Source organism: Hevea brasiliensis, chromosome 9, assembly GCF_030052815.1.
Source record: "Hevea brasiliensis isolate MT/VB/25A 57/8 chromosome 9, ASM3005281v1, whole genome shotgun sequence".
Classification (NCBI taxonomy): domain Eukaryota; kingdom Viridiplantae; phylum Streptophyta; class Magnoliopsida; order Malpighiales; family Euphorbiaceae; genus Hevea; species Hevea brasiliensis.
The window spans coordinates 34,378,431-34,450,519 of NC_079501.1; the positions used below are offsets into that span (position 1 = coordinate 34,378,431).

A 72,089-nucleotide genomic window follows, 5' to 3' on the forward strand; every position below is an offset into this window, starting at 1 on the left:
TTTTGATATTGTTGCCCTTTATTTCAATCAAAATGCAATTAACAAAAATAATATGATTTAATCAAATTTACTGCTTAATAACATGTTAAACTAAGTTTGTTTAAAAAAAATATTAAATGTGTGAAGATAAGTTTTATTTTTTAAAACAAGTTTCACTTAATTTAAAGTATAAGCATCAAAATATTCAATTTAGATAAATAGACATAAATTACAATTCTAATTAGATAGAAACTTATAAGTATTTTTACTTTACTTTTCATGTAAGGACAGAATTATAGTTAAAAAAACAACTTATATTTTTTTCCTCTTATTATTTTAATGATGAATAATATGTATTTTTCAATTAATTATATTTTTATGGATAGATCAATATTTCAATAACATTAAAATTTGTAATATTGTAAATAATATAAAGGATTAAGGGTAATATTTTCAATTTTAATGTTCCCTTCCTTTCCATCCACACACACGTAAACACACATATATAAAGAAGGGAGAACATTGAGATTTTCAAAAATATTCATAGTAATTAGTATTATAACAATGAAGGATTAAATTTAATTGGTTATGTAATTTAAAATTAATTATAATAATAAATAACTAAATTTAATTGACCAATGAAAACTAAATTTAATTTTAAAATGATAGGATTCTTTTTATATTATTTATGATATTAAAAAATTAACAAAATTTAATTAAACTATAAAATAGTTGAAAAAAAAAAAGAAAAAACTTCACTTTCTACTAAAATTCTATTTTATTTGAGAATATATATATATATATATATATATATATATATATATATATATATATATATTAAATAAAATAAAAATATTATTGAATTAAAAGAAAAAGAAATAATAATAATAATAGTTTTATTTAAGAAGAATTATATATAATTGATATTTTTTAATTTATTATATAGGAATAACTTTTTCACAAATAATAATTTTATTTTTATAGATTTAGTGATGAAAATTCGTTGCTAATTTACTTTAGCGATAGCATATGTCACGACCTAATTTTACGAGTTAGACCGACACCAAAACTTGAGTAAGCATAAAACCCCTGAAGTCCGTAGTAAGTCTTACTACTCCTAAACCCATAACCAGACCCAAAAATTCAAGGACCAATATGCAAACAAAATAAAATAAAATATTATAAATTAATTTGGATTAACTCAACCCGATAATTACCAGAAATCCACTACTAAGGAAGTCGAGTTCAACTCTGATACACAACATGTATAAACCATTTAATATAATTAATTTTCCTTTTATATATATATATATATAAACTAGTGTCACAGCGGAGTTATAATTGTTAAATAAATAGATAAATAAATAAACAAAATAAAAACTACTAATTAAGAAACACCATAACTTGTAAAGAAAAATGTAGGTTATACCCGAAAAAATAAACTTGCACCTTCTGCAACCTGAAAAAAAAAATTTGAACATGAATGAGCGTTCAACTCAGAGAGTTTAGATATTGATTGTAGATACAATTTCTATAACCACCTAAAAATAGTACAATTCTACCATGTAATGTACATCCAACACTTATACAAACAACTCACCCAATATTTGTACGAGAAGATAATTTAGAGCTACTCACATACTTAGTGTATCACATCAATACATTAATATGAGAGCTAATCTCTTATACACCTCTATCAATCCAAACCTCGCCAGCATGTTCAATTCAAGCCAAACTTTCATTTAAATTCAAGTGCGGGGGCCAGCGAGATCAAATCAAAGCCGTGCCTCACCCTAACTTTCCATATCCATAAGGATCGGATTCCAACAAAACTAGCTCAAGCTGTGACTATTCGTCCAAACTATATCCATCACATATGTATACACACACACACACACAATACATACAGAGTTTCAAATTATCCTCAGGGCGGTAATCACAAACAATGATCAATAAATAAATATGCAGCAATAGGAATACCCCTAATATATTTTAACTAATTATATGCATAATAAGTAAATATTTATAAAATGCATGAGCATGTCAGATATATAAATAATATTTAAATCATAAAAATAATCAATATCTAACTTGCATACTAGTCGACTTGACTACAACTGGTCTAGCTAGGATATTGAAATTTATTAAAAATAATCAATATTACAAAAATAGTATTGAATTTAATTTTTTATTATATTTATTATTATTATTATTATTAATTTATATGTATATAATAAATTTATTAAATAATATAATATCAACTTTAAAAACTAAATGTTTGGAATTCTAATGATATTAATTTAAATATTCAATTAATAGTAATAGATTGATAATACAATATTAAAATAATTAAAAATTAAAACATTTCAGCTAATATAATTAAATATTCAAATTTATAAAATGCTAATTATTATTTTATCAATCATGAAGTTATTACATAAATACTTGATAAAATAATATCTATTTAATATAAATAACTCAATTCCAATATCACCAAAATTAATATAATAACACTAATATGTTTAAATAAATTCTTGAAAATGTTTATAAATAAATCAATAACATCAATTTAAATTTCCAAATATATAAGAATTAATTTTATTAGAATAGCATATAATTAAAATATTTTATATATAAAAAAATTCAGGTTTCTACATTCTTCACCCCTTAAGAAAATTCGTCCCCAAATTTGAAACAAATAAGAGATAAGGAAAAGAAGGTGATAGAGCAAGTGCAAAGTACTTGTTCCTCAAACTCTTCTTAGGTGGTTGAAAGCACTTATTACTACTTGCCTCTATTGTAGCACGCAAGTTATTGTCTTCTATCTAAAGCGATATCATCACATATAACTAGTCGTTAATCTTTTTCTATCATATCTGGCACTTATTATACTTCCACTACTTTTTGATATGGTATGTTACAATTCTAGTCTTTATTAGCTTGTATCATCAACCTCTGTTGCATAGAGTGGCTTAAAGATGTGGCTCATACTCCCTGCTTTGCAATGTATCGTGAAGTGCCCTTCTGAAATAACTTTTTTTTTTCCCTAAAAACCTAGTTAACTCAACTTTATTATTTCCCACTCCTTCTCTGAAAGGGGAGTCTCTTGACTTCTAGCTGAAGTGTCTTACCGTCTATTGTACCTTCCTACTGCATTAACATTTAGATCAAGGCTCCATTACCTGTAACATCCCTATTTGCATAGCTTGGTATATTTCACTGTTCCGATGATCGGTGTCGATCCAGATAATTAAGGGGATTAGAATCACATCTAAGACAACTAGATAAGCCCTGAACACAGATAATTAGTAATTATTAATTAGTTAAGTATAAATAAGAAAACAGAACATAAGAAGTTAAATGAGCCGAGAGTCACAGCGATGGGTGACCTCCTCGAGAATGACTGCGAGGTCAGTCTAAACCTGAATTTTGAACAGGAAAATGTGACGCCACGGTCCTTAGGACTATTGCGAACACAGTGGAAAAGAGAAAATTACGAAAAAGAATTGTTAAGCAGGTCAAATAATTAGGTTAGGGATCCGAAAGAAATATTGAATTACTTGCAAACCAGATTGAACCAGCGAGGGCCAATTTGGTCAATTCACCCCTAGAGCTGACTCCTGACCTAACTATCCAATAAAATTGGAGAAAAGAAAATTTCAGAATTGGAAATAAAATTAAAGAACTAATAGAAAAATAAATGCAAAAGAAAAAAGTTTATTACATCACCTTACATCACTATTATGACATCATAAATAATTTTTTTTTCCTACAAACATTGACCAAGTCAATTAAGTGAAAATAGACATAAAAATAGCAAAAATTGAAAGAAAGTTCATTTTTTCCCTTTCTTCTTCTTCTTGCCATGAACTCTCTTCTCTCTCCATGTATTCCACCATTAACGCTTGGTTTCAAGCTTGATTTCTATACACATACCTCTAATTTCTCCCAAATTTCTTCATAAAACCTTGCTAACTCAAGTAGAAAAGAAGATTGGAGGATAAAGAAAAGGAAGGAATTAAGATTTGGAAAATTTGGAAGTCAAAGTTTGAGGTTAGTAATCTAAACTTGAATATTTTAGTTAAATGTTTATGTTCTTAGTTCAATTAACTTAGAAATATACTTAAAATTAAAAGAAAACTATCCTTGGGGGACCAAATAGAAATTCGGTTAGCAGTAGATTAGGGTTTGAAATGAGTGAAATTGATGTATTTGAATGGTTGTTTAAGTTGAATTATGTATGTAGACTATGGATTGGTGTTTGGAATGTATTAGATTTAAATTTTATGAATTAGGGTTTTGGCACCTAGGGTTTGGGAGAGAAAAATGTGAGAATTAGTTTAATGATGTGGCTAACCTTACTTAAGTTGAAAAATGGTCATGTATGACCAATTGTGGTGTGTAGGAAGTGTTGGAATTAAGTTTAAATTCAAATTGGTTATGGTCATTCTGCAGGCAGCATGACCTAGGTCCCTTTCAGGGACCAAAACTGAAAATTTACCAACCCAATTGGTGTGAAGCCAATTGGGAATGAAATTAGACATAAAATGGCACATTTTTCATTCAGGAATCATGCCCAGAAAATGACCATAACTTAGTGAACAAATTGGCCAAATCCAGATTAGGCAAACTGACCTGTACAAAAATGATCAAATTAACAGTGTTTGTTCATTTAGCCATAACTAGGGCTAGGCAGGTCCAAATGACCTGAAATTTTACCAGTAGAAAGCTGAGACATAGCCTTACAACTTTCATGATGAACACAAGTCCAAATTATGCCCTTAACAAAGTCATTTAGCCACCCAAAATTAGCAACCTAAAACTGCCAGAACCAAGTTTGGTGTCCAGAAAATCTAGGTTAGACCAGTCCGGCCAGCCATGTTCAACTATAACTTGAGCTAAAAAAATCCAATTGGAGTATTCAAAAAGGGAAATAAAGTTAAGACAATAAGAAACAACTTCTATGAAGAAAACTTAGTCAAATTCTAACAGCAGCATGACCAATAGAACAGTATAAAATAGGACACCAAAACTGAAAATTTAAAATTTTGCCTAAAAGACTTAATTTTTGAGAAAACAACCAAAACCAACAAATTAGATAACCAAAATATGGTATGTGGGTGAAATTAGAATTCCCATACCTATTAAGCATTAGAAAGTCAACAAATTGACTTAAATAGTATCATGAATAGTAACCTCAAAATACAAATTTTAAAGAACGTCAAGTTTAGCATATTAAAGTTAGGTATAAGTAGATTTGAATTTATTTTTAGAGTTATGATAAATGGTGATACTGAAACACTGTGAAACTGTGTGTTTCAGTGGAAAAGAATACCGATAAAGAACCCGAGACATTGAGTCAAGGCCAAGAGGCGACTCGTATAAAGTTTGTGCACAACTAACTATTTGATTACTTTTCACTTCTAAATTGATTTGAACAAGTTTATTTTATGACTTATGAATTTGTTGTGTTGAGATTTTTAACTTATTGAATGAAATTGTATAAATTAAATATAAATTTTTTTATGCATTTAAGGATTTATAGCATGGTTTTGAGGATTGTAAATTTGAAGTTTGATGTGTTGCCAACCTTGAGCATGAATTTATGATGATTCAATATGTTAATGGTTTGTAAACACTTGGTAAATAGAAATTATTTGAATATGATTTGAAACCACAGTTGACATGACAATATATGTTGTAAATTCTCATTAGCTTGTCTGGTGAGATATCTCCTCCACTTGATGGGGTGAGTTCCTTCCTCTCTGGCTTGCCAGTTGGGGAAGAGTTTGAATGAGTACTCATATATACTAGTTAGTCTTTGTTCCTCCCTTTTAGCCTCGGTTATTGGGAGAGTTTGAAATGTCGTGGTGTACAACACGACATCTATTTGAATTTTGGGTCATGAGTTCAACTGTGTGAATTGTTGGCAACGCCCTTTAAATTATGCATAGTTTGATAAATTGTGGTTAAAATAAATAATTTATCAGTGATTTAAAATATTTTTATATTGTTTCGAGATTTAAAAGAAGTATAGATAAATAATTACTATTTGATCAAAATGTTATTCAAATGAATAATTTGCCTGAATGAAAATATTGATTTCTGAATGTTATGAATTTTGAAGAATTTAGAAATTTTAAATTTTATTTGTTATGAATTGTCAAATATAACTTGTATTAAGTTTTAAATTATTAGTTTGTGCATCACTGAGTTCACCACTCAGCGATAGCTTTGTATGCTGTCGCAGGTGAAAGAAAATATAAAGCAGCTGAGCAAGATTACTGAAAGACATAGTGAGACTATTTTCGGGTATATCATAGGTATATCCTTGTACTTTAGATTTTGATGTAATTCTATAATTATATGTATGAAATTTCCTTTGAACAGTTGTACTAACTTTTTTGTAATATATTTTTGGATTATAATCAAATACAAATTATTGTAAGGTTATCTTCAGATTTTATGTATTTATAAAGTTTTGCACTATTAAATTTTTAATGATCCCATGAATGTAAATATTAATTTTGTTAACTTAATGAGATATTTCAATGTTTGATTTAATTTAAACTGTGTATTGAGTTGCTTATGCTGATTTGTGAAATGAAATTGATTAATGGAGTTGTGATTGAGAAATATATTAGAAGTGTCTTTATTTTCAGGTTTTGAAGAACTGTTTTCTCAAAATACAGACGGCACTCTGCCGAAATTTTTGTAAAAATTGCGGAGATTTTAAATATCTAAAAATTTAATTTATGTTTGGACTTAAATAAAGGTTTTTAATATCTGAAAAAAAAATTTACCCACCAATTTAAAAATGAACGAAAATTATTTTAAAATCTCTTGTAGTATATTTAATGGTATCCAGTAGGCAAAGTACGGTAATTCATTAGGTGTACTACGGGAGCATGTTACATCTTACGAGGAATAGGGTGTGACATTACCTCTAGAATTCCAACTTTGTGATTAGCTCCTACCAACACGTCTTTCATGTTGTATAACATTGCAGTACTCACTTGTTGTTCATATAATGCAACACTTGCAATTCATCATGGAATATTCTTCCTGTACCTCCTTCTTTAACGTGACCATCAGAACATCGTCATCCTATAACATCCTTTGTAGGAAATTACTTATTATGATTAAATAGGGGCCTTTGAACCTATAAGTTCCACCTGACTAACCATGGCACTAGGAAAAGCACATTCTGCCATAATTCTAGACAAGATACTTCACGCATTCATTCTCCTTGATATAGCCACATCTACTGCCTATAATTATCCAAATTTCAGCCTCAAATTTTTATCCATATCTCTTAATCTTTCTTTTCAAATTTCATCATCTCTTTGTAATTATTGTGCTCCTCTACAGGATATTAGCTGAACCAACCCTCTGTTATACTATTGTCCCACCTGACCTATCATGTTGTAATATACTATCTCTATTTGTACTCTATTCATCTTCCATATTATCATCATTTGCCTTGTGCCCCTTATTTCTTACCATATTATGGAAGATACCTCTCTCACAAATAGATTCTCTCACAATTAACTCTAGTCTTACCAACAAACATTTCTCTGATCCTTGTACTTCCTAGTAACTTATGAGTAACATCTATACCTGTTCTGTCCTCTACTATTGTTCTGTTACCTATTATCATGCTGTCACTCATGTTTACTTATAGTGTTACCTTATTGGTCACACTGAAAATGCCTGCCTAACCCTTGATTATAGACTCTATGACTACTATCTCGCCATTCTAAATTCTAACATCAAACCTCTATGTCATTTATTCCTCATTCTTTTCTCTCATCATGAATATTTGAATCTATTAGGCTGACTTTTATTCAACTTACTACCTACTGACTTTGGTTCTCTGTCTGATAAGACAGTTCAGGTCACCACTGCACTCTCTTTAGCTACTATCTATGTTAGTTGCATACATCGCCTAACTTTCCTCATACTATCAATAAGCTAAAGGTTCTTGTCCCGTTGCGCTTTATTCTACCTTGGGGATAAAAAATAGACAAAGTCTAATCTAAACCCTGTAACTCTGAGCTCTATGTTCTGGCTCCTAACACTGCACCAACTATGACCTGCTTTGAGTTCAGTACTTCTGGGTTTTATACCTTGACAAACATTCTTACTAATCTGATCTTGTTTTAAGCTTTTTATCTTTACTTTTCAGTTTATCTCGCCTACCTTCCTAGAATAGCACTTTGCCTTCTCTCTGTCTTAACTCTACTCTTCCTAATCTTTTCCTTTTTGGGCCTTCTAGTTTGTTCTTTAGCCAACTCTTTTATCTTACCCAAAATCAAACTTTGACTATTTTATTCTTTAGCTCTATTCTCCTTTTTGACTTGACTGCCATGTTAGAAACTTGTACCTTTTCACTATTTCTACCAAGTCATCTATATCTTGATGTTACCTAGAATTGCTCCTCTGACCACTCTAGTTAGCACTTCCACTAGCATTCAAATTATCTCTCCTGCTACATCTGAACCAACTATTTTAACTATCCTTTCTGCACTCTTCTATCTATTAATATTCTATGATTTATCTCTACTGACTTACTATTCTTATCATTTCCTCTACTTAAAGTGCACTCTTATCTTGGGCAATAAAAAGTTAAGAAGGAACTAAGGGAATAGCAGCCATGCATTCATTGCGTGATCTTTATTCCTATCCTTTAGACTACATACTACCCTTTACTACTTTGAGAAGGGGATCTACAAGGATTCTATTTTCCCATTTCCACTCAATTAGCTAAAAGTTAAGATACTGGTACCCAAACCTGTCAATCAATTCAAAGGCTTTACATCCATCATGATCTAATTATTTATGATTCCTATAGTGAAACTTATACCCTCCCTAGGGTACCTGAGCCAATAACTCTCTATCACACTACAATCCTATTTGGGATGCCATTCAGTAGGTCACGAACACTTTTAGTAATCTCTATCTCTCTTAAATTTAGTAATCTCTATCTCTCTTAAAGTAATATGTTCTCTTATCATACTGTAAACTTTCTTATAACATTATTTCAAAGGCCTTGAATATCATTCATAGCCTCCGGTCTCCTTTAGGGAGCAAAGTTGTACATTGCACCTCTCTGCCACATAAAAGAGATAGTATACTCACTAAACTTTATGCATAACATCCATCGTAATGCCAGAACTATCCAAGATCCCATACTGAAGACCAAAAGATCTCACTTAGCAAGTGGCATCCTTACACTACAACTATACTAAACCTCTAATCCCATGATAACTCATTCTATAACTCTATCTCATGTTAGGGTAACCGAGTTACTGACTCTAGTTACTGTTCAACTGTGACCTTCGATATTCTAGCTCTAAAATCCCTAATTAGGAGTTTCAAATTCCTTTGTAGAAATATAACTCTGTTTTGGTATAACTATACCAAAATAAAAGTTAGTTGCAAACATCTGCGTAGAACACATTAGGGATGCATGTAGTTCTATACAATAATCCAATGTTGATACTATAATCTGCAGCTTGTAATAATGAGAGCATTATATCCCAACAGACCATGTTTTCCAACCTCTTATCTCTCTCTAACTCACTGATATCATAAACTTGCTCTGACCACTATCCATTAATATCTGCTAGCAGTGGTACCCTCACTCCCATCTAGGGCAGCTATACTGCCATAACTCACCTTTATGCACTTATGCCTTGCACTAGATAGACATGCCTCTTAGCCCCATTCTAATAGAAACACAACATTATGTGGAGAATGTATCCCTATGGTAGACCTCAACAGGTCTATTAGCTCAAATTCACATCATCATATACTCTACGAAAAAACTGAGACACTAAATCAAAGTACTCTTACACTACCCGAGGAATAACGCAGAATCTAGAAATAAAGAATTACATAAGAAAATGAAATAGGATCCTATACTCCGCATGTGACAACTCTAAGTACACATTTTCCCATGAATCTAAAGCTTAAACTCTGATACCAACTTTGTCAATACCTGATTCTATGAGCTGGACTGGCACTAGAACTTGGGCTAGCATAAAGCTCTCAAAGATTGTAGCAAGCCTTACAGCTCCCAAACCCATAACCAGACTCAAAAATTAAAGGCCCAACATGCAAACAAAATAAAATAAAATATTATAAATTAATTTAGGCCAACTCAACCCGATAGTTACCAAAAATCCACTACTAGGGGAGCCTAGCTCAACCCTGATACATAGCACATAACATGTGTAAACTATTTAATACCATTAATTTTCCTTGTTTAATATAATAAATATGCAAACTAGTGTCATAGTGAAGTTCTAATAATTAAATAAATAGATAAATAAATAAATAAGTAAATAAAAACTACTAACTAAGAAGCACCACAACTTACGGAGAAAAATATAGGTTAGACTCAAAAATAAACTTGCTCCTCCTGCAACCTAGAAAAAAATATTTGAATAGGTATAAGCATTCAACTTAGAGAGTTTAGATATTGATTATAGATGCAATTTCTATAACCACCTAAAAAAAGAATGCACATCCAACACATATACAAACAATTAACCCAATATTCGCACGAGAAGATAATTTGGAGCTACTCACGCACCCAGTATATCACATTAATACATAAATATGGGAGCTAATCCTCTATATAGCTCTCTCAATCCAAAGCCCATTAGTGAGCTCAACTTAAGCCAGACTTTTGCTTAAATCTACAGGAGAAAGCTAGCGAGATCAACTCAAAGCCACGCCAACCGGACTTTCCATATCCATAAGGATCGAGTTCCAGCAAGATTAGCTCAAGCCGTGACTACCTGTCCAAACCATATCTATCATATATATATATATATATATATATATATATATATATATATATATATATATATATATATATATATATATATATATATATATATACAACACACACATATAACTCCAAATTATCCTCAAGATAACAATAAAAAACAATGATCAATAAATAAATATGCAACAACAGGAATGCCCCTAACATATTTTAACTAATTATATGCATAAGCATACCATATATATAAATAATATTAAAATTACAAAAATAATCAATATCTAACTCACAAACTGGTCGACTTAACTGCAGCTGATCTAGCTGGTAGGAGAAGATGGCTAGCACCAATCACCTATATATATACACTGACCTCTATTAAAAGACTAACAAAATTAACTAATTAATTCAAACTATAGAAGTAAGGATAAATCTTAAAGTCTTGCCAAAATTTTGGTAGAGTCTTCTCTATAGCTAGACCTAATCTCCTACAAGAAAAATCAACCAAAGGCAATAACACAGGGCTTCAGGCCCACAACAATAATTGTAATACCCATTCAGGGCTTACAAGAAACCTAATCCAAGTCCAATCGTCCAAACTCCAGCTTGGGTCTCTAACTACTCTACAGTCCAAATAATTATTTTCAACACTTTAAAAATTATAAAAATATTCTTGGAGGTCCTTTACATTATCCTTGTATTAATTAAATTTATCTTACTTAATTTCCTTGTATTAATTAAATTTATCTTACTTAATTTTACTAAGCTAGAAATATTTTAAGGATTAATTAGCTAGCTTAGCTAAGGTAAAAACTATACAACTTTAGTTCGACATTACTTTTGCAAATTCTGCTACTTGGAATGCATATAGAACATCTGAAAATGCTGAAAACAACTATAAATATGACCACCTTCTGAGTCAACCCACCGAGCATCTAGCTCAAGTCGAAAACTCAGTTTCGAGTGCCAGTAAGCTATCGCTGATCCGATCATACCTATATGAAGCCCATAAATTGTTAATAATTATCATGTAATTATTTTTAATTTACAGGAATCGAAAAGTTTTGAAAATCTCACCGAGCAATCTGGACCATCCGATGACTGTCTTTTCCAAATGGTGTCTGATCAAAGCGAGTTAGTCCCATATCGAAGGTTTTGTCACTTTGAGTTTAATGGTGGTCATGGATCGCCGGTCCGATAGTTGGATCATTTGAAATCTCGTCAGAAAGTGGCAAAAAAACCCCTTTTCTCTCTCATTGTCGATGCCAGAAACAGCTACGAAATCCGGTGTGGTTGGTCCCATCTAAAAAGGCTCTCTACTAGGAGTCCTTGCCCCTGAAATCATTCCAATCGAATGTCAGAATCGCCGAATATGGACATTCAAAATTTTGAGACCCATTTCTCTCTCCTCTTAAAAACCACCATTTTTAGCACCTCACTACGTTGTTTCTTGGCTTGCCATGGTCATCGGAGCATGCTGGACATCTGGTCTTCATTGGTCAGCACTGGGCTGATCTTCATCGGTCGGAAAAAGGAAAGAAAGAAGGAGGAGAAAAAAGAGGGAAGAGGATGTTTGAGGGAGGGGTGGGGGCCTTCTTTTTTAGCATTTTTGAAAGCTAACTAGTGTATTTGGACACACGAGAGATAAAGTCTCTGAGATAGTTGATAATTCCAAGAAATTGTTGAATCTGTTTGACAATGAGATTTATATATGGGAATTTGAGCAATTCTTGGGCAATGTGTTTTCAAATTCAACTTTTACATTTTTTTTTACTAAATCCAACTTTTTTTGATGTGGACGTGGTTCACATCCAGATTCCATTTTTAATTAATTTTTTATTATATTTATTATTATTATTATTATTATTATTATTAATTTTTTTATATGTATAATAAATTTATAAATAATATAATATTAACTTTAAAAATTAAATGTTTGGAATTCTAATAATATTAATTTAAATCTTCAATTAATAGTAAAAGATTAATAATACAACATTAAAATAACTAAAAATTAAAACATTTCAACTAATATAATTAAATATTCAAATTTATATAATGCTAATTATTATTTTATCAATCATCAAGTCATTACATAAATACTTGATAAAATAATATCTATTTAATATAAATAACTCAATTCCAATAACACCAAAATTAATATAATAACACTAATATATTTAAATAAATTCTTGAAAATGTTTATAAATAAATCAATAACATCAATTTAAATTTCCAAATATACAAGAAATAATTTTATTAAAATAGCATATAATTAAAATATTTTATATAAAAAAACTCAGGTTGTTACATTCTTCCCCCTTAAGAAAATTCGTCCCCAAATTTGAAACAAATAGGGGATAAGGAAAAGAAGGTGATGGAACAGGTGTGAGTACTTGTTCCTCAAATTCTTCTTAGGTGGTTGAAAGCGCTTACCACTACCTGCCTCTGTTGTAGCAGGCTAGCTACTGTTCTCCATCTGAAGTGATTTCATCACATATAACTACTCGTTAATCTTTTTCTATCATGTCTGGCACTTATTATACTTTCACCGCTCTCTGATATGGTATGCTACAATTCTAGTCTTTATTAGCATGTATCATTAAACTCTGCTATGTAGAGATGTGGCTCATACTCCTTGCTTTACAATGTATTGTGAAGTGCTCTTCTGGAATAACATTTTTTTCCCAACAACCCATTTAACTCAACTTTATTATTTCCCACTCCTTCTCTGGAAGGGGAATTTCCTGAATTCTACCTAAAGTGTCTTACTGTCTATCGTACCTTCCTGACACATTGACACTTATATCAAGGCTCCATTATTTTTGGAATTCCAACTTTATGATTGGCTCCTACCAACACATTTTTCATGTTATATAACATTGTAGTACTCACTTATTGTTCATATTATGCAACACTTGCAATTCATCATAGAATATTCTTCCTGTACCTCCTTCCTCAATGTGACCATTAGAACATTGTCATCCTCTAATACCCTTTGTAGGAAATTGCTTATTATGATTAAATAGGGGCCCTTGAACTTATAAGTTCCATCTGACTAACCATGGCATTCAAAAAAGTACATTATGCCATAATTCCAGACAAGATACTTCATGCGTTCATTCTTCTTGATAGCCACATCTACTGCCTATAACTATCCAAATTTTAGCCTCAAATTTTTACCCATATCTCTTGATCTTTCTCTTCAAATTTAATCATCTCTTTGTAATTATTGTGCTCTTCTACAGGATATTAGCTACACCAACCCTCTATTATACTGTTGTCCCACTTGACCCATCATGTTGTAATATACTATCTCTGTTTATACTCTACTCATTTTTCCATATTATCATCATTTGCCTTATGCCCCTTTTTTCCTACCATATTCTAGAAGATACCTCTCATAAACAAATTCTCTCAGAGCTAACTTCAGTCTTACCAATAAAGATTCCTATGATCCTTATACTTCCTAGTAATTTGTGAGTAACATCTATACCTGTTTTGTCCTCTACTATTGTTTTGTTACCTATTATCATGCTGTCACTCATGTTTACTTACAGAGTTACCCTATTGGTCACACTAAAAATGCCTGCCTAACCCCCGATTATAGACTCTATGACTATTGTCTTACCATTCTGAATTTTAACATCAAACCTCTGTGTCATTTATCCCTCGTTCTTTTCTCTCATCATGCATATTTGAACTCATTAAATTGACTTTTATTTGACTTACTACCTATTGACTTCACTTCTTTGTCTGATAAGATAGTTCAGGTTACCACTGCACACCCTTTAGCTACTATCTATATTGGTTATGTACCTCACCTAACTTTCCTCATACTATTAACAAATTAAAGGGCTCTTGTTCCATTGCCCTCTCTTCTACCTTGGGGACAGAAAATAGATAAAGTCTAATCCAGACCTTGCAACTCTAAGCTCTGTGTTCTAGCTCCTAGCACTGCTCTAAATATGACCTGCTCTAAGTTCTCCACTTTTGGGTTCTATACCTTGACAAACGTTCTCACTAATGTGGTCCTATTCTAAGCTCTCCATTCTTACTTTTCAGTTTATCTCGTTTGCCTTCCTAGAACAACACTTTGCCTTCTCTGTGTCTTGACTCTACTTTTCCTAATCTTATCCTATTTTGGGCCTTCAGTTTGTTCTTTAGCCAACTCCTTTTATCTTACTCAAAATCAAACTTTGACTATTTGTAGGAGTGGGGGGTTGTGGTAAGGCGTGAGGCGAAATATCATCCACTAGAATTATATAAAATGCACCAGGTAATGCCTAGAAAAGATGGTGGAGTTACAATGGTCTCACCAAAGTACCACCTCCTTAGACAACATTTCCTAGACATGCACTTCGTATAATCCTAATAGAACCAAACCACTTGTAAGTACCGTCTTCCCATAACACTACCATGGTACTAAGGATTTATGCCATGAAGACATAGATAGACAAGAGTCCCCACTCGGGTAATAACCGAGACATATTCAGTATTTCTTTCGAGGGTCATGGATGGCAACTTACTCCTTGCAGAGTTTCCACAACCGTCATTACCATAGCCCAATGTTTAAGTTCGGGATAGTGGGTACGTAAGAGGAAGGTGTTAGGCACTCCTTACGCCTGGTCTAACCTCGTTAATTCGAGTGCCAGTCCTCTACTAATATTTCTAGAAGTCTTGTTTATTATTCTTCTATTAAACTTTATCCTAAAAATGCAATTCTAATCCTACACATGCAAGTAATTCACAAAAGGGTTGTTGTTTACAAACAATTTTCATGCATAAGTAATTTCTATCTATGGGGTTGCTAATTATTTAAATGATATTTACCAGATGACTAAAATTAATTTATTATTGAGAATTTAATTTACAAATAAATTCAATTTCACGTAACTCTAAGTTTCTATTTAACCTAATTAATTAACTTTTCACCAAGTTACCCTAAGGATAATTAAACTAAATTAATTATATACATGTGTAATTTATTCTAATATCACATAAGGCCCAAACAATCACAACCTAATAAAGATTTCTAACATATAAATTTATTTTATAATTACCAAGTATTAAATTATATTTATTTTACATGCCAAGATTAGTTTAATTACCAAGTATTTATTTAAATTAATTACATGCAAAAGTCAGTTAAATTAAAAATAAAGTTAATTTTAATTTACGAAATAAAAATCGTATTATTACTACATTTTCATGTCAACAATTATTTTAAGAATTTAGAGCTACTCACTTGTTGATAATTGCAGTTGCCATTGGGGCAAGCTACCCTTAAAAAAGGGTTTTCTCTTCTAGTGTGGCAATGATATCCTTGGCTTACTTCCGTTTAGCTCCACGTAAATGCCCTCTTTGGTACTTACCTTAGGGCCACTTATCAATTTTATTTGTAATAAAAAAAAAAAGAAAACTTAAAGAAAATAAAGGAAGTAAAGAAAATAAGAAAATACTAATAACAATTCATATTGAATTCTAACTCTAGTTTCCTAAAGGGTTAAGATTCCTAATTAGTTATAACTACTTAAGGATTCAGGTTTTCTAACATATTCCAAACACTTCATAACACTTTTTGAATTAAAAATTAAAAAAAAAAACACAGAAAAGTAGATCAAATATCAATTGGAACCCAAGAAAATACAAGAACATGCATAAATATGCAATTTCTAAATTCTAGCAGATTGATAGTAGCAAGAAGTCTGATTTTCGAAAAATAGTTAGACATGCCTAAAAATAATGAAAAAATTACAGAAGATAGCCAACACATCATACAAGATCATAAAATTTATAAACAAAACAAAACCCTAGCCAAATGGTCTACACAAATTGTAACTTTTTTTAGTAACAGAATCGCACTACTTTTTTGTAAAATTTATAACTCATCAACCACAATAGATATGAATGCAAAACCAATTGGAAAAGATTCATAAGATTCTAAAATTAATTTTAGATGCTAGATTCATGCAAAAATATTAAGAAACAAGGGAGATATGAGCTTCAAAATTTGGGTATGCTGCAAATCGGGTTTTATAGGAGCCCTAACTTCAAACAGCCATAACTTATAAAATACAAAAGCTTTTTCAATGATTCTTGAGCCTAAAATTAATAAAATCTCGTGCAGAATATGAATATAATTTTACTAAAATTTTTACAGATTCAAAAAATAACAAAAAATAATAAAAACTTGAGATATAGAAAACTAAATATGTGCAGAATTGTGTATCCCCTCAAATTAAACATGATTACATGATCCACATGAACATACAAGATAAATTAAAAGACAAAGAACATATAATTAAATATTACGTGGCATAGATCTTGAAAAGAAAATAATAAAAATCAACCTTCAAGAAATACTACAAGAAAAATCTTCTTGAAGAAAAGAAAAGAAATAAGAAAGAACTAAAATAGTTTTTGAATATCTCTAAATTTCCTATAGCTCTAAAATATCTTTAAATAGCTCTAAATTTTCTGAATATTTCTCCCCCCATTCTTTTTTTTTCTTTTTTTCTTCTTTTTTTCTTTCTTTTTTTTCCTCTTTTTCTTTTTTCTTCCTTTTTTTTCCTCTTTCTTTTTTTTTCTCCTTTTTTTTTCTTCCCTTTTTTTCTTCTCCCTCAGTAGGGTATTTATAGGGTTTCGGGAGAGAGGTGTGATAGGGTTTAGTATCCTTGGGTGATAAGGTTCAGATAACTTAAACAACTGGGATTGTAAAATTTGGGTGAGACGGGGATATGGGTAAGGTGTTTCAACTAATAGGAACAGAGGGAGAGGGGGCAACACCAATAGGGAGTGAGGAAGAGAGTGGAGCCAAGTGGGAGAGAGAGTTTGTATGAGAGAGGGATAGAGAAAAAGATATTTTCTTATTTTAATTTTTAGAAAATAAATTAAATGGGTCCTATTTAAAATTTCTAACTAGGCTTTCTTAAGCTCATGGGGCCCAATTAAATTTAATTAAGTTCATTTAAGAACTACTCATATTAAATTTAAATAAAACAAAATTTATTTAAATTTAATTAAATTAATTTCCCAAAAAAATATATTATTATTATTTTTTTTAAAGATCATGTCACGAAATTAATAATTCAGCTCCATGCCTCTAATTACATCTTACAGTCATATAATTTTTTCATCATCGGGTTTCCCACAGCCTCAATGTACATACTCATAATAAATCACCAAATAAGGGTTTACAGTTTGCCCCCCACTTTGGTGAAAGTTGAAATCAATGTGAAAGCATTGCTCAAGTTTCGTCAAAGTGAAACTCAATCTTCTAATAACTATGAAACATTGGCTATAAGGATCGAGTATATCTTGCTCGGTCGATATACTCTATATTATGAGACTAGCTACGGTCTTATAGTAGTGATAACTGTGTCATGTGAAAATCGAGTGCATCTTGCTCTGTCGATACACTCTGCGTCATAAGGCTAGCTACGGTCTTATGACAATAGCAACTGTGTGATTTGAAATATTATGGATTCGTATTTAGGACCACTGTCCTAAACTACCTACGTATCCCCCTCGCTATTCTAAGAAAGAATCAAACCTACTTATAGTTCGACACTTGAAACTGTAGTGATGCATGTTCTTCTATGCCTTACACACCTACAGGTGACATGTTGATGGGTGTTCTTCTACATCTTGCACAACTATGTCATATGCCCTAAACAACGTCTAAGGACTTACCAAAAATCTTGAAATGTTGTGGGTTCGTATTTAGGACCGTAGTCCTAAACTACCTACGTATCCCCCTCATTATCCTGAGAAAGAATCAGACCACTCGTAGTTCGACAATTGAAAATGTGGTGATGCATGTTCTTCTATGCCTTACACACCTACATGTGACATGTTGATGCATGTTCTTCTATGCCTTACACAACTATGTCGTGTGCCTTAAACAACGTCTAAGGACTTACCAAAAACATCTAATTCATGACTTAAAAAAATTGGGATGACTGGGTCTCAAAACTCTGTCTGTAATTTTTGTGCTTCCTGTATGCTGCTTCCTATCATGGGCATGCTAATTTACTGGAGATTCTAAAAAAACTTAGTCTATTGAGGGACCTCTTTTGGCAGAAACTTTCTTTTAACCTCAAAATTTTTGAGAAAAACTGTTCACCAAAAAGTCTTCCTTAAGGGCACAATACAATTGCCCTCTAATTTTTCTTTTTCTTCTCTCCCCCCATGCTTCATTATTCTAAAGCTTTTTCAAAACCTTGTTCTGCCTTGACTCATTTCTTTTCCATGAACTCCTTTCTTTGTGCCCTAACTTTTGCCTGAAATGCCCTTTCGGGTTTTCATATTAGCGGGCTTGCTCTAACTTTTGCCAAAGCAGCCCTTTTGGGTTTTCCACTTAGCAAGCTCTTTTTTTCTTTTTCCCTTTTTTTTTTTCCGAAATTAGACAACTGTTAGGGCATTCATATCAAGCACCTATTCTGTCATGCTCATAAGACATAAATTGAATCAAAATAATACAGTTCAATTACCTAATCATTTGATGTATCCCTCAAGACACAAATATTTGCAATCATAATTAAATACAACCTATTCCTGGTTAGTGCAATGAAAACTTCTTTATTTATTCAGGTACACTATTACTCCCTCTTACATTTAGTTTTGTCAAATTTCTAACCTTCCAAAGTTAGAAATAAGCTTTATAACCTGCCGAATGGCCTTTTCAGGTTTTCCATCTAGATCTTCTCTCATCTCTCCTTTTGCCTAGATTGCCTTTTGTAGATTTTTAATCTAGCATTTTTTTCCTAAACCACATTTTGTAGATGTTTGGCTTAGTGGGCCTATCTCACACAAAGTACCGTTTGAGCCTGTCTAAGTTGACTGGTTGTTGAAATCCATTCCATCTAGGTTTGATATTCTTACAACACCTCCTAGCAAGATCTTTCTGACTATGTATGGAACATCCTAGTTTGGTTTAAACTTTCCTCTTGGATCAAAAAGGACGAGTTGGGCTTGTTTCAAAATCATGTCTCTCTCTTTGATCTTTCTTGGCTTCACCTTCTTTTTAAAGGCCCTGACCATCTTCCTCTGATAAGCCTGCATATGATACAAGGCTCGTATCCTCTTTTCATCAATCAAAGCTAGTTCTTCATATCTCTTCTAGGCCCACTCATTTTCTGATGGTCTTAGCTTTTAGCATCACTCTCAAGGATTTGAACTCTAGCTTAATGGGTAGCACTGCTTCAGTCCCATACACTAAAGAAAATGGGGTTGCCCCCATGGATGTTCTTGTAGCAGTGCAATAACCTTAAAGAACATAAGGGAGTTTTTCGGGCCAATCCTCATATCTTTTAATCATTTTTGTCAAAATAATCTTCACGTTCTTATTGGCTACTTCAACTACTCCATTAATCTGAAGCCTATATAGTGAAGACATATGATGCTTAATCTTTAACTTTGTAGCTAACTCTAGAAAATCACCCCTTTCCTATAGGGACACCAGTGTAGCTTAGGAATCGGCCATCTGATTCTGAGCTTGAGGCATGTGCTTCATGGTCACCTTATCAAAAATTAGCTAATAGAATCTTTATATATTCTAAGTATGGCCTCAATTTTCCTTCCTTCAATTCCCATTCAACTTTAATATAAGAGACCACTAGCATTGAATCTCCAATTACCTCTTTTTTCTTTCCCTTAACATCTATCAATGCTTCTAGGCCACAGATGTAGGCCTCATATTCAGATCTGTAGTGATCTTATGTTGTACTATGTCTCGGCCAATTCTTAACATATCTTTATAAGACTAGGCAAATGCTTCTTGGTACTTTGTTAATAAGGATATAAATTTATCTTTCTTCTTGTGTTAAATCTTCAGCTAACTTAATGTCTTTAGGGTTATCTGGTGCACCCAAATTAATAGAGATCGATTTTGATGCATTAATAGAAATAGATTCTAAATGATTATGAATGCCATGCATATGCCTGTTAGAATAAATATCAAATAAGTAAAAGGACTAGTCATATTATTAATTTTTGCCTCGAAATCTTCATCAAGTACATTAGAAATGAAAACATTAGTATCACTACTGTGAGCATTACAAAAGACAAACTCAAACTTAGGAGTGCAGCTTTAGGTGCTTGGCTTCCATATAGTCTTTAAATTAATGGTGCTGATATTCTGCTCTAGCTCTTTCACATGTGGTAACCCCTAATCATATGTCTAGGTAATTGCCCCTTCTTTCAAGAACTTAGGAGGCTTTGGCTCTTCTTCCTCTTTAGTTAGCTCATAGCCCAAACCATAACTCGTGATCTGCCTCTTCATCTTAAGAAAATTCACCAGGCCATCTATATATTTTCCTAAGCCCATGCTAGGAAAAAACTTCATCCCTTTCTTCTCAGCAGCCACTTATGGATTCATTTAGTTTTCATAGATCCCAGCAACTTGAAAACCAGACATTGGTGGAGCTAAACCATCTACTTGCAATGCAACTACCTCCTCATCAAAATCGGTCCACACATCCAAAGGACCCTCATCGTAATTAGAATCATCACAAATGTCAACAATCATTATAGACTGAGGTTCATTGGGCTTTTGGATGGATAAAGTCAATAATTATATCAGGGTTATTTAGGGTGGTAGAGACATAGAGGAGGTAGAAATTTTGGTTAGGCATAGGACTAGTGCAGGTGTTTGGTGGATTTTCTGGGTCGGTTATCTTTCTAGGTCTTAGATATCATGCTTAAGTTAGAAGCATTAGTCAGTGTCGTGACCATGGGTTTGGTGAAACTGGCAATATTGGTTGATACTATAGCTAGGTGAGAGTGGATTTGGTGGTGGTCTGAGTGCTAAGAGTTGTAAGAGGTCTTGAGCTTTGAGATGCTCTAAACTTTGGATAAGGGTTGGTTGAATTGGGAAAATCTCCTTGGGGTGTGAGACACAATTTGAACCTCAATAACTTTAATGCCACTTAATTGGCCTACCTCAAGGCCTCTTTCCATGGTTAACCACAATTTTCTCTTCCAGCTCAAACATCTTGGCATTCAAGGTTTCATCAAGCATGGCCATAGTTTCTTCCATCTTAAGTAATGCAGGTGAAATCCTTACTAGTCTCTTCCTTCCCTAACCCAAGTGACCTGATCAGAAGTCTCTTTGGTGTGTTTTGAGGCTATGTTTGCTAAAAAAAAAGGATTTAAAGGTTAACCTAAGCATGCTATGTACATGAATACAATGCATGAATGGATCTTTTTTTTTTTTTTTTGCCATTACCTTTACAAAACCAAAACTGAACCATACTAATAGAACCAAAACTAAACCACAACCAAACCATATAAGCTGAACTAAAGTCAGACCAAAGACTGAATTAAAATCGAAAAGAACATCTCTATAACTGAATCTTTGCCCCCTTATACCTCCAACTCTTACTTGTAAGGTAGAAAAAAAAAATTCTATCCTAGGCTATGGTACACTAGACACACCAACAAGGGGTAGTCCAGGACGATCCTCCCTTTACAAATAAAGGATTTATATCCTTAAAGTTTAACCATAAGTAAGCATCATCTTGCTTAACAAGGGTTTGAAATAGACTTAGGCCTATACACACATTTGGATTATGCATAGGCCCAGGTTCATCTCAACTACCACTAGAACTTATGATTTGAATAATAAGGTTATAAATCCAGCACAACAAAAATCTATAGGGTACCTAGGACTGAAATCTATGGCTTATGGGCTTCATCAAATAGGAAAACAGTCACCCATGCAAGAGCTTGTCCATTAAGCACAACGGCCGAAGCTATTGCTCTTTTACATACTGAAAGGTACGGGCATGGGGTGCTAGCATTTACCAATTCATCATAGCTCTAGTGGAACTATGGTCTCCTTGGCTAGTATTAGCAGGGCTAAAAAGGGTAAGGGCGATCCATGTGATAGTGTAGTGCAATGCAAAAAGTTTAACAGAGGAATAATATTAGACTAATAGAAATATATTGGAGTAACTATCCATTTAGTCCCTAGTGGAGTTGCCAAACTGTAGGAGTGGGGGGTCATGGTAAGGCGTAAGGCGAAATATCATCCACTAGAATTATATAAAATGTACCAGGTAATATCCAGAAAAGATGGTGGAGTCACAATGGTCTCACTTAAGTACCACCTCCTTAGACAACATTTTCTAGACATGCACTTCATACAATCCTAATGGAATCAAACCATTAGTAAGTACCGTCTTCCCATAATACTATCACGGTACTAAGGATTTATGCCACGAAGGTATAGATAGACAGGAGTGGCCACTTGGGTAATAACCGGGACATATTCAGTATTTCTTCCGAGGGTCATGGATGGTAACTTACTCCTTGCAGAGTTTTCACAACCATCATTACCATAGTCCAATGTCTAAGTTCGGGATAGTGGGTACGTAAGAGGAAGGTGTTAGGCACTCCTTACGCCTGGTCTAACCTCGTTAATTCGAGTGCTAGTCATCTACTAATGTTTCTAGAAGTCTTATTTATTATTCCTTTATTAAACTTTATCCTAAAAATGCAATTCTAATCATACACAAGCAAGTAATTCACAAAAGAGTTGTTGTTTACAAATAATTTTCATGCACAAGTAATTCCTATCTATGGGGTTGCTAATTATTTAAATGATATTTACCAGATGACTAAAATTAATTTATTATTGAGAATTTAATTTACAAACAAATTCAATTTCACATAACCCTAAGTTTTTATTTAACCTAATTAATTAACTTTTCACCAAGTTACCCTAAGGATAATTAAACTAAATTAATTATATACATGTGTAATTTATTCTAATATCACATAAGGCCCAAACAATCACAACCTAATAAAGATTTCTAACATGCAAATTTATTTTATAATTATCAAGTATTAAATTATATTATCTTACATGTCAAGATTAGTTTAATTTACCGAGTATTTATTTAAATTAATTATATGCAAAAGTTAGTTAAATTAAAAATAAAGTTAATTTTAATTTACCAAATAAAAATCCTATTATTACTACATTTTCATGTCAACAATTATTTTAAGAATTTAGGGCTACTCACTTGTTGATAATTGCAGTTGCCATTGGGGCAAGCTACCTTTAAAAAAGGGCCTTCTCTTTAAGTATAGCAATGATATCCCTGGCTTATTTCCATTTAGCTCCACGTAAATGCCCTCTTTGGTGCTTACCTTAGGGCCACTTACTAATTTTATTTGTAATAAAAAAAAATAAAGAAAACTTAAAGAAAATAAAGGAAGTAAAAAAAAATAAAAAAATATATTAATAACAATTCACATTGGATTCTAACTCTAGTTTTCTAAAGGGTTAAGATTCCTAATTAGTTAAAACTACTTAAGGGTCCTGGTTTTCTAACATATTCCAAACACTTCATAACACTTCTTGAATTAAAAAAAAGAACACAGAAAAATAGATCAAATATCAATTGGAACCCAAAAAAATACAAGAACATGCATAAACATACAATTTTCAAATTCTGGCAGATTGACAGTAGCAAGAAGTCCGATTTTCAAAAAATAGTTAGAAATGCCTAAAAATCATGAAAAAAATTACAAAAGAAAGCCAACACATCATACAAGATCATAAAATTTATAAACAAAACAAAACCCTGGCCAAATGGTTACACAAATCGTAACTTTTTTGAGTGACAGAATTGCACTACTTTTTTTGTAAAATTCATAACTCATCAACCATAATAGATATGAATGTAAAACTAATTGAAAAATATTCATAAGATTCTAAAATTAATTTTAGATGCTAGATTCACGCAAAAATATTAAAAAACAAGGGAGATATGAGCTTCAAAATTTGGGTATGCTACAAATTGGGTTTTATAGGAGCCCTAACTTCAAACAACCATAACTTACAAAATACAAAAGTTTTTTCAATGATCCTTGAGCCTAAAATTAATAAAATCTCATGCAAAATATGAATATAATTTTACTAAAATTTTTACAGATTAAAAAAAATAAAAAATAATAAAAATATGAGAGATAGAAAACTGAATATGTGTAGAGTTGTGTATCCCCTCAAATTAAACATGATTACATGATCCACATGAATATGCAAGATAAATTAAAAGACAAAGAACATATAATTAAATATTAAATGGTATAGATCTTGAAAAAAAAATAACAAAAACCAACCTTCAAGAAATATTGTAAGAAAATCTTCTTGAAGAAAAGAAAAGAAATAAGAAAGAACTAAAATAGTTTTTGAATATCTCTAAATTTCCTATAACTCCAAAATATCTCTAAATAGCTCTAAATTTTCTGAATATTTCTCCCCCCTTTCTTTTTCTTTTTTCTTTCTTCTTTTTTTCTTTCTTTTTTTTTTCTTCTTTCTTTTTTTTTTTCGCTTTTGCTTTTTTCTTCCTTTTTTTTCCTCTTTCTTTTTTTTTCTCCTTTTTTTTTCTTCTCTCTCAATAGGGTATTTATAGGGTTTTGGTAGAGAGGTGTGATAGGGTTTGGTGTCCTAGGGTGATAAGGTTCAGATAACTTAAACAACTGGGATTGCAGAATTTGGGTAAGACTGGGATATGGGTGAGGTGTTTCAATCAATAGGAAGAGAGGCAGAGGGGGCAACTCCAATAAAGAGTGAGGAAGAGAGTGGGGCCAAGTGGGGAGAGAGTTTGTATGGGAGAGGGATAAAAAAATATTTTCTTATTTTAATTTTCAGAAAATAAATTAAATGGGTCCTATTTAAAATTTCTAACTAGGCTTTCTTAGGCCCATGGGGCCCAATTAAACTTAATTAGGTCTATTTAAGAACTACCCATATTAAATTTAAACAAAACAAAATTTTATTTAAATTTAATTAAATTAATTTCCCAAAAAAATATATTATTATTATTTTTTTCAAGATGATGTTACCCAAGTAATAATTCAGCTCCATGCCTCCAATTACATCTTACAGTCATATAATTTTTTCATCATCGGGTTCCCTACGGTCTCAATGTACATACTCATAATAAATCACCAAATAAGGGTCTACACTATTTTATTCTTTAGCTCTATTCTTCTTCTTGACTTGACCGCCATGTCAGAAATATGTACCTTTTTACAATCTCTACCAAGTCATCTACACCTCGATTTTACCTAGAATTGGTGCTCTGACCACTCTAGTTAGCACTTCCACTGGCATTCGGGTTATAAATTTATAATTATTTTTTAAAATATTAGTAATGGATAGCTTTTACCTTTACACACTCTATTTTTGTACAATAAGACTCAAGCATAATTAATTTTAACTTATAATGTGATTTTTTTTTTCTTCACTACATTTTATGTGTCTTTTTTTCCTCCAACGGGCAAAATCTATTTATATATATTTAAATTTTTGAGCTATTGTATGTCACGAGTATCATTCTTATAAGAGTAGTTGCATATGGATGTAATCACTAGGATTTTGATATTATTACTAATATCAACCGAAACCAATATCCTTGCATATTCAATGATATTTATATATGTTAAGATAGATCGATTTTCCTATTTTTTTAATGATTAATATTAATGCATCCTATAATATTTGAAATGATTAATATCATTTTTACATAAAATTGCATTTTACATGTTATTGTATGATATTTTAATTTTCTTAAGTCTATCTAGTTTAAATGTAGACTAATTTTAATTTGTTAATATCCTCATATTTATGAACATATTTTTTATTTTAACTTATTAGTCAACCTTATTAAGTTGTTTATTTTGACTATAAGGTTATAAGAAAGTCTAATTATATTTTTGCATATATTTATGTGAAAAAATAGGCTCCTCTCAATATTATTTTTATTTTTTTATATTTTAGATTTTTGAAATAAATAAAAACAAGAGGAAGATACGAAAAGGAAAAAGAAAAAAAATGACTACTTGAAACTATTAGTTATATAATTAATATGAATTAATTAAAATGCATGATTAAATTTATATTTATATTTTAATCTATAATGTATTTATAACATATATAATATAATTTATAATTAAAAAAATTAAAATATTTATTAAATATATTAAATAAATATTAAATTATTTATATTAAATAATATGACAATATAAAATTTCAAGATATTAATACAATGAAAATGAAAATCTATAATGATAATGAATTAAACTACGAATAAATTTTAAAAATTATACTATTTTCTAATTTTATAAATAAATTTCTTTCATATTAATCTAACTATTCAATTTCATTATGCAAATTAATATTATTTTAAATTATCAAAAAAAAATACAGGCAAATTAAACTCTTTTTAAAAAAGTAAATTAACAAAGTTTGAATAAATTTAGTTCAATAAGCTAACTTATATTTTTTATTAATTTATTTTAATTTTTAAACATTTTCACCATTTATATTTTTAAAACTTATTATTATATTATTTTTTATTACTTTACATTATTTATTATTATTATAGCACATAACTTTATAAAAATATGATTCAATAAAAATTAATAATTTTAAATTAATAAATATTTTTATCTATAAAATTAATTAAAATAACATTAAAATTAATATTTTAATTTAAATAATAAAATATGGTATTATATAATACTATGATTATATTATATGATATATAAAAAGTTAACATAAAATTATATATATAAAAAAATTAAATCACAAGTATATGTATAATGAAAATAACAACGTGCAACACAGATTGTCGAAAAACTAGTTAATTTAAAAATATCTTTATACATATTTAAATTCAGGATTCTAATGTGTCTCTATTTTGGATTAAGCGACAAGTTAATAACAAACATGATATGACTATTTAAATTTTAGCTACCCTCTATATTTAATCCTCTTTCTGCCCATATATATCCATAGAATGATAAAATTAATTATTTTCTCAAACTTAATTTTATTTCATATGTGAATGCATACATCGTTAGCGTTGCTGGTATACTTATAAAATTAAGTCATTTAGTTTATTAATATACTTAAAAACTTGCCATGTATCATATTTTATAAGCCACATTACTTAATAATTTGACAAATAATATCTATGTAATAACCTGAACTTTTAAAATATAAATTTTATATTTTTATATAGTATTTTAATATTATCTAACTAATTTATAATTTTTGTAAAACTTTCATTTATATATTTTTTTAATGTTATTTCTAAACATATTTTATAAATTATTTAATAGTTCAAATTTTAATTGAAATGGTTAGTTTTATAAATTAATATTAAATCAATTATCAAAATATATTATTTCACTATTGTCAATCTTGGTTATAAGGTTTGATTAAATTGTTATTAATATGATTATTATTATTATTATTATTATTATTATTATTATTATTATTATTATTATTATTATTATTATTATTATTATTGTTTAAATATACACAAATTTGCATTTGGGACCTAATTGAAAAAGAATTTTTGGACTTATTTGAATAAACCTGAAAAGTTTGAGGACCAATAGTGTAATTAAAAGTTTAAAAAAAAAAAGATTTCAAATTGTTGTGCAGTAGATCCCCCCCTAGCTCTCTCGCTCCCCAACTCGTTCTCCCTCCTTTTCTTTTCCTTTATTTTTCGGCCGCCACCCAAGCAACCCACCATCGGCCAACTGTCCAGCCGTCTCCCCTAGCAGCCCCAGCACCAACCGGCCATCCTCCAGCCATCATGAAAGCAGGCAAATCCTCCCACAACTTCTGGAATGAAGAGAGAGAGGGATGAACGTGCGCGTGAGGCAGCAACTTCCAAGCCTCATTCCGATGTCATCTAGTGGTTATTTCTGACGAGGCTAGGCTCGTTCAACTCCTGGCACAACAAACTTCAAGACCTGATCAGCCTAGCCTCCAATGGTGGCCGGAGGGAGAAGATTCGGCGAGAGAAAGATGAGAGAAAACATATGGGTTTCACCACTTTCAGGCCACTTTTTCGGCGATCCGACCGTCGGATCAGAAATTCGAGACCATCGATGGACTCTGAGCGATGAAACCTTAGAAGTGAGATCAACCCCGCTCCGATCGGACATCGTTTGAAAAAGGCAATCATCAGACGATTCAGATCGCTTTGTGAGATTTTTAGGCTTTTTCAATTCCCAAAAAATTAAAAATAATTTTATGATAATTATTGATAATTTTGGGCTTCATTTAGGTGCTATTGGATGATGATAGTTTGCCGATACCCAGAATCGAGTTTTCGGCCAGATCTGGCTGCCCGGCGGCCTGTCCTGGAATATAATCAATATTACAGTCGATCCTAGCATTTTTAGAAGTTCCGGACGCATTTCAGGTGTCAGATTTGGCATAGGTAAACCAAAACTCCAAGTTGTTCATTTTTGCCTAATACCAGGTTTAGAATAAAATACATAAAATATTTGTGGGTAATTAAAAAATTATGATTCCTTTTGCAATAGCCTTATAATATTATTAAGGACCGCGATGCATAATTTTAGAATTTTTAGAGTTAGTTTGAATAATTTTTGTAGAATGCCAGTTTTAGGGGCTATAACTGAATTTGCCTGGGCAAGGTAAATAGGATGAACTAAAAAGCAATATTAGAAAGCCCAGAACGAGATTACATGAGTGAGGATAGTTGTCAAGATATAGGATCCAAAAGTGTAGGACTTAGAGCAGGTCATAGATCTGGTAGTATCAGGAGCCAAAACATGGAGTTCAGAGTTACAGGATATGGATCAAACTTTGTCTATCCCTATTCCCAAGATGAAGTAGGTAGCACTGGGATAAGATCTATTTAAACTTCTAATAGTGTGAGGAAAGTTAGTCAAGGAATGCAACCAGAGCAAGCAAAGGTTATAGGATGTGCAATGGTGTCTTGAACTATCCTATTAGGCAAATGAGTGAATTAATAAGTAGTAAGTTAAATAAAAGTAAACCTAATGGTTCAAATAGGCAAGATGAACAAAAAGGTAATATGGAGTATAAGTAGAGATAGTAAATCTTAAGATGATATATCGGGCAAATCGGTGGTACAATAAAAGGATTGTTGTAGCTGATATCTTATAGAAAGAGATGATGAAATTTCAAGAAGAAGACCAAGAGACATGGGTTGAATATTATTCTACAGACCACAGTGTGCTATTGACTGTAGGAGGAGATTTCTCTTTCTCTTCAAGTTTAGCTCATGCTTTTGGCTCTAGAAGACTACATAAGCAAGGGAAATTGTGTTGAGGTGACGTAGTTTTTAAGAATTTGGTAGGTACAAGTTCGTACGCATTCTCCTTAAAAGTAAATGATGGTAAGTATGTACCTAATATTCAGTATGAAAGGACGATCAGAGTAGTGACAGGAGTTAAATCGAGTTGATTACCAGCACTTGCAACCCTTTTGAACTATAAGCTGGAGGAAGTACTATTTGTGGATGAGTTTCAGTTGATGAAATTATTGCTGATGGATAAATTTGAGGTTGAAGTTTGGAGAGCTGTAGGCAGTATATGTGGCTTTTTTAAGGAGAATGAACACATAAAATATCTTATTTGGAATTATAGCATAACACATATTTCCCACATCCATGTTAGTTCAGTTGAAACTATAGTTTCAAGGGCTCCTATCTAATTATGATGAGTAATTTCCTATAAAGGGTAGTAGGGAATGATAATGTTCTGATGGTCAAGTTGGAAAAAGAGATACAAGAAGAATTTTCCATGGTCAATTACAGGTATTACATAAATGTGAAGGATGTGTTGGTAGGAGCCAATTGTAAGGTTAGAATTTCAGAAGTAATGAAACTAGTAATCAAGACAGGACAAAGGTTAAAAAATATGTACAGTAGGTTGGAAAGATATCAACAATAGTAAAAACAGGAAAAGGAAGTGGATAAGATTTAAAGGACAGAAGAAAAGCTTGGTAGAGTTGGTTACAATGATGAGAATAAGAAGAATAAGTATGCTAGGAACACACTAAGAGATGTTTAAAACAAGTTATGGTAAATGATTAGTTAAATGAATAATGGAGCCTCGATTTAAGTACCAATGTATTAGGAAGCACATCAAATAGTAAGAAGTTTCAAGCAGAAGTTAAGAAACTCTCTTTTCAGAAAAGGAGTAGGATATGATAAGTTATATTGACTAGGTGGCTTGGGAATATATAGACTTTTGTCAGGTCAGAGAAGAGACCCAATCCACTTTCTAATATTGATAGATAGAATATGGATGTTCGACATTTGGATGCAGCTCTACATAATTGGTTATAGGGGATAGGTAGGAGTTGGTACAAAAATCTTATTAGTGACACAAAGCAAGTGGGAAGTTCATAATATCATGGAATTGAGAAATATAGGAGCTTTGAGCATGGAGAAAAGTTTTACTAAAGTTTCAATGGCCAACAAAATTAGTAATGATCTCAAGTAAGGTACGTATAAAAGTGATTATTTCAGAAGGACACTTCACGAGTCATTGCAAAATAGGCAGTATGAGTCATATCTTTGTACCAAAGAGATTTGTAATGGAATAGAACAAAGACTAATATTACAAGTTATTACCTTAGAGTGCAGAGAAAGCATAGAGGGTACTAGAGATATTAGAAAAAAAAGTCAATGAATAATAAAGGTAAGTGTTTCGCTACGAAATGATGATGACAGCTAGGACACTACAGTAGAGTCAGAGAGCAGTATAACGTGGTCTATAGCATACGAAGAGTTTGAAGAATAAAGTGTTTTAACCATCTCTGCATAACTGGAGGAGTAAATGCTCGTACCTATCCCAATAACCTTCTTTTCTTTTATCCCCTGTTCGTTCAAAAATTCGGGGACAAAATTTTTCTTAAGGGGGGAAAATTGTAATAACCTGAACTTTTAAAATATAAATTTCATATTTTTATATAGCATTTTAATATTATCTAACTAATTTATAGTTTTTGTAAAACTTTCATTTATATATATTTTTTTAATGTTATTTCTAAACATATTTTATAAATTATTTAATAGTCCAAATTTTAATTTAAATGGTTAGTTTTATAAATTAATATTAAATCAATTATCAAAATATATTATTTCATTATTGTCAATCTTAGTTCTAAGGTTTGATTAAATTGTTATTAATATGATGATGATTATTATTATTATTATTATTATTATTATTATTATTATTATTATTATTATTATCATCATCATATTTTCTTTATTTTTTAAATATACACAAATTTGCATTTGGAACCTAATTGAAAAAGAATTTTTGAACTTATTTAAATAAACTAAAAAAGTTCGAGGATCAATAGTGTAATTAAAAGTTAAAAAACAAAAGAGATTTCAAAACGTTGTGTAGCAGATCCCCCCCCTAGCTTTCTCTCTCGCCGACTCCTTCTCCCTCCCTTTCTTTTCCTTTATTTTCCGGTTGCGACCCAAGCAACCCACAGATGGCCGACTGTCCAGCCGTCTCCCCCAGTAGCCCATCATCGACTGGCCATCCTCCAGCCATCATGAACGCCGACAAAGCCTCCCACAGCCACGGGATTGAAGAGAGAGAGGGATGAATGTGTGCTTGAGGTAGCAAATTCCAAGCCTCATTCTGACGTCGTCCGGTGGTTGTTTCCGACGAGGCTGGGCCCGTTCAACTCCTGGCACAACAAGCTTCAAGATCCGACCAGCCTAGCCTCCAAAGGTGGCCGAAGGGAGAAGATCTGGTGAGAGAAAGATGAGAGAAAAATATATGGATTTCACAACTTTCAGGCCACTTTTTCAATGATCCAATCGTCGGTTCGGAAATTCGAGATCACCGATGGACTCAAAGCGATGAAACCTTCAAGGTGGGACCGACCCCGCTTCGATCGGATACTATTTGAAAAAGATGATAATCGAACGATCTAAATCGCTTAGTGAGATTTTCGGGCTTTTTCAATTCTCAAAAAATTAAAAATAATTTTATGATAATTATTGATAATTTTTGGGCTTCAATTAGGTGTGATCGGATCGATGATAACTCACCGGCGCTTGAGACCGAGTTTTCAACCAGATCCGGCTGCTCGGTGGCTTGTCCTGGAACATAGTCAATATTACAGTCGATCTTAGCATTTTCAGATATTTCGGACATGTTTCAGGTGTCAGATTTGGCATAGGTAAACCCAAACTCCAAGTTGTTCATTTTTGCCTAATACCAGATTTAAAATAAAATTCATAAAATATTCATGAGTAGTCAGAAAATTGTGATTCCTTTTGCAATATCCTTATAATATTGTTAAAGACCGCAAGGCATAATTTTAGAATTTTTAGAGCTAGTTTGAATGATTTTTGCAAAATGCCAGTTTTAGGGGCTATAACTAAATTTTCTGATTTTGTGAGTTTTGCTTGGTTTGGAGGGCCCAGGAGGGGCCATATGATGTTGATGAGATGTGGATATGGGGCTTGTGATTTTAGAAGTGTGATTTGAATCACTTTGTAGGTTAGGTAGGTCTTAGGTATAAGAAAAACTTTGTTAGATTTTCGGCATAAAGTAGGGTATCTTTTGACTTTCTAAGTTCTTATTTTGTATTAGAGCTGACAAATTTATTAATATAATTGTTTAGGTGAGTAGGGACAACCATCTTTCTCCACTCAGCCGCCTCAGTAGTCTCTGATGTACTGTGAGTAGATATTGATTTTATTTATAATTTTAATATTATTATATATACAAGGCATGCTCATGCATTCACTTATAATTATATGTATATAACTATTATAGACATGTTTTGTGTTACATTATTATTTGATAAAATTGATGTGGGTGTCACCTTAGGGTAATTTGGAGATGTGTGCGTGTGTTGGCGTGTGTGAGGTGTGGTGCTGGATGTGGGTAGGACAGGTAGATCAGCTTGAGTTAGTCTCGCTTGGGGTCCAGTCTTTTTTGTGATAAGTTGGGTTGACTACGGCTTTGAATTGATCTCGCTGACCCCCTGCATTTGGGTTATTAAGAGAAAGTCCGGCTCGAGTTGATCTCACTGGTAGATATTGAAATTAAGAGAGCTGTGTAGGGGATCAGCTCCCATATATATATATATATATTTGATTGATGTGACACACAGGTGTGTGAGTGCTCCAAATTATTCTTTGTGTGAATATTGTTTGAACTTGATTGAATGTGTTGATATATGTTGTATTTCATTTTTAAGGCTGCATTAGCCCTAGATAGTTATAGAAATTGTATATAAAATCAATATTTTACTCTATGAGTTAAACGCTCACTCCTGTTCACTCTATTTTTCCAAGCTACTGGAAAATTTCTTTTTCAAAATAACCTACTCCCTTTTCTCATAGGTGCACCAGCGGCTACTCATTTGTATTATTATTTTCTTAATTTGTAATTTAGAACTCTGCATGTACTAGCAGTAGAATTGATTTTGTCAGGGACTGAGTTAATTTAAGTTTTTGGTATTAATAAATGAAAAATTTTTATGATATTTAAATAGTTTGTAAACGATGATAACATGGTTGAGCTGGACTCCCCTAGCATTAATTTTTTATGGTTATCGGATTGGGTTGGCTGGAATAAAAATATAATATTTTATTTTATTTTATGTGCATGTTGGGCCTCAGTTTTTGGTTTTGGTTATGGATTTGAGAATAATAAGGCTTACTATGGACCTTGGAGGCTTTACGCCGGCTTAGGTCCTTGTACCAGTCCGGCCCGTGGGATCGGGTCGTGACAATCTACTTGGCATAAATATTAATTACTTTAAAATTTAATTAATGCTCTTTAATTTTAAAATTTAAATCCTTATTTTCCTTTTTCTTTTTATCCATTTTACTTCTTTCAAAGTTGTAACATTTTTATTGTTGTTTTATTTTTACTTTTATTTTTATCTTTTGATTGGTATACATAAATTAATTTAAAATATAATACATATCATTTATCAAAATTTAAAATTCAAAATTAAATGATATTTATATCAGTTACTATTAAATAATTTATTTATTAATACTAGAAATAAATTCATTTCTCATTTCTCTTGAATATTAAGTATATAATTTATTATAATCTCTCATTTTTTTACTTGCTTATATCGATAATTAATTATTTTATATTCTTTTAAATTTACATAATTATTTTTAACTAATTATTATTTTTTATTTTTCAAATCCATTATGTTTATATTTATAATAATAAACTTTTTTTTTCAAATTTTTTTATTGTGTGCATAATTATAGACTATAATTCCAAAAATAAGCATTCCTATAAAAGATATAGTGTTTGAAAATCAAATGATTAGAGTAAAGAGATATACCATTAACTGTATAACTTTCAATGATGTATATATGAAAAAAAATGTTGTTTTAAAAAAAATGCAAAATACTGTATAAGCTTATTAATACACTTAAAAACTTGTCATGTGTCACATTTTGTAATATACATGGCTTAATAAATTATCAAATAATATCCTCTTGGCATGAATATTGATTACTTTAAAATTCAATTTATTATCTTTAATTTAAAATTTTAAATCTTCATCTTCCTTTTCCTTTTTATCCATTTTACTTTTTTTAAAGTTGTAACATTTTTATTTTTATTTTTTTGCTTTTTTTTAATCCTTTGATTGGTATATAATACAAATTATTTATCAAAATCGAAAATTCAAAATAAAATAGTATTTAGATCAGTTACAATTAAACAATTTATTTATTAATACTAAAAATAAATTTATTTCTTATTTCTCTTGAATATTGAGTATATGACTTAATAAAATCTCTTACTTTTTTACCTATTTATATCGATTATTTAATTATTTTATTTTTTTAAATTTGTATAATTATTTTTTAATTATTTATTACATTTTATTTTTCAAATCCATTATGTTTATATTTATAATAATAAACTATTTTTCAAATATTTTTTATTGTATGCATAATTATAGACCATATTTCTAGTGTTTGAAAATCAAATGATTAGAATAAAGAGATATAATATTAATCGTGTAACTTTTCAATGATTTATATAAAAAAATAAATGTTGTTTTAAAAAATGTAAAATATTATATAGGAAAATTAAACAATGAAGATTTGCAATTACTGATAAGCATAAAAAATTTAATTTTAGAAAAATAAACTCAAAACCTAAAAAAATAATAAAATATAAATCATAAATTAAGAAATTATTTGACATAATAATAATAATAATAATAATAATAATAATAATAATAATAATAATAATATTATTATTATTATTATTATTATTATTATTATTATTATTATTATTATTATTATTATTATTATTATTTCTTGAATATTACCATAATATTTAAGATTTTTTTAGCATATTTATTATTATAGTTATTAAGGACAAATTATTTCTAATAATATATGGTCTTTTTAAAATGCAATTATATCCTAAAAATATTATATTGTTACATTTTTATGAAAGAATATTTTGAGAAAAATAATTGATAATATTTTAAAAATAAAAATTCAATTTAATTTTAATAGGATTATTCAAAAATTTAATTTTATTTAATATAATTAATTAAGAATTTTATCATTAACAAAAATCTATAGTATATTTTTAAAATATAAAATTTTATAAAAATAAATATTAAATTATATATTAAAATAAAAATAAATAAGCAGCGCAACACATTAATAAAATGACTAGTAATTTTATTGTTTAATTAAGTAAATTTTATTTTACTATTAATTACCATTAAACGAATTTAAAAAAAAAAAAAAAGAAACTCCATGCCAAAATCTAATTTTTGAGCCAGATAAACACTACTGAGCAAAATTAAGTAGCTAAAAATATTTAAAAGGAAAATCTCTCCCTTTAGCGGTAGAGAGATCGAGTCTTATTTTTATTTTATTTCATCCTCAAAGTTGTAAAGCAGTGACATGCCATTTGAAGTACAAACATGGGTTTAATTAGTCGCGTCTGAGGATGCCGTTCTTATGATATACGGAAGAACCTTTGAATTTGGGTGTTTTCTGTGGCTTGGTCATGGAGTAAGGAGAAATATAAGTAGCACCAGGCAGCATGTTGTATACAACTAGTGTGCTTCTCACCACGTACGTCCCATCTTTCCACATTATTGCACCTGACACAATTGGCTGCTGTGCAATCTTTGGACCAAACACCTTCACTGTGAATTTTTTGTCTCTCCAATGGCATAGAATGACAGGACAGAGGGCTCCACGGTTATAGTAACTGTGCTTGGCATGTACATGCTGACATGTAGGTTGAATTTGGTTTCCCAACATTTGTTACTGTCCTTGTAAAGACTCCCTGAATTGGTTGCCCGTCTTCAATTGCAAGGGCAAAAGTCGGGTAATTAAGATCTCAGGCCCTTCCAGGCTTCGTGCTGCTGCAAACGCGACTGTTGTCCCCGGTGATCAGTCTAACAGTGGTAGTGTTGTAACCCTGCTTGCACAGGAAGTTAATGTAATCTGCTTCAGATGCATCATAAACAAGTCTAGGGTCTGTTGCATCCAGCGGATTAATGTGACCCATAAGCGAATTCAAGATCTGGATGCTTCCTTGAGTCCATGATATAAGCTATTCAATGGAATCAAATAACTAATTAATGAGGATAATAATTAAAGCAAGTTATTTTTAGCCATTTCAGTTTATAAGGCATCGCCTGTTGTCATGAGGGCAGATTTAGTGGCAGCATGAGACCAGTCAGGGTGGGCAGCCTTGACATAAGCAGCAGCAGGACTAGCGTGAGGGCAAGACATGGATGTACCAGAGAATGTTGAAGTTTACACTCCTGGTGTCCCCCAGTAAATGGAAGGTGGAAACACAGGAGACCAGGAAGCAAGGATGTCCAAACCAGGGGCCGTGAGATCAGGCTGTGCATCACCCAAGTAATATATTTCAATACAAGCCCTCAAAGAAAGTCACAAAAAAAAAAAAACAAATCCTGTACAGTTGTCTTGATGATTACCTTGAGAATGTCTGGGTTGATAGGGTTGGGTCCTCTAGAAGAGAATGATACAATGGACGCTGCCATGATATCCTTCCATGTCTCACCAACCAGAATAGTTGCAACTGGATTCCTGAAAGTATACATGTGCTTTTAGACATATATCCCAATAAATTGGTGAATAATGATACAGGAGACCAAATTAAAAAGAATGTCAATTACTGTGTGGATTTGATGTAATCCAAAATTTGTTGGCCATCTTCTGTAGTGATTACTGTTGCTGGCAAGGGGTAACCGAAAGCAAAATCTTTGTTGTACTCAGAGTCGGCCATTATGGTGCCCACACCATCAACGATCAAAATGCCTGAACCATCTGATGCGTACTCCGCAAGTATTCGGATCGTTCAAGTAGTAAAGAAAATATATCAATAAAAGTCATAATTATTTAGACTATCGATAATGCGTGCCAAAAAGTAGAAGATGCAGCAAATTAAATTAGGAAAATAAAGTAGTTATAATGAAAAAAGCAATTAAATTTATGAGCACTATACTAATTTACTAAATTTCAGCAAGTAATTAAATATTTGATTAATTAATGGTAAAAATTGATTTCAGAGTTGAATTCATGAAGTAAATTTCATTAGGATTTAGATAGACAAAACCAAAATTAAGAGAAATAGAAGTTTGAAGGAAGTTGATTCTAATTTCCTTTAATTTTTCTTTTAAGCAAACTAAAGAGTGTTTTAAAGAAAACTAAACTCTATTCTCATGCGATATTTAATTACCCAAAACCCTTTAAGCTCTTTAATCAACTTGAAATTCCTCTTAATCCACTAGTTTATTTCTAACACTAGATGATTAAGTTCATTATCTTGATTATCTATCATAGATTTTCACCTCTCGGTCCTTCAATCTAAGATTAAGAACAAAACTCAAAAGGTACTAACAATTGTTATGTAAATAAGCACACAAGATAAGAATCAAACTTATATATACTAAAATCTAATTAAAACTAGTACAAATTCACAAATAAAATTTAAATCATTACACCTAACTCTGAAATCTTAAGTATCTACTCACTTATACTTGTATTTATAAGTAGAAAATATGTAATAGAGCAAGAAAATATGAAAATAAGACTAAAAATAAAAGAACCTAGAAGAAGAGAATCTAAATCTCTGAAAATGGAAGCTGGAAACGTCACTCTGCAGGTGTCCTTCCTTTAGAAAATGGCGTGATTCCTTCTTTCCTTCTTCTAATTTTTCTCTCTCTTTCTCCTTATAGTAAGAATGAGAATATGATGCTTATATATCCCCTCAAGCTTTGCCCTAAAAATGGTCTCTAAAGAGATAAAGACAAAAGATGTAAAAGGTGTGAAAAGAGAAAATTTTTTCATGTCAGTAAATCTATCAGCGTTATCCCACATGCCTCATGTTGATTTAAGTTATTTTCAACATGCCTCATATTGATTCGGAGGAGGAGCCTTTAGATCCTGCACGACCAGTTACACGAGGCATGTTAAAGTCACTGAAACTTTCGGTAAGTTTTGTTCCAAAATCTCTGTCTACACGATCCAGTTTTAAATCTATATGCCTCATGTGGATTCCTGCTGGCTGACTCTTATCTTCACACAACTTTCAACATGGGGCATGTTGAAGCCCTTGAAAATCTCGGCTGGTCTTCTTCCTTAAGCAAATGTTCTTCATTTTCAATACTATTTTAAACTTCCAAATCACTTTGAATTTTTTTTATATAGACCTTTTTGCCTTTAAACCTTATTAAAACCTATCTGAAACATTAAAATTTTAAAAATCAAATATAATGAAAATAAAATTAATAAATTAACTAAAATAAGCTCTAAAAGCATAAAATTACTAAACTAAAAAGGGTAAAATGAATGTAAAACTACCCTAAAATACCTATATAAAATGATCACCATCCTAGATGGTTTCACAGAAAACAATCTTTCCCTGAACTATGTATGAATTCAAGGAACCGGAAAGCAATAGCTTGCAATTTCAGGGTCAGCACCTTCAGATTAGTTTGTTGTATCTCTTCCCCATACCAATGGATATGTACCATTGAGTACAAAGCTATTAATGGATAGTCCCTAAATTATCAAACGAAAATACAAAAGAAAATTAGTCAGAAAAAAAAATAATCGAGACATCTATTATTAATCAAGAGTGTAATTGCGATCGTAATTCGTAAACTCATAGCGAAGACTTTTCCATTGCCAAGCACAACATTGGCAATGAATTTCCTGTCAATGGTGCTGGCAGCGACTGTCAATGTCCAGGGTGCGATATTGGAGATGGAATATGATAAGGTCCAGAATTGTCAGCAGAATTTGAAGTCAATATACCATATCTCATGGCATGGAAGGATCCAATAACAACTGGGTCCTCCATATATGGGAATGCCCAGGGAGCACTAAGGGACACTGATAAAATGTGAACACCATCGGCTATGCCATCATCAAATACCACCAGGATATATGCAGTAGCACATCCAAATGACTAGCAGACTTTGTACACCGCAATCCTTGCATATGGAACTCCGCCTCTTTCAACTCCTTCAGCCAAACCAAAGTAGCTTGCCCCTTACACCTCCCGCCTTGCTGCTATTGAAGCAGTATGGGTTCCGTATCCCTTCGAGTCTCTAGGGGATTTGAAGTTAGTCTCAAAATACCAGTTCTCACTGTTGTAGTACCGGGCTCCGATGATCTTACTACAATTTCAAATATTTCATGGGCTACTGACCTGGAGTGAAGCATTGCAATTTAGATATGAAGTGAGATAGAAAAAAGACTAGCTTGTTGCAGGTGAAGTTGCCTTCGCCTTGGCATTTTCCTTTCCATTTAGATGGTGGAGGACCCATTCCTTCATCGTTGAAGCTCTCAGATTCTGGCCAGACCCCTGGAATACATATAAAGCCATTGCAAAGCTTCCAATTAGCTCATCATGTTGAATTTGTCATTAAGAAATTATTTGACATAATAATAATAATAATAATAATAATAATAATAATAATAATAATAATAATAATTATTATTATTATTATTATTATTATTATTATTATTTCTTGAATATTACCATAATATTTAAGATTTTTTTAGCATATTTATTATTATAGTTATTATGGACAAATTATTTCTAATAATTTATTGTCTTTTTAAAATGCAATTATATCCTAAAAATATTATATTGTTACATTTTTATGAAAGAATATTTTGAGAAAAATAATTGGTAATATTTTAAAAATAAAAATTTAATTTAATTTTAATAGGATATAGTTGTTAAAAATTTAATTGTATTTAATATAATTAATTAAGAATTTTATCATTAACAAAAAATTTAAAGTATGGTTTTAAAATATAAAATTTTATAAAAATAAATATTAAATTATATATTAAAATAAAAAAAAATAAGCCGCGCAACACATTAATAAAATAACTAGTAATTTTATTGTTTAATTAAGTAAATTTTATTTTACTATTAATTACCATTAAACGAATTTAAAAAGAAAAGGAAATTCCATACCAAAATCCAATTTTTGAACCAAATAAACACTACTGAGCAAAATTAAGTGGCTAAAAATATTTGAAAGGAAAATCTCTCCCTTTTGTGGTAGAGAGATTGAGTCTTATTTTTATTTTATTTCAACCTTAAAGTTGTATGGCAGTGACATGCCATTTAAAGTACAAACATGGGTTTAATTATTCGCTTCCGAGGATACCGTTCTTATGATATACGGAAGAACCTTTGAATTTGGGTGTTTTCAGTGGCTTGGTCATGGAGTAAGGAGAAATATAAGTAGCACCAGGTAGTATGTTGTATACAACTAGTGGGCTTCTCACCACTCACGTCCCATCTTTCCACATTATTGCACCTGACACGATTGGCTGCTGTGCAATCTTTGGACCGTACACCTTCACTGTGAATGTTTTTGTCTCTCCAATGGCATAGAATGACAGGACTGAGGGCTCCACGGTTACAGTAACTGTGCTTGGCATGTACATGCTGACACTGTAGGTTGAATTTGGTTTCCCAACATTTGTTACTGTCCTTGTAAAGACTCCCTGAATTGGTTGCCCATCTTCAATGGCTCGGGTAATTAAGATCCCAGGCTTTTCCAGGCTTCGTGATGCTGCAAACGCTACTGTTGTCCCCGGTAATCAGTCTAACAGTGGCAGTGTTGTAACCCTGCTTGCACAGGAAGTTAATGTAATCTGCTTCAGATGCATCGTAAACAAGTCCAGGGTCTGTTGCGTCCAGCGGATTGATGTGACCAGACCCATAAGCGAATTCAAGGTCTGGATGCTTCCTTGAGTCCATGATATAAGCTATTCAATGGAATCAAATAACTAATTAATGAGGATAATAATTGAAGCAAGTTATTTTTAGCCATTTCAGTTTATAAGGCATCGCCTGTTATCATGAGGGCAGATTTAATGGCAGCAGGAGACCAGTCAGGGTGGGCAGCCTTGACATAAGCAGCAGCAGCACTAGCGTGAGGGCAAGACATGGATGTACCAGAGATAATGTTGAAGTTTACACCCCTGGTGTCCCTCTAGTAACACCCTGTTTGGATGGGAGGAAAAGGGAGAGAAAAGAAAATAAATAAGGAAAAATAAATTGAGATTGACACTTTTTTTCTGTTTGGAAATGAAGGAAAAATAAGAGGAGAGAAAATAATTATTTTCTCTCTAATTTGGAGAGAAAATAACAAAAGTGTAGAATTATAAATTAAAATTATAAAATTATCCTTTTCTAAAGTTTTTTTTAAATACATTAGATAAAATTGTAAATTTATCATATTTTTCATTCCACTTTTTATTTTCCTCTCTTTCTATCCAAACAAGAGAAAAGAAAATAACAAAAGAAAAATATTCTTTATTTTTCACTCTTTATTTTCCTTCTCCCCTAAAACATTTCCCAAACAGAGTGTAAATGGAAGGTGGTGACACAGGAGACCAGGAAGCAAGGATGTCCACACCAGGGGCCGTGAGATCAGGCTGTGCATCACCCAAGTAATATATTTCAATACAAGCCCTCAAAGAAAGTCACAAAAAAAAAATCGTGTACAGTTGTCTTGATGATTACCTTGAGAATGTCCAGGCTGATAGGGTTGGGTCCTCTAGAAGATAATGATACAATGGACGCTGCCATAATATCCATCCATGTCTCACCAACCAGAATACTTGCAACTGGATTCCTGAAAGTATACATGTACTTTTAGACATTTATCCCAATAAATTGGTGAATAATGCTACAGGAGACCAAATAAAAAAGAATGTCAATTACTGTGTGGATTTGATGCAATCCAAAATTTGCTGGCCATCTTCTGTAGTGATTAATGTTGCTGTACTCAGAGTCGGCCATTATGGTGCCCACACCATTAGCGATCAAAATGCTAGAACCATCCCAGATGGTTTCAGAAGAAACAATCCTTCCCTGAAATATGTATGAATTCAAGGAACCGGGAAAGCAATAGTTTGCAATTTCAGTTCAGCACTTGCAGAGTAGTTTGCTGCATCTCCTCCCCAAACCAATGGATATGTACCGTTGAGTACAAAGCTATTAATGGATGGTCCCTAAATTATCAAACGGAAAAACGAAAGAAAATCAGTCAGAAAAAAAATTGCCAAGCACAACATTGGCAATGAATTTTCTGTCAATGGTGCTGGCAGCGATTGTCAATGTCTAGGGTGCGATATTGGAGATGGAATATGGATAAGGTCCAGAATTACCAGCCAAAATTTGAAGTCAATATATCATATCTCATGGCATGGAAGGATCCAATAGCAATTGGGTCCTCCATATATGGGAATGCCCAGGGAGCACCAAGGGACACTGATAAAATGTCAACACCATCGGCTATGGCATCATCAAATGCCGCCAGGATATCTGCAATAGCACATCCAAATGACCAGCAGACTTTGTACACTGCAATCCTTGCATATGGAACTCCGCCTCTTGCAACTCCTTCAGCCAGACCAAAGTAGCTTGCTCCTTGCACCCCCCGCCCTGCTGCGGTTGAAGCAGTATGGGTTCCGTGTCCCTCCGAGTCTCTAGGGGATTTGAAGTCGTTCTCAAAATACCAGTTCTCACTGTTGTAGTACATTGCTCCGGTGATCTTGCTGCAATTTCAAATATTTAATGAGCTATTGACCTGAAGTGAAGCATTGCAATTTAGATATGAAGTGAGATTGAAAAAAGAATCACTTGTTGTAGGTGAAGTTGCCTTCGCCTTGGCATATTCCTTCCATTTAGATGGTGGAAGACCCATTCCTGTTATGATCCAAGACCAAGTCAAGCATAAATCTACAATAGCTCCACAATATCTGCAGAATCTGCAGTAGTTCCATAACTTTCAAAAAATTATTTAAAAATAATATCATTAAAGTGTTGTTTTTCTGTTCCCATTTTATAGCCTTATTTGCCTATAAATAGTTTTGTATTGGTTTATTAAGAAAAACAAGCCTAATATTGAATATCAAATTTCTTTCTGTTCTGTATACATTCCTTTGTGTTTTATAAGTTAACATTGGTATCAGAGCCAAAAAACCACACAACCCACAGACCTCAAAACCTTCTTACCTTCAATTGCTAAACACCTCTTTACCACTAAAATGTCTGACCCTCCAACAACTCTTCCAATCCTTCAAGGTGATAACTATCCCTTTTGGTTTGTCAAAATGAAGACCATGCTTGGATCTTATGATCTATGGGAGCTAGTAAAAAATGGCTACACGACCCCTGAAGAGTCAGAAAGATTGACACAAGCTCAACGGAATGAGCTAAAAGAAAAGCAGAAAAAGGATGCAAGAGCTCTAGCTATGATTCAACAAGGTGTGGATGATGTGTTGTTTCCACGAATTATGGGAGCACAAACAGCATAGGAAGCCTGGGACATTTTGCAGAAGGAGTTCCAAGGATCCAACCAAGCCACTATAGTGAAGATTCAAGCCTTGAGAAGAGACTTTGAGAACCTGTCAATGAAGAGCACATAAAATATTATGGACTTCATGAGCAGAGTTCAAAGTGTTGTTAACCAACTCAAAGTGTGTGGACAGGGCATGGAAGATCGACAAGTGGTAGAGAAAGTCTTGAGAGTATTACCATCAAAATATGACTCAGTTGCAATAGCAATTGAAAATTCGCAGGACTTGAGTAATTATTCAATACATGATCTAATAGGATCTCTTCAATCCCATGAACACAGGTTGAAGTGGTCTGAAGAAAATACTGGTGTGGAACAATCATTTCAAATGAAACTCAAAGTCCATGGTCAGGGAAGAGGAGCAATAAGCAGCCGAGGGAAAGGAAGAGGAGCCCGTGGAAGATGAAGAGGCAGAGGTCAATCATACAAGAAGCAAGGAGAATCAAAGGATTTTCCACAATGCCGATTTTGTAAGAAAAAGAACCATGCTGAAGAGGACTGCTGGTACAAAGATGACTTGCAATGCTATAACTATAAGAAGTACGGTCATTTGGCAAAGAATTGCAGAGCAAAAGGAGAAGTAGCAAACTTCCAAGAAAAAATTAATGAAGAAATAGAGGAGAAATTATTTTATTCATGCTTTATGTCAAAGGATGAACACAAGGATGAAGTCTGGTATCTTGATAGTGGCTGCAGTAACCACATGACAGGAAATAAAAATTTATTTCTTGATTTGGATGAAACAAAGAAGACACCTATCACTTTGGAGACAACAACACAATTATTGCTGTCGGAAAAGGAAGTATTTCAGTTGCAACTCCAGCTGGAAAGAAGACAATCACTGGTGTGCTTTATGTTCCTGAAATGCAACAAAGTTTGTTAAGCTTAGGTCAAATTATTCAAGCTGGATATGAGGTGCTATTTGAAGAAGAAAATTGCAGGATATATGACAATCAAGGGAATCAAATTGTTGATGTCAAAATGACATCAAACAAGATGTTTCCTTTGAATTTTCCAAATTCAAATTTTTGTTTCTACACTTCTGTATCAGAATCATCAAGAAGAGGGCACAAGAGGTTCTCTCACCTTAATTATGAGGAACTCAAGCACATGAGTCAAGCAAAAGTTGTTGAAGGACTTTCGACACTACATACTAAACCTGGATTGTGTGAAGCCTGTATTAAAGGGAAGCAGCATAGAGAGAAGTTTTTTAAAGGAAAAACAGTTAGAGCCCAACGACCGCTTGCCTTGATTCATGCTAATATATGCGGACCAATGCATGAGGAGTGGCTAAATGGAAGTAAGTATTTTTTGCTGTTGGTTGATGATTATTCAAGGATGCAATGGGTGTTTTTCTTGAAACAGAAGAATGAAGCTCTTGAAAGAATTAGAGAATTCAAGATAGACGTTGAAAATCAGAAAGGACTCACCATTCAAGCACTAAGAACAAATTGAGGGGGAGAGTTCAACTCTATACTGTTCGAAGACTTTTGCAAACAGTATGGAATTAGAAGGCAATTGACAACGAGCTGCACTCCACAGCAAAACAGAGTAGTGGAGCGAAGGAATAGAACTATAGTAGAAGCTGCAAGGTGCCTACTCAATCAGGCTCACTCACCAACAAAATTCTGGGCAGAAGCTATTGCAACTGCTGTGTATACCCTCAATCGAAGTACATCTGCAACTAACAGGTTTAAAACACCTTATGAACTCTGGTATGGAAAATCATCTCAAGTGAGTCATTTAAAGATTTTTGGCTCTATTGCTTATGCTTGTATTCCTAATGAAATGAGAAGGAAGTTAGATGATAAAAGTGTGAAATGTATTCTCATTGGATATGCAAAGCATGAAAAATCTTATAAACTTTTTGATCCTATAAACCATAGAGTTTTTATGAGCAGAGATGTAATTGTTGATGAAGAGAATGTGTGGAATTGGAAGACACAACAAAAGGAAATAGTCACTGTGACACTTGTAAACAATGTGACAGAGCTAGAAGAAGAGCAGCTTGTGGATTCTCCTAACTCATCTCCCAGGAGGACAAGAAGCATAGCAGATATTTATGAAGCAACACAAGCCATGTTCATGTCAGAACCAGAAACTTTTGAAGAAGCAAGGCATGAAAAGAAGTGAATTCAAGCAATGGAGGAGGAGATCAAGGCCATCGAGAAAAACAAAACATGGTTCCTTACTGATCTACCAGCAGGAAAAGAAGCTATAGGACAGAAGTGGATATATAAAGCCAAGTTGAATCCTGACGGGAGTGTTCTGAAATATAAGGCACGTCAGTCTATGGAGTGGATGTGTTTGAGACCTTTGCTCCAGTTGCAAGGTTCGAGACAATTAGAACTCTCGTAAGTGTTGTTGCAATGAAGGGTTGGAAGCTTTTCCAACTTGATGTCAAAACAGCTTTCCTAAACGGTGTTCTTGAAGAAGATGTGTATGTAGAGCAACCTGCAGGCTTTGAACGGAAGGATTACAAAGGTAAAGTGTACAAACTAAAAAGAGCCCTTTATGGACTGAAACAGGCTCCCAGAGCTTGGTATAAGCATATTGTTGATCATTTTGCAAAGAATGGTTACACCAGGAGCTTGTAAGAACCTACCTTATACACAAAAAAGGTAGGAAATCAGGTCATTTTTCATATGTTTGTATGTGGATGACATAGTTTATACAGGGAATTCAATCGATTTGCTTGTAGAGTCCAAGGATTCCATGAAGAGTGAATTTGAAATGACTGAGCTGGGAATGATGAGGTATTTCCTTGACATAGAAGTGGAGCAGCATGAGGATGGAATTTTTATCAATCAGCAAAATTATGCCCAAGAATTATTGAAGAAATTTGGCATGGCAGAATGCAAGTCAATCTCAACTCCTATGTGCACCAAGGAGAAGCTGAAGCTGGATGATGAATCAGGAAAAGTAAGTGAGAAAACTTTTAGAAGTTTGGTGGGAGGATTGATGTTTCTCACCAACAAATTTCCAGATCTGGTGTTTGCAACAAATTGCATCTCAAGGTTTATGCACAAGCCAACACAACAACATTGGAGTGCAGCTAAGAGGATCTTAAGGTATGTTGGGCTGGATGTTTAGAGGATAGACAAAGCACCATAGGATATGCCTTTCTACACAGTAAGGGAGCAATAGCATGGGCAACAAAGAAGCAAGAATGCACTGCACTCTCCACAACAGAAGCAGAATATGTAGCACTTGCAACCACAACTATGCAGGCAATTTGGATGGAAAAATTATTAGAAGAATTCAAAGGCAAATGCTCAGATCCATGAGCTATTATGTGTGAGAACAAGTCAGCAATAGCCTTGTCACAAAATCCCATTCAGCAAGGGAGGTCCAAACATATAGATATAAAGTATCATTTTATCCGAGAGAAGATTGAGAGGAATGAAGTTAGCTTGGAATATGTTTGTACAGAAGAGCAAATGGCAGATATCTTCACCAAACCTTTACCAGCAGATCAGTTCAAGAAGCTAAGAGCACAGCTAGGAATGCAATCCAAGACTTGGATCAAGGGGAAGAATTGTTATGATCCAAGACCAAGTCAAGCATAAATCTGCAGTAGCTCCACAATATCTGCAGAATCTGCAGTAGTTCCATAACTTTAGGAAAATTATTTAAGAATAATATCTTTAAAGTATTGTTTTTCTGTTCCTATTTTATAGCCTTATTTGCCTATAAATAGTTTTGTATTGGTTCATTAAGAAAAACAAGCCTGATATTGAATATCAAATTTCTTTCTCTTCTATATACATTCCTTTGTGTTTTATAAGTTAACAATTCTTTCATCGTTGAAGCTCTCAAATTCTGGCCAGACCCCTGGAATTCATATAAAGCCATTGCAAAGCTTCCAATTAGCACATCATGTTGAATTTGTCAGACTAATCAATGTGGCAAATACTTAAAAAAAAAAACACCTGTGTCCGGAAGACCGATAATGGCATTTCCTTCCTGAGGCGCAGAAAGTTTTCCTTTGGATAAACCCATGAAGTCCCATGACCTTGTTGTGTGAATCATTAGTATGTGGTTTGGAATCACAGAGATGACACCGTCCATTTCTGCAGCCAATTTCAGGTATTATATTAGTATAGAACAAAGTAAAAAAATCTCAATTATCTGGTCACTAGCTTGAGATCTAACCTGAGAGTTTTCCGACTTCTTTCATCACATAACTTAGCCGCAAATCCATTGAAACTCCTCCCATAACTATAGACTAACGACTCTTTGGCTGATGAAGTACTGCAAATTGCGGGAAAAAGAATTCAGTAATGATTTCTTACGCCCCCGGAATGAGCACAGAATCATTGCAGAAGTGAATCATTTCTCTAACAAGGAAATTATCAACTTAATTTTCTCATCGATCCCTTTGCTTGAGTTTTGGTTCAGGTCCGCAGTAGCCAAATGAAGTAGCACTAATTGGTACAAGAATATCTACTTAATTGGAGAAATGTTATATTATTAAAGTGTCATTTTCACCAATATAGACATATATACTATAAATTCAAAATGCTAGAAAGTAATTTCGAACTTTTTTCCAATATCGCAATTGAACAAACAAATTATTTTTCTCAAAAATAAATAGAGTAAGATTTAAGAATAGCAGTGAAGTACGTATATATTAACCTTCCAAGTACACTTCCTAGCATGGAATGGTGAGTGGATTCAGCAAAAAAATCTCCCCGAGGCAGGTCTCCCATGTATACGATGTGGACCTATGCATGCAAACTCTTAGATATATTAAAGAAGAGATGTTTCAAATGGGAATAATAATAATAATAATAATAATAATAATAATAATAATAATAAAACTATACATGGATGAATGAAAAATAATTCTACCTTCCTGTCATTGCCATGGCAATGCACAACAAGTGCAGCTATGAGCAAAGGGTAGAGAAGAGAAACCAGACACCACTTGGCCATGAAAACCAAATTTAATTTTGATTTAACCAACAGGTTTTTGATTAATTGATGCTTTGAAACTGAGTCATCAGTATGGTATTCATACGAGTAAAATTAACACTTGTTATTAACGTACAGTCTCTGATCTTGTGGTTTTCGCCAAAAGTCAAACTAATATTGAATTGTGATTGACACCAACCCACCAAAGTCATTGCTGTGGTCGTCTATTAATTGTCTTATCGCATATATCATTTGTACTCTAATTAAGTCTTATATTAGCACTTCCTTTTGGATGGTATATGTTTCATAGACATTTCAATAAATTATTCAATATACTTAAAACCTAATATACCTTTAATAATAATTTAAAAGAAAAAAGTTAAATTATTAGTTGACCAATGAGAATGTATAATATGAAAAGATGATAGGATTGGGATGTACATAGCCCAAGTCAAATTAATTAGTTATTATTTTTTTAAACAAGTCATTATATATATATATATATATATATATATATATATATATATATATATATATATATATATATATATATATATATAAATGGCAAGAAATGTTAAATTTAATTGTCACAATTTTTACTGTCAAATGTATAAAATTTATTGTTATAAATTTATGACAGCAATGTATGAATTGTTGCATGTTATTGTTATAAAATTCTGGTCATAGGGATTTTACAATAAAATTGTGATCGCTGTAAGAAAAAATATATATTTATTGACAGTAACAATTATTATTATAAAAAATTTTTAATGTTAATAACAATTAGTGTCATATCTTTTTTTTATGTATTATTAACAGTAATTATTCATATTGCTGCCATATATTAGCATTATAATAAAAAAAATTATTATTGCTGCAAAATATTTACTACTAATTCTAATTTGTTATAGTGATATATGGGTAGACCGGACCAAGGCCAATGGTTGAGGCCTTGGCCCCATTTTTTTGAAGAAAAAAAAAACATAGATATTTTATAATATTAATTTTAGAATTAAGGGATTTAACTGGGACCTTGTTAATGTAATGAGCCATTTAGGGACCATTATTGGCGCTAGAGAATGAGTCATCTTAAAGCTATCAAAACTCGTAACAAGCTTAAAACCTAATAAAACATTAATTTATTTTATTTAAACCAAAACCTAAAGCAACTCATCATCAACTATATTTTAGCATTCCAACCATAGCATAAAACATTTCATTTGAAAATGGCTATAAATTTTGAGCCTTCTCATAACATTTATAAATACTAAAATATAGTTCATCCATTCATGCATAAATATAAAAGAGTCCTTAGGGTTTAAAGTAAACATACAAGCTATTATGTTCTTACGTGTTACATACTATTGATAAACTAAAGCCAAGTAGTAACTAATAGTTTACAATTATATGTCCACTATAAAGTCCTCAAGTCATACATTAAGAATTTGCTAGACCACCGTAACTTGCTAGCCTTTCTATTGGTAGGGGTTAAGGGAAAAGAGTAAGCTTTGAAAAGCTTAGTGAATAAACTAATAGTTTATCATTATTAATTTCTTTCATTTCTTACATATGGAATGCATAAACCATATAATTTTACACATCACAAACAATTCACATAAGATACTTCACCTGGAGTTAAGGGAAAAGAGTAAGCTTTGAAAAGCTTAGTGAATAAACTAATAGTTTATCATTATTAATTTCTTTCATTTCATACATATGGAATGCATAAACCATATGATTTTACACATCACAAATAATTCATATATGATAAACTTGTCATTAATGATTTCCCAAAACCAATTTGCTTGATGCATAAAGAAGCTCCTCGGGATTTACTTTATTATATATAGTGAGCCAGGGGCTTATTAAGCCTCATCTAGTCTTACGACATCATATCATGCATGATCATATCATATCCATATCGTATCCATACCATAGGGAAAATCAGTGGGTCATCCAACATTTATCAAGCATTAACAACTAATTATGCAGTAATATAGCATATTTGTGTTTTAGATACATACAACCTAATAATAACAAAAAATGATGCATGTGGATGGTCATGAGTACAATTACAACTAAATAAAGTGATTTTCATTTATTAAGGTTAGTGTTACTCACATATTGAAGCTTATTATACACTAACACTTACTGTAGTTTTTCCTTAATTGTAGCTTTTCAGGTTCTTCATGTCCGATTCTATAAAAAAAGAACCCTAATGAGTTATCTAGACTTCTAAAACTCTATATACACCTCATATAGTTTATTCTAGGTCCATTCAATGTTTAAAAATAAATTTTGGAGCCTTAAAACAAAAAGAGAAATAAGGCAGGCAGAAGCAACTTCGGCTGTTGAAGTAAGGAACTTCAACTACTGAAATCCAGAACATAAAATGTCATCAAGGGATAGTAGCAAATTTGGCTGTTGAAACTAGGATTTTCGACAGCCGAATCTAGAAATTTTCAAAATTCCAAATACGCATTTCTGCTGCACTTAAACAACAATCCAAAACCTGATCATTTCATTTCTCAAGCTCTAAAAACTCACTTCTGTTCATATACACCAAACATAAAGAACTTTAAAAAAACCACATGCATTCATAAATTCATCAAACCCAAGCAAAATTGCAAAACTTCAATTAACTTCAAAGTCTTTCAATTTGACTTTATCTCCAAAGCCATATAACCTTGTCATGCATATATCCCTCCACACACACACACGCACACGCGCACACACACGCACGCGTGCGCGCACACACACACACAGAGGAGTGAAGCAAAAAAAAATTTATTGAGGGGGTTGAGCTAATAATAATATATCAATAAAATTATTACACACCTACACATATATATAGTGTATAAAATATACAGAAAAAATAACACAAAATATCAAATTATAAGATATTTTATAAAAAATTCAAAAAAATTATAAAAAAATCTCTATAATAAATGTAGCTATTATAAAATTATAGTTTTGACTATTATATAACTTCATAATATAAATTATATTTTTAAAAAATAAAAATCAATCCGCATGAAAATATTATTAAATCCTTATATAAAATTCATTGATTCAAAATCAAAAAATAAATATAAACCCAAATAGCTAGATTATATGGCATAATAATATAAGATTAAAAAAATAATAGTCATTAAATTTAAATAGATATGAAAAATTAGAGATAAATAAAAAATAAAGTAAATATATCATATAAAAATAAATGTATTTAAGTTGATCCATCAAAAACTTACATGGGATTTGAGATCACAAATTTTATTCACTTGTATATGTGTAAATAAAATAAATTTTCAATTTAAATGAAATAAAGGAGAAAAAACAAAATGAGAGAGAAAATAAAGGAAAAAAAATTTATATTTACCCATATAAAGAGAGGAAGAGCAAAAACAAAATAGAAAAATAATTTTAATTTGTAAATATTATAGACTGAATAATTAATTTTTAATTAAAATTTTATAATTATTTTCCATTTAAAATTTTATAATTATTTAATGACAATAAAAGTAATTTAATATTTAAATTTATGTCATAATATATAAATTATAAATTATTAGAGACCAATAAAAAATTTGGGGGGCCAATAGCATTTTTTTTATAAATATTTAGAGAAATTAATACAAATTTTCAAAAATAATTAACAAAAATATTAAAATTTATATATATTAAAATATTTTAAAAAATGTTTGGGGAGGGGGAGAGGGGCCAAGGCCACCCCTAGCTATATATATATATATATATATATTAGATCTTTTGAATCAAAGAGGAGAAAAATGAAACTCAAGAGTTTGATTCAAAAGATTCAACATTCTCAAGGTTCAATTAATTTCATTTCTTACATGCAATCACTTTTTTTAAAATCTTAAATTTCAAATCATAGAAAATGATCACCTTGAAGATTAGAGTAGAAAAATGAATTACCTTTTCTCTTGAGTTCAAAACTTAGAAATAATTAGAGAAGAAATTCCACTTTGAATTTGTGAGAAACTAAAACCCAAACAAGATCTTTAAACAATCAAAGCTTACAAATTGCCAAAAAGATAAAGGCTTTAGCTTTTGCCAAAAATTTGGTGAATGTCTTCAGCTTTGCATGCCACAATAGGAGAGAATGAATGAAATACTCCTAATTTTTAAATAATTATTTTATATATAAATATTAATATTTTATTATATTAAATATTATGGGAATTTATTGAAATTTATTTGAATTTTTAAAATCGGGTTTATTTTCAAAGACAATAAATTTTGTCGCTTTCTAAAAATTAATTTAAAGACCATGTGGTAAAACTAAAAATATATTTGGACTTCATAAATTTTTTTGAGTTTTTGAAATTTTTTTCAGAGTTTTTGGGCCTCATTTTTTGTCATAAAATAGAGTAAAAATTCAATTTTAAGTACTCTGAATCGAACTAGTTGAATCGGACCAGCCTTCTTCCTTTTTCCTTTCCCTCCCTCTGTGCGCCCCGAAACTCTCCCTCTCTCTCCCGTTTTCTCTCTCCCCCCCTCTTTCCCCACGCCGGCTAGCCACTTCCCTCCCTCCCCCACTCACCAGCGACCAGCTTGGACTCTCTCTCGCCGTTTGCTGCAGTCAGAAATGCTGGAAAAATGCGTTTGAACCTTCCTATGAGCAGCGCACGACCTCCCATTTTCCTGATCAAAATCCAGCTGATCCGGCCACCAATTGGATCGGGTCTTGTCCCAAAATTCATCTACACTTTGAGAGCATTCCATAGACACTAAGATCACTAATTTTCATTAAGCAGATTGTCCAATTTTTATCCGGAAAGTTTTAGCCCATTTCAATTTTTGGGCTAAATTTCTTTCAAACCGAGAACTTCATGGAAATTCCAAGAGTACCGGCGTCCTCTACACGGCGAGAGCTTCGTAGCAATATAAATTTCAAAATTTTCTGACACCAAAATTTCGATGGGTCCCACAAACTTCACAGTGATTTTTTGAGCTTTAAATGAGCTTAAATAATTTTGTAAATATTTTATTCTAACCCCTAATGTTGTGAGCTTCGCATAGGTACTTTCATTTTATGGAAATTCGACCGTCGCTTGAATTTGCAATTTCGGGCTGAGCAGATAAGCCGCCAGAGCTGCTTCAAAATTGGGTCGAGGTTATAGCCCTTCCCACCATTTTCAGACGTCTCAGACATGTTTCAAGCATCAGAATTGGTGTCGGTAAGCCCAAACTCTAAGTTTCATTAATTATCTAGTGCCAAATTTAGATTAAAAATTCATAAAATATTCATGGAATGTTAGAAAATTATAATTCCTTTTGTTTTAGCTTTGTAATATTGCTAAGGACTGCTGGAGAAAATTATAATTCCTTTTATTTTAGCTTTGTAATATTGCTAAGGACTACGAGACAAAATTTTAAAAATTTTAGAGTTCGTTTGAATGATTTATAATAAAATGTTAGTTATAGGAACTAAAATATAATTTTTCAAATTTGTGAGTATTGACTATTTTAGAGGGCCTAGAAGGGGCCATATGATATTGATGAGATGTAGTTGTGGGAATTTGAGATTTAAAAGTGTTATTTGAATCTTTTTGCAGGTTGGATAAGTTTTAGGTATAGGAGAAACTTTGTCGGATTTTCAGTAAAACTTAGGATTGTCTCTTGATTCTTTAAAATTTTATTTTAAGTAAATATTGATAAAATTTTTGATATAATGTTTAGGTGAGCTGGGTCATCCTTCCTCCTCCACTCAACCGCTGTAGTAATTTTTGGAGTACTATGAGTAGATATTGATTTTATTTATAATTTCAATATTATTATATATTCAATGCATACTCATGCATCACTTATACATATATGTATGTAGTAAAAATTAGGCACGCCTTATATTGCATTTGTTCTTAATGATATTACTATGATTGTTGTTTTATGGCAATTTGGAGCTGTGTGTGTGAGTTGGTGTGTATGTGGTGTGTATATGGATATGGGTAGGACGGGCAAACGCAGCTGGAGCTTAACTCACTGGGACCTAATCCTTATTATGGATAAGTCAGGGTAGGCACAACTTTGAGTTGATCTTGCTGGCAGAGGTGGGAGCTAAGAGAGCTGTACAAGAGATCAGCTCCCATATATATGTGTGTATATAGATGTGACACACAAGTGTGTGAGTGCTCTAGATTGCCCTTAATGTGATTATGACTTGATTTGTTTGAAATATGTGAAGATGATGCATTTCACTCTTATGATGCACTAGACATAAATAGTTATAGAAATTGTAAGTAAAATCAATATCTTACTCTCTGAGTCGAATGCTCACTTTTGTTCACCCATTTTTCCAGGTTACAAGAGAGCTTATTCTTGTGTTTAACCTGTTTCCTACCTTGCAGGTCTACTAGCTATTATTTCCATATTTTGTATTGTTAAATTTGAATTTTAGATCTCCGCATGTGTAGAACCATTTTACTTAGCTTGTATTGTAAGATTAATTATTTTGGAATTGTAAACTTATTAATCTATGTATGTGGAATGAGTGGATGGATGACCATGTTGGATGAGGGAGTTGGACTCCCATTTAATCTTATATTGAGTTGTTGATGATTGTGAGGGAGAGCTGAGCCCCCCATATATATGTATATTGTGATCACAAGTCGAGTGAGCTAAAAACTCCTCATTGGATGGTCCAATTTATGGCTAGACTCTGTCTAGTTGATTTCTTGAAAATGGGCTTGTATATGGGCTTCAAGTTTGGGCTTATGAATAGTTAGGTTTACTACGAGCTTTGGGGGCCTTATGCTAATCCAAGTCTTAGTGCTGGTCCGACCCATAATTTGAGAAATGATAATAATGGTATCAGAGCTTAGGCTCTAGATTCATGGGAAAGAGTATAATTGGGAGTGTAAAAAGGGTCTTGTTAGGAGGTCACAGGCGGAGTATAGGATCCTCTTCAGTTAGTGTCTTGATTTTTGTAGAGTACATAGAGATGTTAAATAGAGTTAGCAGACATGTTGAGGTCTGCCATGGGAATACGTACTCCAAATACTGCTGTGTGATAGGAAGTAGTGGCTTAGGTACCCCCGCTTAAGGAGAGTAAAATTTTCATTGTAAGGATTATAAGGAATCAGATCATGATTGAAGCAGAGCTTTTGAGTAGCAAGGGAAAAAGGAAATCTTGTAGATTCCCTCCTTGAGGTAGTAGGGGGTAGTATGTGGTCTAAAGGACAGAAACAGAGATCACATAGTGAATGCATGGTTATTATTCCTTGAGTTTCTTATTAGCTTCTTATTGCTTGAGACAAAAGTATACTCTAAGTAAAGGAAAGGATAAGGATAGAAGTTAGCATAGGAAGATCATAGAATATGTGTATATATATAGAAGAAGTGCAGAAGGGAAAGATAAAATAGTTGGATCAAATGCAGCAGGAGAGATAACCTAAATACCAGTAAAAGTATTAGCTAGAGTGATTAGAGTACCAATTTTGAGTAACATTAAGGTGTTGACGACCTGATAGAAACAGTGAAGGGATATAGGTTCCTGACATAATAGTCAGGTCAAGAAAGAGAGTAGTACTAAAGAATAAAATAGTCAACCTCTATTTTGAGTAAGATAAAAGAGATGAATTAAAGAGCAAACCGAATAGCCAAGAATAGGACAAGATTAGAAAGATCAAAGTGAGATATAAAATACATAAAGTGCCATCCTGAGCAAGGTAAATAGGATGAATTGATAAGCAATATTAGAAAGCCCAAAATGAAAGTACATAAGAGAGGATAATTGTCAAGATATGGAATCCAGAAGTATAAGACTTAGAGCTGGTTATAATTCTAGCAGTGTCAGGAGCCAAAACATAGAGTTCAGAGTTGCAGGATATGGATCAAACTTTGTCTATTCCTGTCCCCAAGATGGAGTAGGTAGCAATGGGATAAGTCAATTTAGACTTCTAATAGTAGGTTGATAAAGATCAATGTAATGGATCGTCTAGGTATGATGAGAGTATAGAAGGGTAGGAAATAACACATAGGCATTAGGTTGGACTATGGAGATAAGGAAAGGGTAACTAAAGGTTTGTTATGAATGTCAGGTGAGTGTCTTAAGTGTGATCAACAGAGTCACTTTGCAGTAAGGCAATAATGACAGAACAACAGTAGGGGTAGAATGGGAAGTGACAGGTATAGGTGGTTATAAATCACTAGAATGTGCAAGGACTGAAATAATGATTATAGGTAAGGGTGAAGTTAGTACTGGAAGAATCTATTCGTGAGAGATATCATTCAGAAGAAAACAAAAGTTAGAGGCACAATACAAATGATGATAGGAATGAAATATAGATTGGGTATAAGCAAAGTTAATAAATTATAAAATGTTATGTTAGGAAGGATGGTGTTGCAGACATTAAGGGAGCACCAGTTGTATGCCAAATTTTCAAAATGTGAGTTTTGGCTGGAAAGCATCTCATTCTTAGGACATGTGGGTTCTAGTGAAAGTATTCAAGTGGATCCCAAGAAAATTAAGGGAGTAACTGACTGGCTTAGGCCCACAACAGTCACTGAAGTGCAGAGTTTTCTAGGCCTAACAGAATATTACAGGCTCTTTGTGTAGAATTTCTCTAGGATAATAGCTCCCCTAACCAAGTTCACTTGAAAGAATGTCCCATTCTACTTGTCAGGCGAGTGTGAGGAAAGCTTTTAGAAGTTTAAGGAATGTTTAACTATAGCCCTTGTGTTGATGTTGCCTGTAAGTTGAGAAGGATATACAGTGTACTATGATGCTTTCAGGGTTGGGTTGGGGTGTGTCTTAATGTAGCACAGAAAGGTAGTGGCCTATGCGTCAAGGCAACTAAAGAGGCACGAGCAGAACTATCCCACCCATGATTTGGAAATGGCGGCTGTAGTCTTTACATTAAAGATTTGGAGACACAATTTATATAGTGAAGTGTGTGAGATATACACTGACCACAAAAGCCTAAAGTATATTTTTCAGCAGAGAGACTTAAATCTGAAGCAAAGGAGATGGATGGAACTTCTGAAGTATTATGACTGCACCATTCAGTACCATCCTAGGAAGGCGAATGTAGTGGCAGATGCCTTAAGCAGAAAGTCTTCTGGCAGTTTGGCCCATATATCAGTGGAAAGGAGACCATTGATTCAGGAGATACAGGAGTTGATGGATTAAGGTCTGATTCTGGATATTTCAGATGAGGGTGCTTTGCTAGCCCACTTTAGGGTGAGGTCAAACCTGCGAGACAGAATCAGAGTTTCCCCGCATAGAGACCCCCAATTAATGAGAATTATAAAAAGGATATAACAGGAAGACGATTGTGAATTTGGGTTTGGTGTAGATGGTGCTCTTATACAAGGCTCCAGGATATGTGTGCCAGATGTGGACAATCTTAGAGCTGAGATCATGTAAGAGGCGTATTACACACCCTATAATGTCTACCCAGACTCCACCAAGATGTACCATGATGTGAAGTATAGGTATTGGTGAAATGGCATGAAGAGAAACATAGCAGATTTTGTGTCTAAGTGCTTGACTTATCAGAAGGTAAAGTTTGAACATTAGAGACCATCGGGAAAGTTGTAAGAGATCCCTATCCCAAAGTGAAAGTGGGAAATAATTACTATAGATTTTGTGACTGGGTTGCCTCGTACTACAAGTGGATATGACTCAATATGAGTGATAGTGGATCGTTTAACCAAGTCAGCTCATTTCTTACCTGTACGGACCACCTACCCTGTTGCTCAATATGCCAAGCTGTATATTCGTGAAATAATCAGATTACATAGAGTTCCTGCTTCCATAATATCTGACAGGGGGCCCTAGTTCACTTCTCGATTTTAGAGAAAGCTGCAAGAGGCACTTGGCACACAGTTAAACTTTTATTCAGCCTTTCACCCTCAAATAGATGGATAGTCTAAACGGACAATTTAGACGCTGGAAGATATGCTTCGTATGTGTGTCCTGGACTTTGGGGGACAATGGGATGATCAACTACCCTTAGTAGAGTTTGCCTATAATAATAGCTATCACTCCAGTATTGGGATGGCACCCTATGAGGCACTGTATGGTAGGAAATGTAGATCCCCCATATGTTGGACAGAAGTGGAAGAAGCGAAAGTGCATGACATAGACTTGGTGTAATACACACCTCAGAGATGATTCCTAGGATTAGGGAACATTTGAAAACTATCTTTAGCAAACAGAAGAGCTATGTAGATCCTAGACAAAAGGATGTAGAGTTTGCAGTGGGCGATTATGTATTCCTGAAGGTCTCTTCGATGAAAGGAGTTATGAGATTCGAGAAGAAGGGAAAACTAGCTCCCTGATACATTGGGCCTTTTAATATTACTGATAGAGTTGGAGAAGTAGCCTATTGGTTGGAGTTACCACCAAGCCTTTCTCATGTCCACCCAGTGTTTCACATCTCCATGCTTAAGAAATACATACATGATCCTTCCCATGTGTTACGACCGATACAGTAGAATTGAATGAAAACCTAACCTTTGAGAAGTAGTCAGTAGCCATAGTGGACTATTAGATGAGGCAATTAAGATTAAAGCAAATTCCTATAGTTAAGGTTTTGTGGAGGAGCCAAATGGCGGAAGAGTGTACTTGGGAGTCAGAGCGAGATATGCACAACAAGTACTTGTATCTATTCAATATGTAATCTTGTAATTTTATTCTGCCTTGTGTAAAATTCAAGAACGAATTTTCTATAAGGGGGGGAGGAGAATGTGACACCCCTAATTTTCAAATAATTATTTTATATATAAATATTAATATTTTATTGTATTAAATATTATGAAAATTTATTTGGAATTTTTCTAAATTTTCAAAACTAAAAATGTATGTGGACTCTATAAATTTTTCTAAGTTTTCTGGAATTTTTCAGAACTTTTGGGCCTCGTTTTTTGTCCCAAGACAGAGTAAAAATTCAATTTTGAGTACTTTGAATCAAACTGGCCGAATCAGATCGAACCTGTCGAATTGGACTGGCCTTCTTCCTTTTTCTTTTCCCTCCCCTTGTGCGCCCCAACATTCTCCCTCTCTCTCCCATTTTCTCTCTCCTCCCTCTTCTCCTATGCTGGCTAGCCACTCTCCTACCTCCCCCACTCGCTGACGACCAGCTTCGACCCTCCCTCGTCGCTGGCCGCCGTTAGGAAATCCAGAAAAATGCGTTTGAACCTCTCTACGCATAGCGTGCGACCTCCCACTTTCCCGGCCAAAATTCGATTGATCCGGCCACCAATTGGACAGGGTCTTGCTCCTGGATTTATCTACACTTTGAGAACTTTCCATAGACACCAAGATCACCAATTTTCATCAAGCGGATTGTCCAATTTTTATCCAGAAAGTTTTAGCTCATTTTAACTTTTGGGCTAAATTTCTCCCAAACCGAGAATCCCATGGGAATTCCGAGAGTATCGGTGTGCTCTACACAACGAGAGCTTCGCGGCAATATAAATTTCAAAATTTTTTGACACTAAAATTTCGGTGAGTCCCATGAATTTCACAGTGATTTTTTGAGATTTAAATGAGCTTAAATAATTTTGTAAATATTTTATTCTAACCCCTGGTATTGTGAGCTTCACGTAGGTACTTTCATTTCATGGAAATTTGACATTCACTTGGATCTGCAATTTCGAACTGAACAGATAAGCTGCCGGAGCTGCTTTGGAATTGAGTCAAATGCCCCGAACGCGTTTCAAGCGTTAGAATTGGTGTAGGTAAACCCGAACCCTAAGTTTCTTTAATTTTGCACACTGCCAGGTTTAGATTAAAATTTCATAAAATATTCGTGGGAGGTTGGAAAATTATAATTCCTTTTGTATTAGCTTTGTAATATTGCTAAGGACTACATGACAAAATTTTAGAAATTTTAGAGCTCGTTTGAATGATTTATAATAAAATGTTAGTTATAGGGACTAAAATAAAATTTTTTAAATTTATGAGTATTGATTATTTTTGAGGGGCCAAGAGGGGTCATATGATATTGATGAGATATGGTTGTCGGAATTTGAGATTTAGAAGTGTTATTTAGATCTTTTTGTAAGTTGGGTAGGTCCTAGGTATAAGGAAAACTCTGGCAGATTTTTGGCAAAACTTAGGATTGTCCCTTGATTCTTTAAAATTTTGTTTTAAGTAAATATTGATAAAATTTTTGATATAATGTTTAGGTGAGCCGGGTCAGCCTTCCTCCTCTGCCTAGCCACCTCAATAATTTTTTAAATACTGTGAGTGGCTATTGATTTTATTTATAATTTCAATACTATTATCTATTCAAAGCATGCTCATGCATCATTTATATATATATGTATGTAGTAAAAATTAGGAATGCCTTATATTGCATTTGTTCTTGATGATATTACTGTGATTGTTGTTTTATGGTAATTTGGAGCTGTGTATGTGAGTTGGTGTGGATGTGGTGTATATATGGATATGGGTAGGATAGGTAGACACGGCTGGAGCTTGACTCGCTGGGACCCGATCCTTATTATGGATAAGTTGGGATAGGCACATTTTTTAGTTGATTTCGCTGGCCCCTGCATTTGGATATTAAGAGAAAGTTCGGCTTTGAGTTAATCTCACTGGCAGAGGTTGAAACTAAGAGAGTTGTATAAGGGATCAGCTTCCATATATATATGTGTGAGTATGGATGTGATACACAGGTGTGTGAGTACTCTAGATTACCTTTAATGTGATTATGACTTGATTTGTTTAAAATATGTGAAGATGATGCATTTCACTCTTATGATGCACTAGACATAGATAGTTATAAAAATTATAAATAAAATCAATATCTTACTCTATGAGTCAAACGCTCACTTCTGTTCACCTATTTTTTCAGGTTACAGGAGAGCTTATTCTTGTGTTTAACATGCTTCCTACCTCGTAGGTCTACTAGCTGTTATTTCCATATTTTGTATTGTTAAATTTGAATTCTAGATCTCTACATGTGTAGAACCATTTTACTTAGCTTGGGATTATAAGATTAATTATTTTGAAATTGTAAACTTGCTAATCTATGCATGTGGAATGAGTGGATGGATGACCATGTTGGATGAGGGAGTTAAACTCCATTTGACCTTATATTGAGTTGTTAATGATTGTGAGGAAGAGCTGAGCTCTCCATATATATGTATATTATGATCACAAGTCGAGGGAACTAAAAACTCCCTATTGGATTGTAACATCCTCACTTTAGCTAGTCCGTACAGTCTACTGTTTCGGTGACCAATGTCGGTCCCGGCAATTAGAATGTTTGAAATTATAAATAGACTATAGTGAGGAGTTATAATGAAACTAAAAAATTCTCATAAAAATCAAGGAAAAATTTTAGAAACCAAATACACTAAGGTTAAATGAGCCGAAACCCCAGGGATGAGTAACCTGAAGGGGAAGTGACGGTGAAGGCCGTTAGCAACCCTAGACCCGGGGAAAAAATTATAAAATAATTATTGGGACTCCAGAGAAGGGTTATTGAGGTTCTTATGGCATTAGAATGCCAAGAAAATGTTTAGAAAAATTTTTTAATCGGTACAAACAATTTTGGCTCGTTAAGCCAAACGGAGGATATTTTGGTCATTTCGTTTTCAGAGATGATTTTTGGCCAACTTTTCTAGTTAAATAAATAATTTATATAACATAAAATATGAAACAATATTGTTAAAAATTTAATTGAAATTAAATAGACAAGAAATGGAGAGAAAATAAAGAAAATGGACTTATGACAACATAATGATGTCATTAAGATTCTCCCAACCAATCCAATGTTGACACATAGCATAAGCTTACTTAAAAGAAACAAATTGGGCTGAAAAATGAAAAAAAATCAGAATTCTCTTTCTCTTCTTCTTCCTTGCCGTGACCTTCCCTCCATAGCCACCCATTTTCAAGCTTTTGAAAGCTTGATTTCACCAGCTTCTACCCCACTAAATCCTAGACTCCCAACACAAAAAAGTGTTCTTGCATCTTGGTGAGTCTTTTGGGAGCAAAAAGAAAAGGAAAATAAGAACTCTAGCAAGGGGGAAACTTCACTCCATTAGAGGTTAGTGACCTAATCTTGGTTTTTACTTTGAATTCATGTTTAAGGACCTTAAGTGAGTGTAAATTACAAAGAAAATTTGTTAAATATAATTTGTATGCCATTCCTAAATTTCAGCAGCCTTGGTTGGGGTATGCTTGTGATGAGTTTTATGGAGCTAACATGCTAGTATGGCTGCCCTTAATGTGTATCTCTTAAGTGAATTAATGAAATGCAATGGTAATACATGGTTTGTGATGTTTGAGTTAGGTTTTGGGGTGAAAAATGAGACTTTGATCATGTGATGATAAAAATAGGTTTTAATGATCAATTAGTGACCATTTAGTTCTGTTTAAATAAAAAATAAAGTGAATTGTGTAGTGGGATTGGAGTTTGGTGTGGCTGACCTTGGTGACTTGCAGGATTGGACATGAGTCCAGCAGGTTTGGGCAGCAATAACTGGAATTGTAGAGGTTCAATTGGTATAAGGCCAATTGGACATGAAACTAGACACATAATGGCACAACTTTGGTGAAGAAACCATGCCTAGAAAACCAAACCAAGTTGACCAAATGTTTGCCCACCTGCATTCTGCCTGGGCAAAATGACTAAATGAACAGTGTTTAGTCATTTGGCCATAACTCAGTGTAGAAAGGTCCAATTGACCTAAACTTTTACCAACAACAAGTTGAGATATAGATCTACAACTTTCATGAAGAAACCTAACCCAAATTATGACTAGAACATATTCAAAAAGTGAGTTACAATCACTGTTCCAAGTACTGTATATTTAGTCAGTCCAGAAATTCTGGATAAAATTTTAATCCAGCCAGTTGTGGTTTTTAGGCCATAACTAGAGCTACAAAACTCCAAATGGAGTGATTCAAAAAAGGAAATGCAACTAGACAAAATAAGAAATAACTTTCATGTTGATTATTTTGTCAAATTCCCACTGCAAAAATGACTAATGGAACAGTAAAAACAAAGCATGAAAACTGAAAATTCTGTCCAATTAACATTAAGTTTAGAAATGGTATTGACAATCAATACCAACAAATTTAAAATGCAATATGTGGTATGTTGGGAGTATTAGAACCAATGTACCTATTGTCTATGCAAAAGTCAACATTTTGGTTGACTAATGAATTGAATAGTAACACAAAAATTGAATTTCAAGAATTGTAAAGTTTAAAAGTGTAATATGCCCTAGTACACCTAGCAAGATTGGTATGGATAGGTTGGCATGCCAATAGGGTTCTGTTAGCGGTACTGCATATGGTTTCATGCTATTCTGTGTTTCATGGCTTTCCATGCCATTCTGTGACATAATAGCCTTTGGCTATGTTATTTGAGTTGTTACACTCGAGTTTTATCCCTGATAATTATTACAGCTTATTAGCTGTTCTGTTGCACACCGGGAGACACAATGTGACCGATGATGTGATGGTCCGAGGTACTTAGTACCCAGTGCCAGTTTACCCATTTATTTAGTCCAGTCAACTATTATGATTTACTCGGGCAATGATAATAAACCTTACAAAATTTTAAATGGATAATACTGCAAATAATATCAGAAATTAAGTCCACCCAAAAATGTAAACATACATTCTGCCTGCTTATCTTTATTTTATTTTATTTTATTTTATATTGTCACCACTAAGCAGAATTGCTTAGCGCGTTGCTTTTGCCACGCGCAGGTACTGGAGACCTAGCTGGGGAGCCCAGCAGATATCAGACAGGGTGAGCCTTCAGAGCTGCATCCAGAGTCCAGAGTCACCTCACCTCTGCAGTGCATATGGTAAGACATTAGGATTTTGGGTAGCATTTTGTATTTTGTATTTTGTATTAGTTTTGGGATTGTAACTATAAACTCTTGAAATTATTTGATGATGTAAATATATGAAATTTCATATTATTGAAATTTTCTGTATATTATGTTGAGAAATATTTATAAATGTGCTTCCAGTAATGAAGTGAAAAGAAAATTTTCTGAAAATAGTGTTGTGATTTGAGATTGAGATTTTGAGATTGACTTGAAATGTGTATAATGGAGTTTGAATTTGGAAATTATATTCGAAGTGTTTTTAAACAGGTTCAGAAGAACTGTTTTTTCAATTTACAGCCGGCACTCTGCCGGATTTTCTATAAAAATTTTAGAAAAATTCAGATTTACCAAAAATTGTAAATAAATGAATTAAAAGGGATAAATTGTAATTAAAATATGAATTGGTGCTCCGGCACACTGAGTGACATAACTTGCTCGGCTATGCTGTAGACGAGTAAGGGGTGCCACATGGATGGTCCAGTTTATGGTCAGACTCTGTCCGATTGATTTCTTAAAAATGGACTTATATATGGGCTTACAGGTTGGGCTAATAAATAATTAGGCTTACTACAGGCTTTGGGGGCCTTATGCTGACCCAAATCCTAATGCTGGTCCGGCCCATAATTTGGATCGTGACAAAAGAGAATTTCAAAATTTTCACATATTTTTTAAAGTAAAACGACCATTTATACTTACAGTACTAAAGGGACTTTCGATAGCTAAAAATCCTATTGTTTCTAAAAGAAAAAGAAAAAGAAAAGAGAAACTTTGCCTCTAACACCCCAACCATCTAGTACACACCTCCAATACCTTCAACACTCTTACCACCATATCCACCAGTCCTTACACTCTTACCACCATATCCACCAGTCCTTTAAACCCTAAATTTCACCATAATTCCCCTCGACTGTAAGAATTTTAGCATCAAAAATTGGTGTTTATTAAATTTAATATTAAATTAATTTTATCATTAAAATAGATTAAATATTAGAAATAAAAATTTAATTTTTGTGGCAAAAATTTTTTTGTCTCTATTTATTTTATTGGCCAATCGTAGTATCCTTTATTGATATTTTTAATTTTTTAAATTAAATTATTTACTAAAATTAAAAGTAATATAAAAGGTTTAGGATTAAATTAATAAAATTAATATGTTTGACTAAACTTGAAAAAACCTAGAAAGGTTTTGATTTTTTATTCATTTAATCTATTTTAGAGTAAAAATTCTTAGATACTAATTATTATATAATTATAAATTATTTTTAAAATAATAATATATATTATATATAAATGTATGAAGGATAGGAAATATTGGGATTTTTTAAAAATACCCATAATAATTTAGTATTATAAAAATGAAGAACTAAATTTAATTATATATATATATATATATTATTGAATTAAAAGAAAAAGAAATAATAATAAAAATAGTTTTGTTTAAGAAGAATAATATATAATTGGTATTTTTTAATTTATTATATAAAAAATTTATTTATTAAATAATATGACAATATAAAATTTAAGATAATAATATAATGAAAATGAAAATTTTATAATAATAATAATAAACTAAACTACAAAATACATTTTAAAACTTATCATATTTTCTAATTTTATAAATAAATTTCTTTTACACTAATCTAATTATGCAATCCCATTATGCAAATTGATATTATTTTAAATTATAAAAAAATGTAATATAAACAAATCAATTTTTTTTTAAAAAAAGTAAAATAACAAAATTTAAATAAATTTAATTCAATAAGCTAACTTGCATTTTTTATTAACTTATTTTAATTTTAAACATCTTTATGCATTTATATTTTTAAAACTTACTATTATATCATTTTTCTATTGCACTACATTTGAGTTTATAATTATGTTATTATTATATAGAGCACATAACTTCCATTAAAAATAGGATCCAATAAAAACAAAATAATTTTAAATTAATAAATATTTTTATTTATATAATTAATTAAAATAACATTAAAATTAATATTTTAATTTAAATAATTAAATATAATATTATATAATACTATAATAATATTATATGATATATAAAAAGTTAACAGAATATTATATATAAAAAATTAAATCACGAATATGTATAACGAGAATAATAATGTGCAATACAAAAAAAAAAAAAAAAAACTAGTATGTGTAAAGAGCAATGGGTTTGACCAAATTCAAAGTCTCTCTATAAAATATTAATCACTCTCTTCTCTCTAAATTAACTCTCAGTTACTATTTCAAGTTTGAGGGGAGAGATCCAACCTCTTGGTCATTGATTCTCCCCCTTATCTCTTTCATTTATGTGTTTGATAAAGTGAGAGTTTATCTCTCTAATAAATGAGAAAGTTTCTTTCTTCACTGATGGAGTAATCTGCTATTGAGATATCCATTCTTCCCTTTCCTTCCAATAACAAGCAACACTATTGATTGGAATCATTCAAGAAAATTGGATCCATTTAATTTATATTGGGTGATTTGCAGAGAAGGGGTGCTTTCTAAAGTTTGAGGCACTTGATAATTTGTTGTGGATGATTTTGCAGTGTTTTGAACCTCAAGGGTAGATTCAGCCATCTCCTTTTTAAAAATTGAGGGAAAAAAAACTTTAGAAAAAAAATATGAGTAATGTTGCAATATAACCAGCTTTAATAACATGGAAGTGGAAGAACCAAAGAGCTGCGTTTCATCAATTACACTTTTCCACTTTGCACAGCAGCTAAAACACACCGTTTCAATGTCACACTTGGAATCATTTCTGATTAATGCAAGTCAAATTGCTGAATTTATCATTGCAAAATCTATATTAGCACATAGATTATTACATGTTGGGTTAATCATGGTGAATTAATTTGTGCCATTTGAATTATGAGAGAGAGAGAGGATTAAACGCTGCTCTCCTTTGCCATTTTCAAACTTCAGCCTACAGAGAATTGAAGCCACGCCCAGCCACCGACACTTAATTGCTAGCTCAGCTCGATATGCAAAGGTCGTGGACACAGAAGTTTACTTACAACAAGGTCGCAGACTTGAGACAGACGGGTCAACGTCTGCTCTCGGCGAAGTTTTAACCTCATCCAATATGAAACTAAAACGAGTCCATTGACCATTTATTCGATGAAAGGAGAGGCCCAGAGCCTTCAATCTCTTGTGTTCACATAGGATACTACGTAAAATGTAGGGTTTGTCACTGCTAAAAGATTAAAATCTTCCTCCTGTATTAATCGATATCATAATTCTGTTGCTTTCGACCTTTTAACAATTTTTGGCCTCTAGTGACTCTAAATTCCAAATAAGATTTAAATGTCATTTTCTCTATCAATAATTCACTTTAAATAACATTCATTCAATCAATTTTGTGAATCTATGGATAATCGTAGATGGGGCTGCTTCTTTATTTAACTCAATTTTTTTTATATAATTTTTCATATTTTTTCTAAAGAACAAGGTGGGTGAATCCCAAACCTAGAGGTGTCTAAGCAAATTTAGAATGTTATAAGCACTTTTTTTTCCTGTTCCTTTAATTCCCTTGGCCACAGCTCTGTGACTCTGTCCACCCATCTGACATCCATACTTATTTATTAAATAATAATAATAATAATAATAGCAGCTCGCAAAATCGGTTTAAAGACTTGCTCCAGAGGTCTAAGTATGTAGTTGGAAAGTGACTAATTAAAATTGTAACCAAAAAAAAAAAGAAGTGAAGAAAAAGGCATTGGAATTTAAAATATCAGGAGATGTTTGAAGGGAAAATTGTGTGGATGCTATTAACCAGAGGTGTGCATGTAATTGAAATTCAATGATTTTTGTAAAAGTAAATTTAATTTAATTTTTTATTAATAATAATAAAAATTTTGAATTTTTAATTATCGATTTAATTATTTTTAATTTTATAATTAAATTAATTAAAATAATTAAATTTTTATTAATTAATATATCAATTATGATTTTATTAATAATATATTATTTATAATTATTATTTTTATGATTTTATAATAATATTTAACTTATAACTATTATCTTATTAATATTAAATTAAATTTATTATTTTTATAAATAAAAAATTATAAATATACTTTTACTAATATTTTATTAAATAATTAATATATAAAATATGTATTTTATTTTTTTTATTAATTCAATTATAATTAATAAGAGATTAAATATTTTCGATTTTGATTACTTTTAGTTTTATCTCAATTTTAATTTTATTTAATTAATATTTTTAAGATTAATTAACAATTTAATTAATTAAAAATTCGTTTTGATTAACTGAATACCCACCCGTCCTATTAATGGGGAGTGGTTCCTTGGTAATGCAAAGAAAAGCATTACTCATTGATAGAGACGGCCAAGGTTAGGGTTCCGGCGATTCTTGCCCTTAACTGGGTTAAATTGGAATTGGCCCTTGAGTAACAGGTTTGAACCAGTTTCAAATTATTTATGATTATGGGCTGATTTTGAAGCTGTTTCGTATTTCGGTTCTGATTTTTTACAGTATGATTACAATTGAGCTTCATTTCTATCTGGATCAAGATAATTTTAGTTCAGTTTCAGTTTTGTTCTCAATTTAAATCTATACAAGTTAATTAACTTAAAAATTTGATAGAATTATTGGATTGTTTATTTGAAAATGGTCTAAGAATTAAAGATGTTTATAATTTTTATATATAAGATAGGAAAAATGTAAAAAAATAGAATTTTAAAAATTTAAAATCAAACTTAAAAATCTAAAATATATTAACTAATCTAAAATATGTTAACTAACTTCAAAAATTCATAGAAATGACTGTATACCTTATTTGATAATGATTCAAGACTCAAAGATGTTCAAAAATTATCTATGTAATATAGAAAAAATGTTAAAAAAATGAAATTTAAAAAATTAAATCACGTCAATTTTGGTTTAGAACGCTGATTTGAACCAGCCCATTCAAAAAAGGAGGAATCGTAACGGGTCCGCCCTCTTCCGATCTCGGTCTGATTTAAAGATAAAACAGTTGACGTGGGCCACTCCCAATCCCGTTCAAGCTTTGCTAGTCGTTGATTTCTTCTGCTAGAGAACAGGTCATATCTGTATCCGGATTAGCCACTAGGAGTTTGCCATTGATGTTGCACCTTGGCTTGTACGTAAAAGTCCAAAGTCCTGTAAAGTCAAAAATCTTCCTTTCTACATTTGCGCCAACCTCAAATAACATTTTCTCGTTACCGCTTTCCTTCATCTCCGGGCGAGAAAATCGTTCGGAATCGAGCCATTCTTTTCCCTCCATCCAAACTGTCAAGCTGGCACTTTAATCGTTAGCCAACCACAGTATCTGAACTTTCTCTTCGCTGTTTTGTTTATTTCTTTCAAATTTCAATTTTTTTGTCTATTTCTGTAAAACTATAGCGTCATGTTTTCTGATTGTTTCTATGGGAAGAATACACTCAGGTGTTTCTAAACCTCAAAGGTCCAAAAGTTTCTCTCGTTCTTGGAATCTGATAGTTTCGTTCTTGTTTCTCTTTTGACGTTTTCTTTGTCTTGGTGACGATTTGTTTTGCTTACCTTAGAGTAGAAACCATTCTTTGTGCGGAGTAGCTTCTTCGAGGTTCTTGTAATAAAGGGTTGTGGTTTTCGATGTCTTTTGAGAGTGAGATTTTGGGAAGTCGTTTGCTTTTAAGGTTAAAAAATGGCTGAAGGGTCAGAACTTCGGTTAGTTCGTTGCCCAAAGTGTGACAATCTCCTACAAGTGCGGTGGTTGTGGTGCTCTTCTCCGAGGTTAGTTCTCACTCTTTTCTTGGTGGGTTTTTCATGCTCCTTGTTTGGTTACTTAGAAAGTGAGAAATCATAGTAAAAGAAACGTAAATAATCTTGAATTATATTACCTTTAAAAAATCGTCTACGTTGGTTTTTTTTTTTTCTTATTTATTGGATATAAGCAAGTACAAATGTAAATATGGAAGTTTGAATTGTAATTTTTGATGGTACAGCAAAGAGGAAAGGCAAAGTGGCTATAAATGATGGGCAATTAGAGAAGCTTGAAAAAGAGACTTCGCCAAAGAAAGAAGAGGGTAGTGATTTAGGTGTTGCATCCGAGGCTGAGATGGAGAGTGACGGGGTCTTTCTTGATAGGATAAAAGAGTGAGTCTTTAGAGGAAGAACTGCCAATTTGATCGGTAGTTCTTTATTCGGGATAGAAACCAAAGAAACTTCAATTGATAGTAGCTTTGGAACTGCGAAGGAACAAATTGTGGGTTATGAAGGTGGTGCAGAGAAGGAAATTGGTTCTGGGGATAAATATAGGCTCCGGCTACCATTGAAGCACCCAATTGGGAATTGGGTTGGCTGGGATGATAATGAAATGAACATGAATAGATCTGAGTGTGTTAATTCAAGTAGAGAAAAAGATGTTGCCGAGATTTCAGCCCAATTTAAGAGTTCTGCAGGGTCTTTGAGGTCAAGGGCAATTGTGGGCAATTGGGGTTTGGATAGAGATGGCCGAGAGGGAACTTATGCAAACCTCAGAATGGCTGATGATCAAAACAGATTTTTGACTTCTGCTTGTCCTGTTGAGGGACCTTCAAATTATTGCTTGAGTCCTTCCTCTTATGAATCTGGTAAACTGGTGAAGAATTTTGATGACCTGGATGGGTCTAACAGATTTGTACGTTTAGAGCAGAATCGGGTTGAGTTGCTTAGGAAGCTGGATGATTTAAAGGAACAAATCTGCAGAAGTGGTTCTGCAGCAGAGAAAGAAAGGGAAGGGGACTTTGGTGCTTACTGCGATTGTGTTACTTACAATGTTCTAATGAAACCTTTAGCTCCAGATAAGCAATTCCGTAGAAACCCCTATT

The 72,089-nt window shown here is 32.4% G+C and overlaps 1 protein-coding gene and 2 pseudogenes across 1 annotated transcript in view; 1 reads left to right on the forward strand and 2 right to left on the reverse strand.

Annotated features, from left to right (window-relative positions):
- Positions 1–36,555: 36,555 nt before the first annotated feature.
- On the reverse strand, positions 36,556–41,064 carry LOC110671541 (cucumisin-like; annotated as a pseudogene).
- A 210-nt stretch (positions 41,065–41,274) lies between these two features.
- On the reverse strand, positions 41,275–49,439 carry LOC110671542 (subtilisin-like protease SBT4.3; annotated as a pseudogene).
- Positions 49,440–70,386: 20,947 nt separating this feature from the next.
- LOC110671549 (uncharacterized) overlaps positions 70,387–72,089 on the forward strand; it is a 4,625-nt gene continuing 2,922 nt past the window's right edge. Inside the window, exons 1-2 of the mRNA XM_021834033.2 lie at positions 70,387–71,013; positions 71,226–72,089. The exon at positions 71,226–72,089 is cut by the window's right edge and continues 1,471 nt beyond it. Of these exons, the coding sequence (XP_021689725.2) occupies positions 71,597–72,089 (493 nt within the window). The 5' untranslated portion in view covers positions 70,387–71,013; positions 71,226–71,596. The remainder of the gene's footprint in view (positions 71,014–71,225) is intronic.